General features: G+C 43.4%; 4 protein-coding genes across 12 annotated transcripts; 2 read left to right on the top strand and 2 right to left on the bottom strand.

Annotated features, from left to right (window-relative positions):
• Positions 1–1,354: 1,354 nt before the first annotated feature.
• On the top strand, positions 1,355–37,351 carry LOC134438931 (lymphocyte-specific protein 1-like). Of its 3 annotated transcripts, none has more exons than XM_063188659.1 (14): positions 1,355–1,828; positions 10,003–10,149; positions 14,262–14,751; positions 15,130–15,266; positions 17,147–17,396; positions 18,122–18,259; positions 19,669–19,710; positions 20,406–20,449; positions 22,470–22,551; positions 23,910–24,038; positions 24,595–24,693; positions 25,661–25,744; positions 26,455–26,554; positions 36,376–37,351. In XM_063188659.1, exons 1-14 carry the CDS (start codon positions 1,770–1,772, stop codon positions 36,393–36,395), a joined length of 1,821 nt encoding a protein of 606 aa, XP_063044729.1. In that variant the 5' UTR covers positions 1,355–1,769; the 3' UTR covers positions 36,396–37,351. The 3 variants fall into 3 exon arrangements, with proteins under 3 accessions (XP_063044729.1, XP_063044728.1, XP_063044730.1); XM_063188658.1 differs by having other exon boundaries at positions 1,356–1,828; positions 23,898–24,038; XM_063188660.1 differs by lacking the exon at positions 19,669–19,710 and having other exon boundaries at positions 1,357–1,828; positions 23,898–24,038.
• Positions 27,489–39,148, bottom strand: LOC134438930 (mucin-2-like). Of its 2 annotated transcripts, none has more exons than XM_063188656.1 (3): positions 38,901–39,148; positions 38,222–38,279; positions 27,489–36,225 (listed from the first exon to the last, which is right to left on the bottom strand). In XM_063188656.1, exon 3 carries the CDS (start codon positions 36,214–36,216, stop codon positions 28,570–28,572), a length of 7,647 nt encoding a protein of 2,548 aa, XP_063044726.1. In that variant the 5' UTR covers positions 36,217–36,225; positions 38,222–38,279; positions 38,901–39,148; the 3' UTR covers positions 27,489–28,569. The 2 variants fall into 2 exon arrangements, with proteins under 2 accessions (XP_063044726.1, XP_063044725.1); XM_063188655.1 differs by lacking the exon at positions 38,901–39,148 and adding an exon at positions 38,663–38,894.
• A 1,608-nt stretch (positions 39,149–40,756) lies between these two features.
• tnnt3b (troponin T type 3b (skeletal, fast)) lies at positions 40,757–56,214 on the top strand. Of its 6 annotated transcripts, none has more exons than XM_063188662.1 (15): positions 40,757–40,862; positions 42,518–42,555; positions 42,741–42,754; positions 45,216–45,407; positions 47,612–47,629; positions 48,018–48,038; positions 48,749–48,767; positions 49,005–49,050; positions 49,627–49,743; positions 49,922–49,999; positions 50,242–50,355; positions 51,012–51,121; positions 51,732–51,822; positions 54,015–54,055; positions 55,818–56,214. In XM_063188662.1, exons 2-15 carry the CDS (start codon positions 42,539–42,541, stop codon positions 55,852–55,854), a joined length of 915 nt encoding a protein of 304 aa, XP_063044732.1. In that variant the 5' UTR covers positions 40,757–40,862; positions 42,518–42,538; the 3' UTR covers positions 55,855–56,214. The 6 variants fall into 6 exon arrangements, with proteins under 6 accessions (XP_063044732.1, XP_063044734.1, XP_063044731.1 ...); XM_063188661.1 differs by lacking the exon at positions 54,015–54,055 and adding an exon at positions 53,059–53,099 and having other exon boundaries at positions 40,758–40,862; XM_063188664.1 differs by lacking the exon at positions 48,018–48,038.
• Positions 56,215–57,076: 862 nt separating this feature from the next.
• LOC134438934 (myoblast determination protein 1 homolog 1-like) lies at positions 57,077–59,017 on the bottom strand. Its single transcript, XM_063188667.1, has 3 exons — positions 58,358–59,017; positions 58,138–58,216; positions 57,077–57,978 (listed from the first exon to the last, which is right to left on the bottom strand). The coding sequence occupies exons 1-3, from the start codon at positions 58,868–58,870 to the stop codon at positions 57,746–57,748; spliced, it is 825 nt and encodes a 274-aa protein (XP_063044737.1). The 5' UTR covers positions 58,871–59,017; the 3' UTR covers positions 57,077–57,745.
• Between the last annotated feature and the right edge of the window lie 2,165 nt (positions 59,018–61,182).

Genomic DNA, 61,182 nt, shown 5'->3' with positions numbered 1-61,182 from the left:
CCATCTCTCTCCTATCGCGTTGTTGTGAGTAAGAATTCCACCTGTAAACAAACCCAGCCGAAAGTTTACCACAGTGTGCCATGCACATCAAACACAGAATCACATCAAGCAGTGGCATGACATCACACTTTGCCGATCACGTCCTGTCTCGCCTTCATTTCTCTTCACAATGATTCATATCACACTTGTCTCAGCACTAGCCTATTCAACAATCCATATGTAATGCATCCTATAAATCATGCCACATAGAGCACACACAAACAAATCAACTAATGATGACACATCACATTTTGCTCATCATATGTCTCTTCTCTGTCTGCCCTCAGGGGCGGAGCTAGGGGAGCGGGGGCAAGCAGGGCTTTTGCCCAGGGGCCCAGGGCCCTCCTGTGTTGGTGGTGGGGGCCCTATTGTAACCTAGGAGGTTGTGTATGGGGGCCCCTTCAGTGTCTTGCCCTGGGGCCTTGTGTGTAATTGTTCTGCCACTGTCTGCCCTTACTTTTTTTCGTCACAGTGATTCATATCAGCAGTGACTCAATCCTGTCCTATCTGGTTTACTACAGAGGTGAGGAATTTTAAAGACATCTGGTACTTTACCATGGAATGGATACTGACATTTGGTGTGCTGGTTGCCAGTTGCAACAACGTTGTTTACAACAACAACAATCAAGTGAATGTTAAGTGTGTGTGTGTGTGTGTGTGTGTGTGTGTGTGTGTGTGTGTGTGTGTGTGTGTGTGTGTGTGTGTGTGTGTGTGTGTGTGTGTGTGTGTGTGTGTGCGTTTGTGTGTGTGTGTGTGTGTCTGTGTCTGTGTCTGTGTGTGTCTGTGTGTGTGTGTGTGTGTGTGTGTGTGTGTGTGTGCATGTTTGTGTGTGTGTGTGTGTGCGCACTGCACGTGTAGGGGGATGGTGGTGTAGGAGTGTCTGTTTGTGTGCATGTGTTTGCAAACACAACCACAATACAACCTATTGGTGAAGTATTGTGTGGATGTAAACGAAATGGCAAAGTCTTGGGGTGGGTTTCATCTTACAGATCCCAGAGGATCAGTCACATGACTCTCACCAGTGTCCTGCCGATTGCAGAAAGGGGGGGAATGGGGGGATTGGGGTTGGGATGGGTGGGGTGGGGTGGGGTTGGTGGGTGGGGGGCACAGAGGGGAATAGGGGCCAGGCTTTCATAACTCTCAATAAGAACCACATGCAGGTCTTAAGAGAGAGAAGTGGAGGAAAGGGGGGATGAGGAGGGGTGAAAGGGAGGAGGAGGAGGGATGTGGAGTAGGAGGAGGAGGAGGAGGAGGAGGGAGGCTGAGAGGGAGGAGGAAACGCGTGGTGACTAAAGCCTCTCTGGCTGTAAAGAGAGAGCTCAGGGAGAGAAGCCCAGCCATTCCCCAACCAAGCCACAGCAACACAGCACACACACACAGGAGGAGAGGAAACCCTGTGTTTTGGAGTTCGAGAGAGAGAGAGAGAGAGAGAGAGAGAGAGAGAGAGAGAGAGAGAGAGAGAGAGAGAGAGAGAGAGAGAGAGAGAGAGAGGGGAATCACAAAGAGACATCCTTCCTGGAAACCCCACACCTCTCAGTGGCAGCGTTCTCGGGGCTGATAGGGACTTTCATTTCACAAGTGTGTGTGTGTGTACTCAAGGCTGCATTCACTGGGCTGGACCTCTTTTTTTTCGTATCAGCCTTGTTTTTCATCCAACTTGATCAGCAGCAGCAGCAGCAGCAGCAGCAGCAGCCGGCAAAACAGACAAACAGACAGACTGAACTGAAGCCATGTCCACTTCACTCCTGAGGAGAAACTCCAGCAAACAAGGACTACAGAATCTGCTGAGGTAAGGCTAAACACAAACACACACACACACACACACACACACACACACACACACACACACACACACACACACACACACACACACACACACACACACACACACACACACACACACACACACACACGCACACACACGCACGCACACACACATTAGGATTAAGGTCATAGGCTCTTTTGTGTCTGTGTTTTTTAATATGTTAATAACTGTGGTATTTACAGCCAAATGTTGTTCTCTTTGTACTCAGCCCGAGAGAGGCACAGGTAACTAGCTCCTGGCAGTGAGAGAGGAGGGAGAGGGAGGCATGACTGACACCATAGAAGACAAATGATCCCATGTCATGTGTGTGTGTTGTAGCAGGGCGATGTGAATATCCTCCAACACGTAGTCACATACCCTGGCCAAAAAAAAGAAGCAATCTCTGACATGTGAGAGATGTCAGAATGCCAGTGGATGTCCATTGCTATAGTGTCTGTCTCCCTCACCGATGTCATCTCTGACATGTGATAGGTGTCAGTATGCCAGTGGATGTACATTACTATAGTGTCTGTCTCCTCAGCATCTGTCTCCCCTCCCTTTAAAGCATGTTGTTATTGGATGGAGAGCCAGGGAGTGTCTTGGAGACTGCTATGGAGACTATGGAGCTATGTGGGTCAGCAGGGGAGGCGGAGGAGGGCAGCAGCCCCCTTGTGTTGGGGGGCCCCATTGTTCTAACCCTAATCTGGAGGTGTTTGATTTAGATCCAGCGGGGAGATTACTCTTGTTTTTCCTAAGGAAGATTATCACCCCAGCCTTTCATCATGTAGGACAGTTGCTGTTGTGGTGGAAGGTTTGCCAAGCAGCACAGGAGAAGAACAATGGTTTTGTTTAGGAGGAACTATCTGCTCTCTGGCCTCTTCCTCTTTCTCCTCCCTACAGCACCAATACTGTTTTTGTGGTTACCTTTGAGGTGTACTGTATGTGTCTGTTCCATGTGGGATAGAGAGTAACACCCAACACAGCCAGTGTTATGTTCAAGGGTCAAATTGGGTCTGCAGAATTGACTGTGTCTCTCTGTACAAGGCTTTGTCTCTGTATCTGCCTGATTGATCGTCTTAAGATTGTGTGTCAGCCTGATTGTCTGGGCTGGTGTTGCCTCAGGGTTCTTCTCTCTCGGTGGGGGTGGTGGGCTGATCAGGCTGTGGTGGCCCCCCTGAGCTGTCTCCATCTTGCGCTACACGCAAGGCCAAAGGTCATGGAGATGCAATGTAAACCATGACCCTTGAAGCAGCCAGGGTTCAGAGGCCCCCATCACTATGTTTCTGTCTTTTGAAATTACAGTTTGCATAGAGGGACAAAATTCATCATCATTTGTCATTGTTGCCGTTTTGGTAGGCAGGTTTTTTTTTTATTACAAACAAATCATAAAATGGCAAATCATGACATGAAAAACTGCTATGGAAAACAAATAGCTGAAGACAATAGATCAGAAGCAGAGCCAGTGCTTCTGAAGTTTTAACTGTCTCATTATTTAAACCGCAATACATTTGTGCGTCACTTTTGGGAAGGAAGACTGTTTATTTATTTTCTGAACAAATAATTTAAAATGTCAAACCTCAAAAACTTTATCTTGCTGGTCTTGCTTTGCTTCAGTGAGGGAAACATAAATGACATCATTTGTAAACACCTCCCTCCAAAGCTAGCATTCTTGCCATGTGAGCCTGTCTACACTCTGTGCTTGACTAGTGTGTGTTTGTGTGTGAGCATGTGTTTTTTGGTGTGTGTGTTTGTTTGTGTTCGTGTGTCTACGTGTGCCTGTGTGTGGTCTTGCTCGTGCTGCGGCCCTCGTATATTTCAGTAGAAAGAGCACCCCTTGCTGAGACGCTGCATTTTCCTTGTTCACCTCCTCAGAGTCTCTGAGTTCAGGCCTGAGCAGCTGCTATCGCTAAGAGTCGTGCATTACCACCTGGCACCTCAGACTTTGGGTAAAGGTGTCAATCACACCCTCGTAAAGTGCTGTAAAACACCTTGGCACATGTTTCGGCCATATTTGACCATCTCCACCACATGTTTCTAATGGGCTCGCTCACCGGTAATCCGACAGGTAGATTGACGGATTAGCTAAATCACTCGTGTTATTGGCACAGGTAAAGTGGGAATACATGACACGAGGTTTTATTCCCAGGATCCTGTGATTGATATCGTTGGACCGTCTGATGCACAGCTTCCCTCAGAACCACAGGGGCGGCAGCAGCCCTGGCTCCTTAATTTGGAAAATGTGCTCCAATCCAGGCCCTGAGCCCTTTCCGTATAGGAAATATGTTCTACTGTAGCCCCTAGGGCTGTAACGATATTGTATCGAATCGAGAAATCGTGATACACAGACTCACAATACTGTATCGTGATGCAAGAAAGCAGTATCGTGATACACCCTTTCAAAGTTCTGTTACCCTTCAGTCCAGAGAACAACCACTTGATACAAGTTGATGGTGATTCAAATTAATAGTTTAAAAAAATCGTGGGGTGTATCGAACCGTCAGTCAAAAATCGTGATACAAACCGAATCTTGAGTTGAGTGTATCGTTACAGCCCTAGTAGCCCCTGCCGCGGGATGGTGCCAGGTCTCTCTCACAGGCCGATCTCTGCCCGTCTGCAGAAAGGTGCCAGCTCCGAAGGTGTTGGCCCCTGAGAGGGCTTTGCGCTTTATGATCTATTAGTCACTTTTCTGTGCTAATCGCTACAAGAAGGCCCTGGTTCAAATCAACACTTCGTAAAGGCTTCGCACCACACTCCCTCCTGTCGAGCTTTTAAAAATGAAATGGCCCAGTGATGTCAAATACGTGGAATGCGAGTGTGGTGCACGAGCGTGCAGACAGGGGTGCTTTTGGTTCATGGCATGGAAGGTGTTGTTCCGTATTAACCTTCTCAGCCCTGTTATTCTACCCTGGTCAAGCGAAGTTCGCTAAAACCAGAGATCTTTGATTCCCTCTCGACACTCTCCGCTACACTACACCTCTCTGCTAAAGGGGTTGGCCCACAGGCCCGCTCTCCAGAGATAAATGACTTCTGATTCTCACATCAGGATTAGACCTGAAGAAGCCTCTTGGTGAAGAGGCAAAACATTCTCAAGCTCAAAAAAGAAATCTAGTTCACTTCAACGAAACTCTTTTCACAGAGACGACATAGATGAATAACAATACACTACAGTACATGCACTAAAACACAACATGCGTCTCTGCTGAACCTACACCAGGCAATCCATCTGTGGTCAATGCTGTGTAGTTGTCCCATCTTAACTCCCACATACATACTTAGTGCGATTAGATGGAGGAAGGCTGCAGTACAGAAGTTTATGTGCTTCTGTACTGCAGCGACAACAACTTCAAAAGTAATAGAAATGATTCGCTTTTTTCTCCATACTTTTCATATGTTTTTCAGGAATTGCATAAGTTGAAAACATATGGTGATCTCTGACGGTAGCAGAAGTCAAAGTAAAAGACAGAAAAAAAACCCTGCTGATAAACTCCAACTCAAAGGCAAGGCTTTTTTATCAGTGCTTTATCAGAGCCTGAGGGGCTGAGGTCAAAGAGCACGAGCGAAAGAAACAAAAGGGCTTGTTAGAGCTTCTATGTGACGTCTCCTTAATGACACTCTAATGTGCTGAATGCCTCCTCTTATTCACTGCTCCGCAGGGAGAGCGTGATTACCTGCATCGCGGTGGCATAAACGCGCTCATAAAAATATCCAGGCTGCTTGGTCAGAGTTATTATGAAAGGTCGCGGAGGGAGCTGTGGCTCTGTGTGTGTGTGTGTGTGTGTGTGTGTGTGTGTGTGTGTGTGTGTGTGTGTGTGTGTGTGTGTGTGTGTGTGTGTGTGTGTGTGTGTGTGTGTGTGTGTGTGTGTGTGTGTGTGTGTGTGTGTGTGTGTGTGTGTGTTTAAGTAAAGCTTTTGAGCAGAATCGGCCCCATTATTCCTGGGAGTGGATGGATTTGCCCCACAGACTTAAGCCACATGAATTGTGGTTCCTTTGCAAGCCTCTTGGTGTGTCGCTTTATGACATCATGAAAATGATATTTAGTGTGTTTCAATGGTTTCTTTTATTGCTCAAACCTCCCTAATGGCAATGACCTCATCTGGTTTAGGCCCCCTCCTCCTCCTTCTCCTTCCTCTTCTCCTCCTCCTCCTCCTCCTCCTCTTCTTCTCTCCTCCTTCTCCCCATGCCTGCCCTCCTTCCCTTCCCTTCCCTTCCCTTCCCTTCCCTTCCCTTCCCTTCCCTTCCCTTCCCTTCCCTTCCCTTCCCTTCCCGTCCATTCCCTTCCCTCCGCTCCTAGTCCTCACCCGACTCCCACCCCCTCCTCTGTATCTGTGTCACAGACGTTCAGCTGCCTCCTCGCAGGCAGGAGTGGAAAATATGAGGGCGATCAGATCAAGCCAAGGCCTCACCACATAGAGACATACTGCACGTTCGTAACAGCGGCCCAGCCAGACCCGTGTGGAAAGGAGAGGGGAGGGTGGTGGTGGTGGTGGAAGGCAGTGGCTGACCGTGGTGGGGCTGGTGGGGTGGGTCTGGGTGTCATCACGCCCGTGCAAAGCCAGCGTCTGACAAAATAAGAGGCTTTGTTATTTCCTCCTTGAGGACAACCTCTTGGCTTGATCTTTGTCAGTGACACAGCGTAAAGTGTTATAAATGTGTAGAGGCACTCGGGAGTTCTCAAAACACATTTTCACAACAGCACCTCCTGGCAGCGACGTTCAAAAACTCCTGCTGTGACCCGAATGCCCACATGCTAAGGGAATGAATGCTAAGGCTAATTGGGAAAGATCAGGACAGATGGGTTCAATTTCCTGCCCGTAATATCTAAATTTAATTCACTCTGCCGAAGCACTCCTCTGGTGAGTCCCGTCGCTGCAGTGGTCCGATGGATCATTGTGGATACGAGAAACGAACCACAGTTTTGCCCATAGCTGTGGTAACCACTCAGAGATTTCATCAGAGCTTACGGAGGACATTGTGTCTGTCGATTTGGTTTATTGAGGACAATTACAGGCCTGGTTGTTTTCGCCCTAAGCCTCCCTTGGATTTAGCCCCAGCATTTAAACATCACCGAGGGGGAGCAACTGTAATCCAGGCCAGTCATTTAGCTATTGAAGGTTGTCAGCATGGCAAATGAATGCATAAAGAAAAAACAAAGATTATAATGGCCTCATAACCCATAACTCAGGGTTTGGTGACGTGCCGATCAGTTCACACTGGGCCCTGAAATGAGCGGGCGTCACAGGGCGAGTGGCGTATAGAGATTAAAGGGTTTTAATAAGCACCTGATGTTGGTTGGTGGGAGGCGCTGCGCTGGCGCTGGTGGCGGCCTCCGCTTATGGCCACTGCTCTGCTCCCGTTCAGCCGGAGGTTGGGAGCGCTGACCTATTTTCCTGTCCAGCAGTTCCTGGACATCAGTCAGCTTCCAGCCTTCCACCCCCTGGCTGTTCCACCCCTCACGTACGTCGCCACGCCATCACATTTTCCAGCCGGACCTCGGTCGAGCACTTAACTACGCCACCTCCTCCTCGGTCCCGGTCATGCTATTGTGTTTAGTCGCATTTTCCCCCAGAGCTGCCTGACCATTTTTGCTCACAGGTCCTCAGAGTGAGGTTAATATTCGACAATAAAGTCAGTAAGAACTATCAGACCAGCAAACATGTTCGAGCTATCTATTGTACAGATTCCAAAAGCAAGAAGTGATGGCGAGGTTTTTTTGTGGGGGCTGTTGCTTCATCTAGTCAAACTCCCAAAAGTCTCTGAAGCAAAAGTTTTGGACAATTGTTTTGACTTTCATGAGGCTCTGGAGGAAAGTTTTCTGCTTTTTTGCCAAGCAATTACATGGTGAGAGAGGGTGTTTGGCCACAATTTTCTCTAATTTACACAGATGTTTAAAAAGAAACGTCTGTTTAGCATTCTGGTGCATTAAAGTCAATCAATTGCACATCCACTGCCATCTTAATTATGTTGTGGATATATGTCAAGGCGAATAATGTCATCACTTTGTTATCAGAGAAGCCATTTGGCCAAAACACAACAGAAAAGTTATAGGTACTTTCCATGATATATGGGTCATCTGTGTCGCTTCACAGGAAGTCACAGAGTCGTTTCCTGTGAATGTGATATCTTTGTCAGAGAGCAGGAGAGGACACAAGCTCTTTCCTGGCCTAAGGGACGTCTCTCCCCCTCCCCACACACCCACCCACCCCTAAAGCTCAAAATCTGACAACCCTCCCTTGGCCTCCTAGCTACAAACCAGGGCTAGACTGGGGATAAATAGGGCCCGGGCACTTTTGGATTTAAGCCCCCCCCCCCCCCCCCCCCCCCCCCCCCCTCATTATTATTAGTGGTGGAGAACTGACTCACCGGTGGGCCCCGCACCCTCGTTGGCCCCTATTTTCAGTAATGTAAAAAATAAAAAAAATGGGGGCCCAGGAGGGTGCAGGGCCCACCTGGAAATGCCCGCTATGACAGATGGCCAGTCCAGTCCTGCTACAAACCACTGCTGCTTCGCTTGCCTCTGTGACTGAAGGCTCCTTGCTCATTTTTTTCCCTTTCCTTTTCTTTTCTTTTCTTTTCTTTCTTTTTTTTCAAACATGTGCTGGCGTAGCCAAGGCAATGAGCTAATGCAGTGGAAGGAGTGCAGGAAAAAGAGATGAACAGTGCGTAGAATGTGAAGCGCTGGTAACTTGGACAGAAGTTCAGCCGTGTGGAGCTGGAGCAAAAAAAAAAGGAAAAACAACAATAATAAACAAAGAAGAGAAAGAAGAATCAGAGAGGTGTTTATTATCGTCAGTGTCACCCTGGTAAAAAAAAAAAAATGGGGAAGAAACACTGAAAAGCCAAGCAAGCCTGCCTGCAGCTTGGAGGAGAAACTCGATCCACAAACATCACGAGCAGATGTGTGATAAATAGCAGCTGTAACATGACACACTGGGCCCACAGAGAGCTCTCACACTTTACACCGCCTTACACCCTGTTGCATGCTCTCACTACAGTATGTTTCTGTGTTTTAGCTGTTGGGCGGATTTCTTCATACAATATGACCCCAATTGGAGGATTTCACAATGCTTGAACAAATGATTCTAACAAAACCACTCTGTTCACTATTTTTTAAACTGCAGCGGTGCACAGTGTAACAACAAACAAATCAGCAGCAAAACACAGTGTGGAGGATATGAGGTGGCACCCATCACGCGTCACCTAATGTGACTTGAGCCCATTAAAGCACCGTTGATCTGGCTCGTCTTCTCCTGTTGAAAGGTAGACTGGTGATTTACTGGCCCCTGTGTCAGCAGAACATAAAGTTGTTTGACTGCTGCAACCCCCAAACACATAAATGATACTTTAGCGTTGCACCCCACCCCACCCCACCCCACCCCACCCCAAGTATGCCCGCCTAAATATAGAAGTCCTCAAGTGTTACAGGAGTCTCTCCGTGTCCTCGTCTTGAGACAGCCATGTAGATGCACTTTGACATCACCCGTATTTCTTGGCCCGCCATAGCTGCGTGACACACGGTGATCTTTTCACATGTGATAACACGGCAGGGGCCACTCGGCTGCAAGATTTGCTGTGCTGCTGACACCGGGGTTCAGCCATATACTACATCTAGTGCGTGTCCATGTTGTGTATGTTGCAAAGGCAGGGCTGGCATGGCTGTTTGGCAGGAGTAGTTTGGAAAAGGTGGAATAGACATACAGTGAATAGACAGGCACCTTGAGTTTAGAGAAAGGATTGGATTGGAGTTTTTACAAAATGTATTTTATATTTGTTTGTGTACTTCTAGTGTATGTCCAATCTACTGTAGGCTATATCTTAATTCTTACAATACAAAAAAAGAGAAAGTACTTGAGATACATTGTTTACTCCAAAGGTCATACAAGATGCATTCCGAGCATTAGAGCATTTGAAAGATCTGATTCGTTTTGCAGATGTACGTATGTGTGGTCACTACTCTTCAAGGGCCCGTCGAACATCTCCATCCAAACAAGTCTGGGGTGAATTTCTCGAAACCAAAGTCGCTTACTACATTAGCTACTTCGTTGCTTTCAATGCATTTTCCCATTGGCAACTACCGAAGTTGCTAACAGGCTAACAACTTCCCTTTTGAGAAACTCACCCCTGGAGAGCTAATGGTTCCATCTGTTCCTCTTCTCCACCAGGGTGACGGCCCAAAGGAGCATCGAGGATGCGGAGGAGATTGAGCGGGAGAGGAGGCGGCGGGCCAGGGAGAAGGTCAGGGCCCAGAACGGCTCAGCGGGGTCCGCAGACAGCCAGCACAGTGCTGGATACACGCTGGAAGATGACGTGTAAGTATCCGATAATGTTTATAGGAAAACATATTTTTTAACACTGTGAAGATTCTCATTCATCCAGGTCATGTTATCCAAAGAGTTCAGCTGTAAGCAACTGTTCATCTTATTTGAGTGCATAGAATATACGGTACACACATACATAAACATACACGCATAGTATGTAAACCCATCATGTTACTCAGTAGTAGTACTCCTCACAACAGCCAGAACTGAAGAAGCTTTCTTGGAAAGAATAGCGAAACATCTTCAAACTCAAAGAAGTCCAGTTGCTTACAACTTAACACATTTTGTTTAAAATATATCCAAAACAGACTGATGAACTGAAAAACGTGTTTGTTGTTGAATCACACAGCCTGATCTCCAAAAATTCTGTGCTCCTGGACACGGATGTTAAGGACACAAAATCCGTGTCCAGGAGCACGGATTTTGCCAAAATTCCATGCTCCTGGACACGGAATTGTTTTCCGTGCTCCTGGACACGGAATTGTTTTCCGTGATGGGCACACGGAAGAGCTTTCTATAGGCTATTACCACAGCACTGTGCTAACTCTATCATTAGAAAATACATACCAAATTCTAATCCTAAACAAAATAATGCTATAGCAATTTAAGTTGTGCCCTGACCAAAACATTCCCTAAACTTAACCTGTCATTAAAGACATATTTTTGAGAAATACCTTTTCCAGTTGTTTGCTAGGCTATCAAACTCATATAATGAATGAAAGAAAACTAGCTGTGCCCAGACCAAAACAATCCCTAACCCTAACCTGTCAGTAAGAAAAAAAAAAATTGAGACAAAATATTTGAAATTCGAAAAATCCTGAGAAAACACAAGACTGTGGAAATAGCCTATAGAAAGCACTTCAAACAATTCCGTGTCCAGGAGCACGGAAAACAATTCCGTGTCCAGGAGCACAGAATTTTGGCAAAATCCGTGCTCCTGGACACGGATTTTGTGTCCTTAACATCCGTGTCCAGGAGCACGGAATTTTTGGAGATCATGTTGAATCACAATATCCCAGGTCTTGGCAAGCCTTGTGGCCTACACCCTCTCTTCTCTTTGCCTTGATGAGAAAATTTGTAGGAAATTTAAGAGCCATTTTATCAGCACCTGATATCGTCCGTGTTTCTCAAGTCTTGTTTGGGTCACAGGGGTGATTATGCAAGTAATCCAAACTAGGATTAAATGAAGTATGTGAGTAAACGGAAAAGTGAACACTCATTGCCGTCACAGCGGGTCATTTTGTAACCTCTGCTTCAAAATGTCAAAAGTGAACACCTCTCAAGTCAACACAAAAGTCTTTCATAGGCTTCATTTAATAGCGGAAACAGGTGGATCCTTTTAAACATTAACTTAATGGACCCAAATTGTTTACTCCTAGTAATTACACCAGCCTTTGAGCACTTTCAACTTCTATTCACTTCCCCTCCTCCTTAACAGCACATGATGAGTGTTTGGTCTTCAGCTGGTGTCTCCGCTCACGGCAGGCGCTGAGGAAAACAAAGGCTTGAGGGAGATCCCTTTCACTTAGAAGCCGTTTACACCTACATGGATATATTTTTTGAGAACCCATTGGTTTTGGCCTCTCGTTTACACGTAAACAGAGTTTTAGGATGTGTATTAAAATCTCTGGTTTTAAAAATATCCCATTTAGGGGGATAAAATGCACCTGTCTCTGTGGAGTTTTTTTAATTTTTTATCCACATGTCGCATTTACACGTAAATGGATAAAAACAGTCCACATTTAAAAATATCTGGATACTGTATGTGTGAAGTGTGAAACTTAAATCCTACATTACTTCTCACATATCTGCTATGTATATCTGCTATGTTCCCCTTGTTAAAATGGCAGTGCTCATGGCTACGCAATGTCACGTCATTGTGACCACACTCTGACTCAGTGAATTGGAGGATCGAAGTGCTGTCTTTGTTACTTTTTAATTAATTACTAATATAATCTCAGAGCATTCCCACTGAAGATCACTTTCACCTTATCTACCATAATACTACAGCTGGCTCCTGTATTACTTTTATTCGGGATGCACCCTTCACTTTCAGAAGACTGAGGATAGTGAAGCCATGTAATGGCTTATTGTTTAGTCAGGCTTTGTCAGATGTCAGTTGTGCTGACCATATCCCACAGGATGAGGGATGGTGTGCTTATGCTGCAAGGCTAGCTCCTGCAGTGGAATAATCTTAATGAAGCATGCATATTGTTTTCCCTGGCACTCCTGTGACAATACACCACTCAGGCTATGCGGGATGTGTGTGTGTGTGTGTGTGTGTGTGTGTGTGTGTGTGTGTGTGCGTGCGTGCGTGTGTGTGTGTGTGTGTGTGTGTGTGTGTGTGTGTGTGTGTGTGTGTGTGTGTGTGTGTGTGTGTGTGTGTGTGTGTGTGTGTGTGTGTGTGTGTGCATGCGTGCGTGCGTGTGTGCATGCGCGTTTAATTAGAGCATCTGTAAGATAACAATTATAAAACGATCTGTTTTTGTGGTTTTGCACGTGTATCGTGAAGAATAATAAGACAAAGAGTTGGCCAATTTTCCCTGAATGACTCATTTGCTGACTGTTTGTTGTGAGCGCAGAATAAAACCGTCTGTTGTTGAGGTAATAACCGGCTAATGATCCGCGGATGGCTAGAAAGCAAAATATATTTGGCCTGAATCTGTGGCCACATTTGCAGCTGCAGCAGAGCAGCCTCGTCTTTGTTACGCATCCAAAAGTATTTGTTTTTTTTTTTAATATAGCGGAGGGGGTATTTTTTGTAATGCGCGAGGGAAGATACAGTAGACAATGGGAATGAGAAGCAGCACAAAGAGTTCTAGTGTGGCTATGGGTCTCCACGGACAACACCACTCTGCAAACTATTTTTTTTTTACAGGGATAAAACTGGCATAAAACAGGAAACACATTTCCCCCCCCCCTCTTGGTGTTGTGTGTATTTCCATGTTCACCCAGCCTGTTGCCATGGTGTCCCCAGTCCCTCTGGGTCTGGCACACACCTGTTGTTGGCCTGTGGCATGGCTGACGTCTGTGTGGCATGGCAGGCACAGCCCCCCTTTTCGGTTAAAGTAAACAGTGCCCCAGCGGGCGGCGCTCCATGCTGAGTCGCACAGGTGTCGCTTTGTTGGGCACAGTGGGACAGGCGTCTGATCACAGCACGTCTGCCGGCTGACCTTCACGCCCGCAGGGGCCTGTCTTTGTCTCTGCGCTCTCCCATTTTAAAACACCACGTCGTCTGTCTCTGTAGTGCACACATTAGGGCTCTGTTTCTCTCTGTGCTCTGGTCCATTATTTAAACTCCATGTTGTCTGTCTGTACCTCACACTAGTGCTGGTTTTGCTTAAAGTTATTGTGGTGATCCAGTCAGCAGTAGTTTTTCTTGTTGCCATTTTGCACAAAGAGAGAGTGACTTTTCAAAAAGCAAAGAAAGTAGTAGGGAATGGATCGCACTCAAATTTTCTTCTTTCTTGTGTTTTTTATTTTATTTTAACTTAGCAGGGACTGACATGATCATGATGGTCATGTCAGTCCCTGCTAAGTTAAAATAAAATAAAAACCACAAGAAAGAAGAAAATTTGAGTGCGACCCATTCCCTACTACTAGATTACTTCAGAGACGCACCAACAAGACGGAAGAGCGCGGTGTGTGGAAGATAAAAAAGCAAAGAAAGGGAAGAAGCTAATGCCAGTACTGTAGTTTCCCAACAAGCGCGTTGTTATTGAACAAATTAAAATGTTCACATATGCACACTTGGTTGTGTGTTGTCACATTGGCAACCCTGACACATGCAGAGTAACAATGCCGTCAGAGGCGATTCTAGGATCAGATGGGGCCCCAAGCAAAAATGCAAAAGAATGAACATTTGAACCAAAATCGCCACTACAGTGGTAAGGTGTGGGCTGTTATTCACTATCTAAGGGCTTGGGGCCCCAAGCGGCTGCCTGCCTTGCCTGGTGACAAGATGCGCCTCTGAATTCCGTGTTGGCTTTAAAACTGATTGAGCAACGGTTTGACCATACGATCTCTCTCAATAAACGCTATGGCCACACTCTCAAGTGTTGTGTTTTAACCCAGCAAACCTGTCTCATGTTCTTATGTTCCAGCTGTGACAGCGAGTTCAAGCCGGTGAGTCACTCGGCTGTGGAGGAGGACGAGGGCTTCAGCGATTGGACCCAGAGGCTGGAGAAGCGTCGGCAGAAGCGCATGGAGGAGCAGGCCCCCAATGCGGAGGAGACCAGCACCAACCCCAGTCCTTGCCCAAGCCCCAGCCCCAGCTCCAGCTCCAGCACCAGCACCAGCTCTAGACTCAACGGCGTGACCAGGCAGTCCAGCAGCACCAGCGTCTCCATCCTGACGTCTGGCTACAGATCGTATCAGAATGGAGATAATCAGCAGCAGCAGGAGGAGGAAGAGGGGGGATGGGGCTGGAGAAAGCAAACAGACCAAGAGGAGGCCAAGGAGAGAGCGCCGACGACGAAACACAAGGACTGGGATAGAGAGAAGTGGGGGAGAGGAGGAGCAGAGGCAGAGGCCAAAAAGCAGACACATCATCAGGTGGACGTCAGGAAAATGGGAGCAGAGTGCAAAGTGCAGGTCAGTGTTTTAAATGATTGCCCAAAAAGATATGCAGAGTTACTGAGACTCCTCTTCTCACTTATAGTAAGGGGTAGCAGTTATCCAAGGGGTAGCATAATACTGCTACCAAGGGGTAGCAGTATTACTGATGGTGACAGGGTCAAGAGGGAGGGTGGTGTGCACTATACAATGACTGTCTGCTGTTGGGCTATGCTTGTTGGCAAACTAGACCATGTGTATCCATTTATGTCTACGTGTTTCTTTCTTTGTGTTCCCTCTGTAGTACCCAAGTCTTGTCTAATTTTTTGTTTGTCCATTGTAAATCACACCTTCTCATGTCCACACATCTTACCTTATCTTATCTTAATCTTAAAACAATGAAATTCCTTCTCGTAGGGAGAGGAACGCAAAAAGCCACTGAAAATTTCGTACACATCCAAGCTTGTCCTGCAGCAGGAAGTGAAGCATGTCAATGGACTGACAGATGGAGGGGACGTGACATCATACACAACCATATCTAAAGTTACACCACGGTAAGTGGCCATTAGATGCTGAAATGGACACAGATCTCATACATTGAAGCCATCAATTATGCATTAACATCTGGCGTCATAACAATTTCAACAGACTCATTTTTGCTCAAACATGGTAAACAGTGTTCGGAAGTCAGTGTTCATAGTCCATTACGTAATCAGAAGCACCATAGATACCATAGATGGTCCAATATTTGTGTTATCGAGTGCGCCAAAGATTTAGATGCACAAGCAAACATATAGTAAACACCAGAGATATGAACAGAATGCACTACTAAGTGACCATTCAGAGTTTACATATATTGAGACATACACAGAGCAAAAAGGTTAATTTCACAACTTCCCCTTCCTGAGTTCAGTTTAGCTCACTTTTAACCGAACAGGAACCTAGAATTTCAAACTCAGTCATGGCAGAGAGAAGGCGATCATCTTCATCTAGCTACTTCAGAGTCAGGTAATTCACAGTTACAGCTGGTTTGAACTGGAAAAACATTGTTGTTGTTGGAAAACATCTCTGCATACTCGGCCCAGTAAAAGCAGATTGAGTAATGAACAGCTGGGTATTAGATTATTTCTGCCACATTGACATCAGGTAGCCTGTGAAGTCACCTGCCAATGTTATGGTTTTATGGCTCACCGAAAAGGAACTATGGCTTTGTAGTACAGAACAAAAGAAACTCATTAAATTTGCACCAATGTCCGTCTTTCAGTGTTATAGCACCCTGATTGGGGCTGGACTGCATTTTGTATGAGTAGCCTCATGAAGATCATTCTTCATTCTAAAGTATACATAGGCGCACCTAGCTTGGGGTTACACTGAACTTAAATAAGCACTGATTGCAAGGACTAATTTAATAATTGCTCATTTTATTCAGATGTAAAAGTGAATTCATAGGCCTATGGGAATCAACTCAAACACTGTATTAGTTGCATAACTTTATTATCGTTCCTTGAAAGTTATGATATACATAACTCTAAAGTCATGATATAGCCTACATTTGCCAAGTCTAATACAATGTAATGTAGCCTAATGTATTGCATTGTAAAATGTCTGCCTACAAAAAATCTATTTGTTTTGTCTCTATATTTACATGCCACAAAGCCATATCTGCCATATGTGATGCCATATGTGATGCAATGCAGTGTAGTGCAATGTAATAGATGTTCCTCATAAATTCAAGGCAATATGTAGTGACTTGAGTCCATGTGCAGGGCACAGGGTGTAGAGCATGGTGGAGGAGGAGTTGCTTTGGATGAAACATCTGCCAGTGTAATGCAATGTGCATTAATATATTGTAGCCATATAATGTACATGTATGTACCAACTTATGTCGGCTACCTACTTGTGTGCTCGGTTTACAGTGTGTCCATTGTTAGAAGTTGCTTTGGATAGCCAAGTCTAATGCGTTGTAATATTTGTTTTTAAAATAAGCAATATGAATGGACTTATTCCTATGTATTTATACTTGACTGGCACAGGGCTGAGAGCCTGGCAGATGAGAATATGCTTTGGATTAAAAAAAAATGTGCAATGTAATGGAATGTTACCTAATGTAATGTAGTGTAAAATATGCTTCTAAGAAGTTGTAAAAAGCTATATGAAGAGCTCTTATCCAAAATGAGATATATCCATTTAATAGAATGTTGGGAAATGTACATTTTTGTATTGGGCATTCCATTGAATTGCATTACAAAATGCATTTTATAGAGGTTTAAAAAGCATGTTCTCAAAACATTTGAATGGCAAGAATTCACACATAGATGATAGGACTACTTATCAGTCAATTCCAATATTAAAATGCAAAAAGTCAAAAATGGTGGATATAGCGCTTTGGAAAGAGCACTTCATATGTACCATCTTGTGTCCCTGGCTGGTGCAGGGCCGAGAGCCTGGCGGAGGAAGAGGAGGTGCAGGAGGCCATGCAGGAGCGCGACGCCAAGCTGCAGAGCATCCGGCTGAGCCACCAGCAGAAGGAGCAGCAGGAGATTGAGGAGCTGCGGCAGCGAGGAGCCGACGCCCAGGAGGAGCTGGAGGAGCTGAACAGGAGACGGGAGGAGCGCCGCCGCACCCGCGATCAGGAGGACAGGAGGCGCGAGGAGGACGAGCAGGACAGGCAGGCCAGAGAGGAGGTACAGTAGTGGGACCGTTATAAGGAAACATCTGTAGTAGTAATAGTAGTAAGCTACGAAAGCTACATTTTTACTGTATGTCAGCTACAGAATCACTGCTGCATTAGTGTGGTAAATGCAGTGTTATGGAAATGAAAAGAACGACATACTGCAAAAAAATGCATTTAGCCGTATTCAGGGCTGAAAACTTTGCAATCCTGCAACAAAAAAAAAATAGAGAGAAATGTTTACACCACGCTCTCTTCAGGCGACATAGGCTACAAACAGTGCAATATGATGTTTACAGGAGAAGATGCCTCATGAAGGTCTATGATGTTTATTCATGCGATTTTGTTTGGGTTTCTGGTTTACACATTCTAAAATCCAGAAACTCAGTTTGATTGCACGCAGGTAGTGTTTATTTGTGTGTTTACTTGGATTACTGCTTTGTACATCCTAACATTCAGACGTCTAGCATGATTTTGTATAGAGAAATGGTATTACCGGTATGCCAGGCACCCTAAAAAAGCGAGGATGACATAAAGTTGATGTACAGTATGTGTCACTATTAAAATAACACACATCAAAAGCTCAACTTTTACACTTGTGGTAGGCTACTATTGGCATTCAACCCATACGCTTATTAGTTACCTACTACTGCGCTCACATGGTATTGCTATCCAGATTTCAGGATATAATAAATCTGCTATATGCTTGGGGCTGTTTTATGGGGGTTTGTTTCTTAGGAGGAGAGGCAGAGAATGAGGGATGATATTGAGAGGAGGAGAATGGAGGCCACAGAGAAAAGGATGAAGCGTCTGAGCACCTCCAGTGCTGAGGAGGAGCCCTTCAGCCCCCTCAGCCCCAAGAGCCCCTCCTTCAAGGTACATAATCACACCTCTCTCCTGTGGCCTACCTTTAAAGGTGCACTGTGTGAGATTTTTAGTTGTTTATTTCCAGAATTCATGCTGCCCATTCACTAATGTTACCTTTTTCATGAATGCTTACCAGCACCATCAAATTCTAAGTATTCATTATGACTGGAAAAATGGCACTTTTCATACATGAAAAGGGGGATCTTCTCCATGGTCTGCCATTTTGAATTTCCAAAAATAGCCATTTTTAGCTGCAAAAATGACTCTACTTAGACAATACTAGAAAATATTTGTTTATTACTTAGTAAACTTTCATGTAAATATCAAATTTGGTGATAGCCATCCCAGTTTCAACGAGCAGCATAGTTGCAGTACCTTTTTTGACCATTTCCTGCACAGTGTCCCTTTAAAGGTGCACTATGTAGGATGGTGGCCACTGGCCAGAGTAGTAGGTATTGCAACATGAATATTTATTAACTGATAAACTAGTATTTACTAGAATGACCGAAGTATAGTGATTTTTACAGCTAATGTTTATTTCTGGAAATTCTAAATGGCGGACCATGGAGAAGATCCCCCTTTTCCTGCATGACAAGTGCAATTTTTCCAGTCATAATGAATGCTTAGAATTTGATGCTGGTGTTAAGTATTCATGGAAATTATAACATTTCTGAATGGGCTGCATGAATTCTGGAAATAAACAACTAAAAATATATACACAGTGCGGATAGACATACATGCTGTACGTATGTGTTGATTTCACACAACAGTTTGTATGCTGGCATGCCATGACACTAAAATTTGCTTATGCCCTATCGTCACTGCTGCCATTTATGCTTTGTCTTTTTTCCACGTGTCATGCATTCAGAAGCTACTTATTCTGTTCTATCCAGTAAGTTGGATAATGCCGTAATATCGGTGTGGTGTTGAGGTGGTTATTCTGTGTTTGGCCTTGTATGCATGCTCCTTGTGTGTTGTACTGTACCTGTTGTGAGAAGCAGCTGTCCTCTTTCTTGTCACAGCCCGCTTATCTGCTACTTCCTCTATTGGCTTGCATGTTGACATATCCTCTGTTTTCCTCACATCATCAGGACATTACCAAACAGAACTGTATCAGGTTTCCACTGCATGTGCTTTCTGTGCCCTCGTCGCCATTCAAATGGGCGTATAAAGTAAGAGTTGTTCACCAATCTTTTGCAGTCCATCTGAAATCGATCCATCGATCCAAATCTTATGTCCACCACCATAACTAATCATAGCTACATTTTGCAATTTTGCCATTTTCTTTTCTGATTCAGCAATATGTTGCTTCTGCTTCTGTTGCATTCGTGTCTGCAGCAAGCTTCTGCCTTTTTGTGCTTTTGGTGAGCTGTACTGTACCTGCTGTCAATGTGCTTCTGGCTTCTGTGTAATTTCAGAATGAGTGTGAGGAGAGGGTGACCACAGAGAGTGCGTGCTCGGTGAGTTGGTCACTATAATGTGCCTTTGGGTCTCTTTGTCTTGTGGAAAAATGGGAAAGATTCAAACCTGCCTCAATGTGTCTGCGACGAGTTCCTGTCAGCTCTGTTTGTGCCGCTTTGAATGTGCCTCTGGGTCCCTTCAGTCCATAAATTGTAGAGTAGAAAATTGATCTGTAGACGTGGATGATCACGGGTATTGTTTAGCACTGACAAATATGTTTACTCTCCGAGGGACGCTAAGTGACTGAGATAAACACTTGTGTTTATGTTGGCCCGTTACTGACATCTATCTACTCTGAGACAAACAGAACCATGTGATCAGTTGTAAAGCATTGAGCCTGTTTCCACCAGGTATTGTGTGCCAGGGCTGGACTGGCTATCTGGCATAGCAGGCAATTATTAATATATACATTATATATTTTTTTTACATTTCTGAAAATAGCAGCCCACGAGGGTGCGGGGCCCACTGGTAAGTCAGTTCTGTGTTGCTAATTACGAGGGGGCCCTTTAAGGCAAAAGTGCCCAGTCCCTATTTCTCCCCCAGTCCAGCCCTGTTGTGTACACAAGCCAAACGGTGGTCAGACACAATGAATCCAATGTGTGTTCTCTCTCTCTCTCTCTCTCTCTCTCTCTCTCTCTCTCTCTCTCTCTCTCTCTCTCTCTCTCTCTCTCTCTCTCTCTCTCTCTCTCCTTAGATTACAGAGAGAACCGAGTCTTTGAACCGCTCCCTTAAGAAAAGGTGAGTTCCCCTTGGATGACCCCGTTGGCTTTTAAAACGGAACACACACCTACTGTAGACCACTATCACTTCTAATGAGTGCAGAGGAGATGTGATCTTAAGCAGCTTTCTTTTCCTTCCTCGTTGAGATTAAAAAAAAAAACACTAGTACATGCCTTTGGCTGTAACCACCACATTTGGCTAAATGGATGGTGTCAGTGAGACAATAAAGTTGACGGGGGCTCTGCGAAATGGGTGAGACTTTTTCCTTTTTTTTATTGCGTTCCTTTTGTTCGGTAAGATTTACGGCACCGCTGATCCCCTCCAGATGTTTGCCGCCCCGGTGGTGCTTTAATTCGGTGATGGGTGAGATATGCTCTCCAAACCCACGGCTGCTCTGTCTCCAGTATCCTCTCCGGTCTCAGTCTGTTTGCTATCAGTGCTAAGCAGATTGTTGCCACACTGGAGACGTGCCGTACGTATGTGTGCACTGCAGACGGATGCTGGGAGAAGATTCAAAAGAGTATCATCTGTCACAGAGTTAAGATCTGCTGTTCAGGGGTTTTTTTTTCGCTCAGGGAAATAGGGGTCTTTTGAGTCACACACACCAACACACACCCGTGCGTGCACGGCACGTGGACACGCACACATGCACACACACACACACACACACACACACACACACACACACACACACACACACACACACACACACACACACACACACACACACACACACACTCTCTCTCTCTCTCTCTCTCTCTCTCTCTTTCTTTCTCTCTCTCTCTCTCTCACACACACAAACACAGATGCATGCACGTTCGCACGCACGCACACATTATGACATGTCCAAGTAAGCTCCACCACCACTGCCACACCACATGAGTGTGTGTGTGTGTGTGTGTGTGTGTGTGTGTGTGTGTGTGTGTGTGTGTGTGTGTGTGTGTGTGTGTGTGTGTGTGTGTGTGTGTGTGTGTGTGTGTGTGTGTGTGTGGTGTGTGTGTGTGGCACATCCTTTCTTTGTTTGCCTGGTGCTGGTGGCTGAGGGTGAGAAGAAGAGGAAGCGTCTGCGTCGGCCTCATGCAGAGAGTCCACTTTGCTGATGTAAACATGATGGAACACATCCTGCCCCTGGCCCAGCCGCCACCTAAGCCAGCCCTCTCCCCTCTTTTCTTCTCTTCTCTTCTCTTCTCTTCTCTTCTCTTCTCTTCTCTTCTCTTCTCTTCTCTTCTCTTCTCTTCTCTTCTCTTCTCTCCTCCCCTCTCCTCTCCTCTTCTCTTCTCTTCTCTTCTCTTCTCTTCTCTTCTCTTCTCTTCTCTTCTCTTCTCTTCTCTTCTCTTCTCTTCTCTTCTCTTCTCTTCTCTTCTCTTCTCTTCTCCTCCCCTCTTCTCTCCTCTTCTCTTCTCTTCTCTTCTCTTCTCTTCTCTTCTCTTCTCTTCCCAGGTGAAGAGCACATGACATCATCTGCTCTTAACCAAACACCTTCCCTCACCGTCTGTTTATCTCCGTCTCTGTCTCCCTCCCACAGAACACAGCAGACTTTGCTTGAAATTTCCCAAAATCTTTTTTTAATCACCGCACTGCAGTGTGGTGTGATCTCATGCAAGGGTCTGGACAGGATTCAAAGAGCACATACAAAATAATACCGGAATAGAAGCATGATACACAAACCCCCTCATTTCCTATGTTTTCATGCACTGTAATTATACTGTTTTTCTGGCATAGATATCAGCTACATAAAAAAATGAAAGGCTTTGACTATCGGCATACGTAATGCATAGATACGTACACACCTAATAAATTGAAAGGCAACCCGATTAGATGTTCTGTCATCACTTTATGATTAGTAACCAACACTAAGTGATATGGAATTGTTTCATATCAGAAAGAGCCGTTATGAAAAAGAGATTAAAGCCAATCATTGGCAAGCAGTTTCTAAATATATATTTCATTTCCTGACGGTAAACGTATATGATAAACAACATAAATAATATCCTGAAATGGTAAAAAGTAACGTTTTTCTTCTTCTTCTTCAAAACAGTAACAGCCTGAAATCAGCTCAGCCCCCCATCCCCATCTCCAAGATTGACAACAGGCTGGAGCAATATAATCAAGCTATTGAGGTAAGGCTACATGTCATTATTTGGAGTTTGAAAATGAAGTTCTCATGCTGAATACCAACATGAGTCAGTCAGCTAAGAAAGTTTTTCAACTGTCGTTTTCACCTCACACTGGGTCCTGGTTGCCAGACACAGATGCAAAGCTTTCCTGCGAGCTCAGACATGTCAAGCTGATTTTCTTTCAACCACGGATACACACACACACACACACACACACACACACACACACACACACACACACACACACACACACACACACACACACACACACACACACACACACTGACGTAATTGTCTTCCAGTCACACATCTCATCAATTGCATCCTTTTGTCAGTTAGAATGAGAGGTAGGAGGGGCCGGCCCGCTTGCTGTGCCTTCAGGGTCCCTTCGTCTCCACAGTGCGGGACGGGATGGGACCACGTCATCATACCTAGCCAGGCAGGTATTGTAACTGCAGGGTACTGGAGGTACAGTACATGCGCTCATCGCCTTCCTTCCCAGTCATTAGCGATGGGAAAGCAGATGTGAAGAGACGATTGAGTCACCACACAAACAAGCAAGGGTGCTGACAGCTTTGGCTGGGCCCAGAACAAAGTCGCCTGAAAGGCCCCCCCAGCCCAATACATGCAATGTAATGAGTACCCAATTATGGGCCCCCTCTCTTTCTGGGCCCTTGGACAACTTTCCCCTTTGTCCGCCCCTGTCGGCACCCCTGCAAACAAGCCTGTAGACTGCAGAGCTGTGCAGAGAGGGCCGTCACACCACTGACTCAGGGCCAGGCGTCATTGACTTGTCTTCTCAACAAGTCCCAACATCACTCTCTGGATCCCAACGTCATGCATACTACTACACAGAATGCAATACAATGTATTGACCTGATCATGGTTGTTTGTCGTGTCAATGAGTCATCTGGAACACAGCCATATACGGTACACCTGAATGAATAACAGATGCCTCTGGCAAGTGTTATGACCATAGATCTGTATAGAAGTCTTTTATACAGATCTGTGGTTATGACAATATTGTTAGTCATATGTATTTATTGAAATAATGTCTCTTCTGTAAATACAGCTGTTCGGACATGCATCTAGATATCTCTGACAGGATCGATCCATTACCAATTGTGGGAATTTGTTAAAGTAATCCTTTTGGCACTGACATGCTCAATTTCAGCCGTCCTCGAAATGCCTTTTTGGCAAACGCAAAGAAATATGTGTGCCTGCTGTTTCCAAACAACCCGCAGGAGTCAGCAGAAAGGCAAAGGCATGAATGCGAAACATGTTTCCTCCTCGCACACAAATCCTGTCAGGCCCTTGAAATTTATATCGCCGCCTCGTTCTGCTTACAGATTTCCTCAAAGGAAGCCAAAGCGTCCAAGCAGGCTCTGATGGAGATCGCCAGTCCCCCAGAGCCAGTGGCTTCCAAGAAGAACCTCTTCGAGGCTGGAGATGCCTGGAACCAGAATGCCACCAAGACGACTCCATCCAAAGTATGTACAACACAGTTGAAAGTGCTCACAGTAAGCACTGAACTGTATTTTCTGAACTTTCATTGTTGGTTGAGTTTTCCTGCCACACACCAGCATCTGTGTTGCTGAGGGTGGAGCACAAGGACTCCTTTGAACTCAGATACGTACAACACTGTTTGTTACAGATCCCAGAGGTTCCATAACATGTTTTCCCACTTCACTATATTTACCATAACTATTCCATATTTTCTTCACCATTCTATCTATAATCTTTTTGTTTACGCTGGAGGAACATACATGTCTACATGCAAGTCTTTAAATGGAAATACATTTAATCTACAACTGGCATGAAATCATACAGCGTGGCAACATTTGGAAATCTTCATACTGTAGTGTAGACCACATTGTGGACATCCACGTTTCAACCCACAAGCACATTAAAAACAGACTATGTCACATACAAGACAGAACAACCAATGTAACAGTCACACCAGACCATCTCTAACTGTGAAAGTCCAGACACATTACATATGCCATGCCGTGATAATCAATCGTGATATTATACTATGTTCCTCAGGATGCAGAGGAACTGAAGGTGGGCGTGGCTGACATAATCAACAAATGGGGAAAGGGCGAAGGTGATGGGAGTGCCAAGGGTTCACCCAACAAGCCAGCGGTGAGTTAATCCATCAGAAAAATCTTGAACACATGAAGTGCAATGTCAGTGCCTAACAGAGTCAAAGACCTACCTTCTGTGACCTACCGACCTGTGTCCACAACTTGCTTAGGTTATGTGAGAACAGTAACATTCATCTCACTAATAAAGCAGCACAGGCGGAAATATTTTTTTATTCACCTTTGCATGTCCTTTACGCACGGCATGGATCTTAAAACAATTTAAAAACAATCTTAAAATAACCCTTGTAATTATTCGTTTATACAAAGGTTATAATAGCATAGTTTTATTTCGTTAATCCTTCAAAACTGTCTGGCATTAATCCATATTTCTATACTAACAGCATGGAAATTCAATTAGTTCATTTCTGTCAACAATAACAAACAAACCAATCTTTGCCATTATAGTTATACTGTTTGCACAGTACTGTTAATAGGCTGCTATGGAGCCAGCTCTGTGTTCTTGATACCTTTTATCCCTTCTTCTTCTGCATCTATCTCTTCCTTTCTCTCTTCTTCTGCTCCCCCAGTCCTCTTATTTCTACTCCCCATGTCTGGTGTTCTACTTACCCTTTCCTTCTCCAAGGTAACTGAATCTTCCGCTTTCCACTACATTTATTTCTGCATCTTTAAATGGAAACTCTCTCCCCATCTGCTTTTCTCTTGTTCCAACTTCTATTGATCTCAAAAAGTGTCCAAGTCAGACAGTGTTATTAAACCAAAAGAGTGTTTCAGGTTTGCCCGAGTGCTCATTGCGAAAGTGTCGTACAGTATGTTAACGGTGAAACTATGCCTCCTTCTGGTCAAAACTATAATGAACATCTCTTGGATGTGGCCATGTTGCCCTGTCAGCAATGAATCACTATTTTATTGCTGTATCCAAGTGTCGTCTAATGATGTTGTGTTCGCATGTTGAGGTCAGGTCTTGGGTTACTGCACTGCACTCATGTCACTTCCCTTGTCAACAGGAAGTGAAAGCAGGTGATGTATTGAACAAGAAGAACCTCTGGGAGAACCTAGGAGACCCATCCGGAAACGGATCAGGACCAAAAGTATGGGATTCCCTTTTAATCAGAACACTGTTGTTGTTGTGCATTATTACGTTCAATAATCAATAAAAGTGTGGCAATTATTGTAAGGGTGGCTTAAAGACAGAGGGTGAAACCACTTTGTAAGAATACTTCACCAGCTTAAGATCCATCTTTGGCTTACGGCCCATAGCAAATTATCTAGAACATTTGGTAACACTTTATTTTAGGGATACATCTATTAGCACTAATACATACAATGTGCCTGTATAAGACCTTGTAGGCCTTAGCGTTTGCTTAGTACAGTACATGCCTTACAAGTTACTTATGCAGGCATTAACATTGTATGTATTAGTGCTAATAGATGTATCCCTAAAATAAAGTGTTACCGAACATTTTTGAAAGGAACAAGTACCAGAGACTGATCCTGTGTCACACTTGTACAGTTATTCATTTCTGTGAGACTGGCAGTGTCCTCGGGTTGCTATCAGTTTGACCTTGAATGTGACAAACTGCACCGTGTGAAAAACGCTACTGATACTAAAGCATTCTTTGACCATGACAGTAACCCATGTATCAAACACTACAGAATGTCACATTTTAATTTTGTACTTAGTATCATTTTGATATTTCTAGATATTGTTTGATCTTTGATAATTCTAGATATTGTAGGCCTATAATCATTTTTTGTCATCTCCAGCTGAACCATATTTGCTTACTGTCTTTCATTACAGAACTCTCCTTGTGGCAAGAAGTATAAATTTGTTAAGACTCGACATGGAAAATATGAAAAGATTGCCATTGATGATGATGAATACACACTTGGGAAATCAGGTAAATTCATTACTTGTGACCAGAAGCTTTCTCACAGAATGTTAAAGGCCTTAGGACTATATCATCTAGGACATATATTCATCTACATTATTTTTTAGCTTCACCTTCAAACCTAGACTTGGAAAAATTGTGTTTTGCATTCTTACTACAGTATGACGCAAATTTGAATAAAACTGACACAAGAGGTTGACTTTGATCTCCATACCATGGCCTGGTATCATGAACAGCTGAACACTACCACTGCTTCACATGCTTCCTTCACATGGCAGTTAGGTATTTGTTTTGGGGATAGGAAGGGCTCGCTAACACCCTGTGTCTTTGTGACGAGATGGCAGCCAGGTGTAGAGAGTATTTACACACACCAGACAAGACCTCCCTGTCATCTCCATGAGTAAACTAATGACATGAATGACATGTCAATGTGTGCCTCCCAGACAAGTGGCTCTCAGTGTTGTGTTTGGGACTCTCTGTGGGCCAGGACAGGGTTCTACCTAGGACAGCTCATGTCTGTCCATCAAAGCACCACTGAAATGATTGCTGACTCAATGTGCTGTCATACATGTTCAATAGAGGTTTTTGGAACCATGTCAAGTCAGTGCAGAATAAACTATCAGTAAATCCATTGTAATGAACACAAAACGTGTATGGTCTTACAGAATGCATTTTCTTTACAAATATGCAGTACAAACGTATGAAATCGTTAAAAAATATATATATATATTTTTCTCTCAACACTACAATACAGGCTACTCAAATACATAGCCAGTTGTCATGTACAGTAGCAAATCTTAATAAGTCTTAATAACTTAATAAATCTTTTATCTGGCCACACTGACATATCTTTGCCTCTGTGATTACATGGGACCCATGACACTAGAAGATGTTAAGTATGAAACTGAAAAACGAGACTGAAAAAACTAAGACAGATTCTGAGTTGTTGAAACAAAATGTCCAAAATGACTTTAATCAATCCATCAAAAAGCGAATACAATCCTCAACATTTTTTAAATAAAAAAACTCTTCCACTTAATCTCACTATCCTTTTATCTGAAACATGCAAGTCAGCACAAGTCAAAATAAAACTCAAAAAACAAAGTTGCTGAAAAATACCTCAATGCATCGCTCTTGCCGACAAAGACAGCATTTTTAGGCAGTGCCCTCAAAGCCATAGAATTCCATCAGTTGAAAACACCTGTAGTAAGTCATATTATGAAACACCAAACCATTCTGTACCATCAGAGCATTCCAGGATCTCTCCCCAGGATCTCAAAACAAAATGCCACCTACAGTATGCACTAAGCACCTCAACCATCAATGGTCTCTAATCCACCTTACTTCCTCAAGTCAAACTACATTGGCTAGTTATCCAATAAACCCTCTGTCACATTCTATGACCCCCCTCTCCACTGCAAATGAGAACCATCCCTAACAGATCCCCAGTTTAAACACATTAACTTGGCTGACATGATTTTCTTCTGTACACTTTTAAAGCTTGTACAACTGTAATCGTATTTATTAATGGTTTATTGATGATGTACCTTCTATATCTCTTGCAAAAAAAAAATCAACCCAATAGGGTTTACGGTTTTTCTTAATATACATACCTTGAATATATATATAGCACACCAGCAGCCCAGGTCTCCACCCACCCTCCCACTGCGCCTATGAAGTCACTGCCTCACGCAGCTGCACTTGTCCATCTCGCACTGCCCTTCCACACTGTCAATCCAGGAATGTACAAGCTCTATTTTCACACAGAAACACCCGCAGCACCAGGCACTCTGCCCCACCCAAGCTCAGCTTAAAAGCAGTTTTGAAAAACTGGACAGACTCAAGCATGTACCACCATGTGTACAGTAAGGCTGCTAATTTAAAAAAAAAAAAAAAAAACTGCAAAATCTATCTAACAATTCTTTCTCAAACAATAGCATTTCATTTTATTTTCAATCAACTGCGCTGACTCACATACATTTAGAAAGTGGAAAAAATAAACATCTCAAACCAATATTTCACCATCATTCCTCCTCCTCCTCATCATCATCTGTTTTTGACTTTGATGAACCGAATCCCCTTGCTGTTTTGTTAAAGTCCTTAGGCTCCTCCCCCTGATGTTTACGCTGTAATAGACCCCTCTCAAACATGGTTGCAATTTTGTTCAGTGGCTTCTCAGCAGCCTCTTTTAGTTTCCTAGCGTCAAAGCGTGGACTGTAAAGCAAAACAGGCAGGTGGTACACAAAGGAAGGGATGTCAACCTCTGTGTCTTTCTCTTTCTCTTTGTCTTTCGCCTTGCCTTTTTTTGTTTCCTCCCCTTCATTCTTGTGGGCATTGATTTGTTTCATAATGTTATCCTTGGTGGAGAACATTTGAAACAGGACAGCGTCCCACATCTTCAGAGCCCTGGGAGCCTCTTCTTCCTTCATCAACTCCTTTCCTGTGGGTTTTTCTTTTTTATCTTTGGCCCCTGCAGCTTTCTCAGGTTTACCTTCACATCCCTTTTCCTTTTTCTGATGGCCTTCAGAATCCTTGGTCCCTGGTTCAGGCTCAGGAAACTTGGGTTCCTCTGGTTCAACCACCATATGCTTCTTCAGCCTGTTCCATCCACTCAGCTTGGCTTTTAATCCCTTGGGTTTCAAAGATGGCTTGGCCTTAATTTCAGAGCTTGGTGCCGCACTGGGCGCTGAGTTTTTGTCTGCTATTGGTGGTGTAGGTGATGGCTCAGACTTCTTTTGTTCTACAGTTGCTGAGTATGTGGAGTCATCCTCGATGACATCACTGTCACTTGGCTGTGCTGCTTCTTCTGCTCTCTCTGGAGTCAGAAATTGACCTGGTATCTCTGGAGGTTGTTGTTTTTCAAAAGATGGCTCTATGTCCGTCTTGGATGAATTGGATTTTGATCCGGTATTGGTAGTTTTTATCACGGCAGCTTGTGGTTCTTCTGTAAAGATTGGAGATGCTGGTGTGATAGTTATCGTGACTGCTGGTTTTGGTAGCAATACCACCTTTTTTAAATCTTCTGCTTGTGTTGTTGTGGTGGTGGGAGGAGGTAATTGTGGTATTGTAGCTAACTGGTTTTGTGCTGGAGTAGACGGAGGCGGTGATGTTGATTGTATAGAGTCGGATGCTCCTTTACTGGATAAGTTTGAGTCTATGGTGGGGACTGATGAGTCATTTTTGAGATTTTGAGGGGGCGTTGGGTCGGTACATGTTTGTTCGGATGGCTTGCTGTCGTTTGTAGGCTTCAAAGAAGACTTGGTTTTTGATGGATCGAAGTTTTTTTCAATTACGTCTGTCACTGTAGCATCTGACTTGGTTGCAGAGGCACCGTCTCCATCTATGTCCTGCTTCTCTGTACCCTTATTCTCCAATGAGGGGACTGAGGACTTTATAGACTCTTTGCTTAAAGGGCTTACGTCACTTTTTTCTGAATTACTTGTGGAAGACTCAGCTGTCAATATGGGTTTGTGCTCAGCCTTTGGTGAAAGCCATGGCCTGTTAGTCATTTTTTGTTCAGTTCTTGCTGCCATCACAGAGGACCTAATGTCCATGGTGGATTTTGCAGATTGTTTACTGTCTCCTGAAAGCATCCCAGAGGACTTTCGTTCAGTAGACATTTGAACGGACTCCCTGATATCCATGGTGGATTTTGCATAAAGCTTATTTTCTGTTGGCAGGGTTGTGTGGGATCTCCTGTCAATAGTTGGAGTTGTTGGAGTTGTTATCTTTTCCATTGTTGGAGTAGACATTTGAACGGACTCCCTGATATCCATGGTGGATTTTGCATAAAGCATGTTTTCTGTTGGCAGCGTTGTGTGGGATCTCTTGTCAATAGTTGGAGTTGTTATCTTTTCTGCTGTTGGAGTAGACATTTGAACAGACTCCCTGATATCCATGGTGGACTTCGCATAAAGCTTATTTTCTGTTGACAGGGTTGTGTGGGACCTCCTGTCAATAGTTGGAGTTGTTATCTTTTCCATTGTTGGAGTAGACATTTGAACGGACTCCCTGATATCCATGGTGGATTTTGCATAAAGCTTATTTTCTGTTGGCAGGGTTGTGTGGGATCTCTTGTCAATAGTTGGAGTTGTTGGAGTTGTTATCTTTTCCGTTGTTGGAGTAGACATTTGAACGGACTCCCTGATATCCATGGTGGATTTTGCATAAAGCTTATTTTCTGTTGGCAGGGTTGTGTGGGATCTCCTGTCAATAGTTGGAGTTGTTGGAGTTGTCATCTTCTCCATTGTTGGAGTAGACACAGTTCTTCTGTCCATGATTGGAGTAGTGGATGTTTTTCTGTCAAACACTGGAGTTAAAGGGGTCCGTCTGTCCATTGTTGGCGTTATGGTTCTTTTGTCCATTACTGGAGTTGTCACAGTCCTTCGATCAAATGTAGGTGTAGGTATAGTTCTTCTGTCAAAGGTTGGTGTAGGAATAGTTCGTCTGTCAAAGGTTGGTGTTGGTATGGTTCTTCTTTCCAGTGTTGGGGTTAAAGAGGTTCTCAGGTTCATGACAGGAGAATAAGCAGCACTTCTGTCCATGGTTGGAGTCAGTGGAGCTCTCCTAATAATTGTAGGAGTTATTCTAGTGTTTGGTGAGGAATATGCAGATTTTCTAACCGCTGATGTAATATCACTATATGTATTTGCTAGACCTCTAGAATAATTCACTGATTTAGATAATGTGTCAGTTTTAGAGACAGAAGTTGAAGGTGGTTGCCAGATTGCTGGGCTGATGGAAGGTTTACCACCTTGTAAGAAATATGAAGTATTATTCACAATCATTTTTGCTGTTTCATTATTGTTGTTGGAGATAACTGAAGGATTCAAATCTGCTAATGATTTCGTAACTGATGGTACCTTTTCAGGTAGTGTTTTTATTGGGTCCAAACTTGCAGATTTCAAAATTGCTTCTGGATTTGTAGAGTCAAATTCAGTGTCAATAACAGACTTCCCTATTGTGGATTCTCCCACTGACGTGGAGACAGTCATTTTTGCTGAGCCATTATTGCTGTTGGAGATACCTGAAGAATTCAAATCTGTTAACGGTTTTGTAACTGCTGGTACCTTTTCTGGGAGTGTTTTTATTGACTCTGAATTTACAGATTTCAAAATTGCTTCTGAATTAGTTTTTTCTGTTGTAGATACTTGAGTGTCTGTAAGAGATAGACAAACTGTTGAGTCCACCGTTGATTTTGAGATAGACTCGGTAGTAGCAGCATTTGAGGTAGTAAGCGTGCTAACTGATTTGGCATCGATTTTGTCCGCGACATAATTGGTTGTCACAGACTGAGTTTTTGGAAAAGCTTGTGTCTTTGGGTGAGGCTGTGAATTTAAAACTAATGAAGAATCGCTGGCTTCAATATACTGAGTAGTTGTAGATATTTTTTCTTCAATGTTTAAAGCAGATTGTGCCATTGGATTCACTACCTTTTGTGGAGAATGTTGACCTACAGAATCAGCATTTGTTATGGGCAAAGGATAAGCAGGCATACTTTGTCCATGGCTAAGGGCCGAAGTCATCTGGGTTTTTGGCTCTTTCAGTGAAGATGACACTGGATCATTTTTTACAGGACCAACAGAATCAACATTTGTTTTGGGCAAAGAATAAGCAGGCATACTTTGTCCATGGGTTAGGGCTGAAGTTGACTGTATTGCTGAGTCTTTCAACAAAGAAGGAATTGGTTCCTCTCTCACTGGGGGTGCACCCCCATTACCAGCAACTGCCTCAGCAGATTTCTCTATGGAATTCTTTGAACTAGCCAAAATTGCCTCTGTATCTGGAGTTTGGACTTTGCCTGTTTGTTGAGGTAATACTACCACATTATGCTCTGATAAATCCACTGGTACAGCTTCACTGACATCCTTCTCCGCTCCATCAGATGCTAGTGTTTTAGATGTAGTCGAAGTCTTATCAGATGCTGTGGTTTCCTCTGGAGAGCTTTGAGGCATGGGTAAATGGACTGTAGAGGAACTTTGCTTGCCTTCACTTTGTATTTCACTTAACACACTTGCTGCTAGTTGTTGGGATATTTCCTCAGACTTTTTCTCATCTAAAGATTTAGTATCCAGTGACACTGTTTTTGGTGATGGAAGATCATCAAGACAACTTTTGACTGCCTCGCCCACCTGATTCTTGTTCCCAGAGGGGCCATAATAAGTCTTTATCCCACCATAAGCAGCATACTCAACAGGAGTCAGTCCGTAATATGTTGACTTTGGCCTTGGTCTAATGAGTTCACTTGTTGAAGCATTATGTCTTTGATTCCCGATTCGTGAAGGAGGTCTTGGCGACCAGTGCACTGGTGTGAGAGGTGTTCGCTGGATCTGAGGAGCAGGGGCAGGTTGAGGGGGAGGTGCAGGTTGAGGGGGAGGTGCAGACTGAGCCACTGGAGGGGCTGGTGTGGTAAACTCATTTGGGGGTGTCACTTTTGCCACTGTCTCACATGTCAGGGCTTGTGGGATTTGATACCCCTGTGGGGCTTCAGCAGGCAGAGTATCCACACTGGCTGGAGCAGTTAGCTGTGGGGCCTCCACAGGTCTGGTTTTCATGAAAGGAACATCAGATGTTTTCTTGGGTATTGACAGTGCATCTGCAATAACTTTAGCGGCTTCTTTGTGAGAATCCTGTGCCTCAATGCCATTTTGTTGCACCACTTCAATTTTCTCTGGCACTGGGTTTTTCTGAGGGGGTAGAGTGGGTGTATCATTTCTGAGGATCACAGATGATATGGGTACCTGTGGTTCTCTCCTAACTGCATTGACATTTTGTTGAACCACTTCAATTTTCTCTGGTACAGGGTTTTTCTGAGGGGGTAGAGTGGGTGTATCATTTCTGAGGATCACAGATGATACGGGTACCTGTGGTTCTCTCCTAACTGCATTGACATTTTGTTGAACCACTTCAATTTTCTCTGGCATAGGGTTTTTCTGAGGGGGTAGAGTGGGTGTATCATTTCTGAGGATCACAGATGATATGGGTACCTGTGGTTCTCTCCTAACTGCATTGACATTTTGTTGAACCACTTCAATTTTCTCTGGCATAGGGTTTTTCTGAGGGGGTAGAGTGGGTGTATCATTTCTGAGGATCACAGATGATATGGGTACCTGTGGTTCTCTCCTAACTGCATTGACATTTTGTTGAACCACTTCAATTTTCTCTGGTACAGGGTTTTTCTGAGGGGGTAGAGTGGGTGTATCATTTCTGAGGATCACAGATGATATGGGTACCTGTGGTTCTCTCCTAACTGCATTGCCATTTTGTTGAACCACTTCAATTTTCTCTGGCACTGGGTTTTTCTGAGGGGGTAGAGTGGGTGTGTCATTTCTGAGGATCACGGATGATATGGGTGCATGTGGTTCTCTCCTAACTGCATTGCCATTTTGTTGAACTACTTCAATTTTCTCTGGCACTGGGTTTTTCTGAGGGGGTAGAGTGGGTGTGTCATTTCTGAGGATCACGGATGATATGGGTACCTGTGGTTCTCTCCTAATTGCATTGCCATTTTGTTGAACTACTTCAATTTTCTCTGGCACTGGGTTTTTCTGAGGGGGTAGAGTGGGTGTGTCATTTCTGAGGATCACGGATGATATGGGTACCTGTGGTTCTCTCCTAATTGCACTGCGGACATCCATTGCTGAAGAGAATGTAGGAGGTGCAGGTGTAGCAAAGAGCTGTGGGTTAGGTTTTGATATTTCAAAATTTGGTGTTTTATTCCTGGAGATCTGAAAGGCAGGTGTTTTTGGGCGCCCTACTGGGGCTCTAATCCCAGGTATCTCATAAGAACCTGTTGCACTTTTCTTGATGTCAGATGTTGGGGTTTTCTCTCTGTGAATGGTTGAAAGAGATGCCCCATTGTAGGCATTGTAGTTTGTATTAAATCCAGTAATGTCTTGAAGAGATTGAGGTTTAGATATCTCGTAAAATGTTGCTTTTGATGTGTATACTGCTAAGGGTTTTTCAATGCTGGGCATCTCTGGAGAAACGATTGTTTTACCTTGCACCTGTTTGAGTCTTGCATTTGCATTAGCAATGTCATTTTTTGAGGCATTGGTTAGCAGTCCTTGAGGAACACTTTGTGCTGCAAAAGTGGGAGCCATATTAGGTACAGCACTCTGTGTGGGCAATGGGTGTTCCGACATGTGGTTTGTGGTTGGTACAGATGCCAAGACTGGCACATGAGGCTGACCTATGGTCTGTGCAAAAGTAGGTGGCTGTGGTGGAGCAAGAGGGGTTAGAGAGTTCTGGGGTGCAAAAGGAGGTATCTGCTCTTGTGGTGGCCAAGATGGAGGCATGGCCACAGGTGATCCATATGAACCTGCCAATGGTTGATTTGAGATACTAGGAGGTTGAAGATGAGGTTGAAATGTTGGAAGAGGAGCTGAGGGGACAGTGGGAGCTAGCTGTTGCATGGGTGGTGCAGTCGGTTGGTTTTGTAAATTTGTAGGTGGTAGGGAACTTCCAAACATTTGCATTGGAGCAGGTGGTGCTGTGGGAGTTTTCTGTAGTGCTCTTGGTGCAATCGATGGCGTGGAGATGCTAAGGGGCATTACATTTCTATGTGGGAAAAACGGAGCTGGGGGAGCTGTTGGAGGTTGTTGTTGGGCTGGTGGTACTATGGGTTGATTTAAGATACTAGGAGACAGGGCATTTCCAAGTGTTTTAATCGGAGCAGAGGATACTGTTGCATGTTGCTGTTGCCCTGGGGGTGAAGTAGGTAGTGTTACTGCCACACTAGGCCCATATGATTCTGGTACAGGTACTGACTTTAATGGGGGTGGGACCGGTGCAAGAGTCAGGGTTGAAGTTGACAAGTGCCTTTGTAGCTGACCAGAGCTTTGCTGCGCAGGTGCTGCTTTGGGGTAAGGGGCAACACCAACAGTGTTAAATGGAGTTTGTGGGAAGGCCTGGGGGGAACGACCTTGAAGAAGTGGTGGAGGCTGAAGTTGAGGGGGAGGAGGAGGTTGAAGTTGAAGTGGAGGTTGAGGTGGTGCTTGAGGTATGCCTGTGTACACTTGGCCTAGAGCTGGAGCAGCCACAAAGCTTGGTGGAGGAGCTCCAACCTGCAGTTTGAAGGTCGGTGGTGCTGGACAGATACCAGACTGTCTCTGTGTAGGTGGGCCTGGTGTGATTGGTATGCTGCTGGTGACTGGCTCGTAGGCTTTGACTGGAGGCACAGGACGTGGGTGGTCAGTGATGGGGGTGGCATCATCAAACAGAGATGAGGAACAGTGGTACAAAGGGGCAATGGGCCGGTCAGGCCCACGAGGGACAGTTGAGTTGAATTGCTGGGCTGCTGCAGCGCCACTTCCGAAGTAGGGCGAGTTGCGTTGGCATGAGTAGGGTGTGGATGGCTGCTGGTACACAGGCCTGGCTGCGTAACAATTCAGGTTGAGGGTGCTACCATAGGGCGTGACATCTGGCGTCCTTGGAGGCGTACAGGTGTCACTGAGCTCAAGATCACTGATCTCATTTACCGGCGAGAGACTTGAGCGGAAAGGGATGGGTGTCTGGGAGGTGGATGAGGACTTCTTCTTTGCAGACCTCTTGATAAGTTTCTGTAGACGTGCATTGTCCCTGCCAGGTTTAGGCATCAGTGGGGGAGGGTACTGTGAGGCCTCCAGGTCAGGTTGGGGGGGTCCATTGCTGAAACTGACCGCCATCACCATTTCAACCCCCTGAAAGATAAAAGAGACATAATTAAAGTATTGCTGTATTCTTACATTTGATAATTACTTGAAATACAGTATTATTCTATTTTATGATTTGGCAAGTTCAATATAATGTAGGTAAATGAATAATTAACACTCTTCTGTCTTTTTTTCCAGGTGAGGACCTGGACCTATGAAGAAATAGACCGACAGCAGATCCAGTTATTCAAAGACAACATGACAACTCTAATCCCAATCGGCCAATTAAAATGAGACATTCCCCTGTCCGTCATGCTTTGTTTCTTAAGTCATTCTATCATTTTAATTATTTGCTATGTATCGTTTGATAATGCCAATCTATTTTCATTTAAGCATTACTAGATTTGTTGTCAATAGGTTTGTTTTGTATTTATGATTTCAGTGTTGTAATTTGTATTGCCCCATTGAATTTCAAAGTACCACTGAAAAGTATTTAAGACACATCTAATGTCTTACAGTAAATGTTACAAGACCTTCAGGAATAGATATTGAGGGCAGTAAACTTGGAATAAGCATGGTTTGTCCTCCATTATGTTTGTGTCTGTCTGAAAGCCTGCAATGTTTTGTTAATGTGAATGGACAGCTAGCTACTTCTTTTGTTTGTTTTTGTTTTGCACTGCATGTGGATTTCAGGAATATGGGCCAAGTGGTTCTCAGCCACAGACAAAGACATTATTTAGACTGCCTGACTTACATAACACTTACATTACACTTACATTATACATTTTAATATAGTCATACCAGTACAAATCATTCTTAACGTATGCAGCAAATGGTAGTTTAGCAGTACCATAGGTACCATACAAAGACAGTAGCCAAGAGCTGAGAAAGAAGTCATCGCGAACGCTAAAATTAGTCTTGTATACTGTATTTAATACACGGATATTAATAAAGTTGGTATATATCTACAGCTATAATTATAGTTTCCAAAAGCTGGCACTGCTTGGTCTCACACTTGCTCAGTATGTCATAGCCCCTTCAGACAATCGTTTCTTCCTCTACATTCTCTTTACGTATACACATGTATGTGAAGGCAGTAGAGATGCTTGTTTTTTGTATTGCGATCAAGGAAATTGCGCATAAAAAACTTTTAATACAAAATGTTTGAGTTCAATTTGTGTTCATTTTGTATTCCAGTCTGTTTCGTCTGTTGTTTTGGCAGTCTTCTACTTTTACAGTATATATTTCTGTATAACTTTGGATATACGGTCTGAAATTAATGCAATCTTTGCAAGATATTTGCAAGATACTTGTTCCTTAGAAGGTTGCTTTAAGACACAAGTTACCCTTATATTATACCGAAACCATCCCATAGCAAAGAAGCTATGTGGCTAATACGCTATGCTAGTGCACTTCACACAGACTAAGGGTGGGGGTGGGGGTAGTTTGATTAGCTTGCTGGACCAGACAACGATTAGGGCAACACAAGTAAAATGTCAAGATGGCTGGTTGATTTAAATTCATAGGCCTTCACCCATTCAATAACACCATCAAGTGCCGTCTTGATACATTCAATATTTAATTATATTTATATATATGATAGCAGAAGTGTTTATGGCGTTATAAACAATAGTACACACAGTACAGAACAGTTAGCTTGATAATATGAAGTATGATCTGCTCAGGCTCTGCTTTAAGGCAGAGGCCTACACGGAAGGATTACATTTTAAAACAAGTTTAACCCACAGACACAGGACCCAGACTGACATATGAGAAGAGGTCACCCATTTAAGGCACTGGATATGTGGGGCAACACTTCCATACATGCTTTAAAGAGGGCAGAATTAGAATAGCCATGCTGCACTGAATCATACTTCCTTCAAAATGAAATGAAGAAAGTTAAGGGCAAAATTCAGCTAGGATTGTGTATGTGTCCACAAAATTACACTGCCTCTGTGGTACATACATGCATTGCTTAGCTACTTAGCAACACAGCTAGCTAATATGGAATGGAAAATGAGGAACATGATCTCCTGTTGCTTACCAGGGCTTGATGTTGGTCGACAACCACCCTTCAGTTTGACGTTGACAGACAATGCAAACTAATGAAAATGTGTAAAAAGGGAAAATATTAACACTCCCTTAAAACATGTGTCTGATATCATTTACAACCATGCATAACAGCTGCTTAAATATGGCAATGTATTTGCATGTAGCATTACAAATTCATAACATTCTTGAAGATAATGCAAGATACTAAGTATAGCATTGTTTAACCATTGTAAGCAGTTGCACGCCATGCATCTGTAAATACACAAAAGCTCCCTAGAGGACAAAGCCCTTGAATCTGAAGGGCCCTCTCCAATCCCTCTGGGAAAATGCCTCGAGCAATCATGGGCTCAACACGTCGCAATGCCAATCAACTTTCACTGTAACATGACCTCAAATATACACATGATTCCCGGTTTTGTTCCATTCAATTTACCTGCGTTAGTGCGTCTTTAGGGGGTGACTGCCTGCTCCCTGCAAATCCTAGCCCAGAGTGTCAGAGGGGACAACGACAGGAGCTCACCCCGTCTACCCGGGGGAGAGAGCAACTACTCCAAAAATAAAACACTTGCCCTAAATTCATGTTCTACTTTGACAACATGCGGGCAGGCAGTAACCAGGCAGCCAAGGCAAGGCAGGCAGGGCGAGCAGAGCAAGGGGGCTTTCCACTTCACCTGAGATATATGGCACTGTCGCTGGCCTCTGCCACACACACAACCCCCCTTTCTCTCTCCCACACTCCGCCCTGGGGACCGCATGGAGCAGCCCCTACAGGCAACTCAGAGCATGCTGGGGCCTCTCTGCGAGTGTGTGTGTGTGTGTGTGTGTCTATGCCTGCTCTGGCTATCGGTCCTCACTCCACCATACTGGCTGCTGCGTCCCAGGCCATGACTGCACCCTTTCTCTGACTGAATTAGAATGGAAGCTTCGCATAGATGTTGGGGGCTTCTTCACTGGGGGGTGTGTCTCTCTCAACCGACGCTTGTGAATTATTGCCCGCCCGGTGATCTGGATCTCGTCTCCCTGAGGCAATAAATGGCGAAACATCAAGCCAGATTATTTAATGAGGATGATATAATCGGAGCAATATCATGGCGATTATGGTATCGGTTTGATAAAAACTGATTAAAATGTTCAGAATCGTTAATATGACTGTAATACCATGGTCATAAATACTTTAATAACATGTTGTGTATTACAGCACCTTTTCAAGTATACATAAAATACATTTTCAATCAAAATCTAGTTTTTATCGGCTAATATCAAGTTCAAATCAAGAACTTGTATCATGAAAATGTCTTTGTATTGAGTAATGTTAGCTTGAATTACCTCATGTCTAGACTGTTGAATAATTAGTCTGCCGTGACTTCTTTGGGAAAGTGTGTTCTATTACAATGTATAAATAGAAATTGATGAGTAAAAGTTTGATGAGTAAAAATGAAGTAAAATCGTGAGAGAAATTCATCCTATTTTATTTATTTTTTATTTCAGAGGCTATAAATCATTGCCTTAACGTGCTTGACCTTGGCCTTCAAACATTTGTCCTCTGATTAAGGGGTCACTTTTATTCTGCCTGGCATAGCAACAGATGCAGTTATTTTCAACTGATGAATATCACTGATCTCAGCACACATAACTCAGAAATGAGATGACATAGCTGATCTTTTCCTTTCCTTTTCCTCAAGGGTATCACATACTGTGTTAGTTCAGGGCTGACACCTTAATGCTATACGGTTTCAGCTGCCATGATTTAGGACCCCTAAAATCCAAATGAGGACTTTAATGTCGGTCGCACTCGCATGCGCTTGGAACGGTGACGAGACTGTCATAAGTATAATTAAGTAAACATGCATAACCATGTCAATGACGTATATTTTCACTATACTCTACATTTTGTCTATTGCCCTCTGGCATTAATTCTGAAATCTTTGATTGAGTGATGGTTCATGGGTACGCTCATGTAGCCTATGTCTTTACAGACAATCTACATTGGATTGATAATGTATTTTCACTCTTTTTATAACTGAACATTCTTCCAGTGGTAAAAAGTAATTCCTTTGGTATTTTACATATACCTGAATTTATTTAAATATATGTATTTATTTGTTTGTGAGACGTTAGGATAAGCAACACCTTTTGTTTATCCAGTAGTACATTCCTGTTGAACACCACCAAAATTTATGTCTAGCTGTTGGCACTGATCAAGTCCAAGTCCTTCCTGCCCCACATCTAAAATAAACAGAGGCATTACCCAAATGCCAAGCTCATGTGTAGCAGTATATTGCAGCCTGCCTGTCTGTCTTTGAAACTCCCCTTTTGCTTGAGTACCCCCATGGAGTCATTTTTGCTTGCCTTGTATTGGGACAAATATAGCTGTGGGGGCCATCTCGCCTTTCCAAACTTGATCCGTCTTTCACCCAGCACATTCTAGCCATCTCCTTATTCAGTGCCAGGGAAGAAGACGTCTCCTGCCCCCCTTGTGCATCCAGCCTTGCGGACCCCCCTTCAGCCAATAAGGCTCCTCAGCATATCAAGTATCACTATAACACTAGGACTTATCCGCTCTGGGAAGTTTGCAGAACCTTACAGCCAGTCTGCGCCATCAGGACGCTCACTTCTTTTCGGCTTTTTCTGAGGTAAGACACGGGGATAAGAGACAAAGACCTGGAATGACCCTCCCAAGAGGTCCCTGGATAGTGCAATTAATATACAGGAAAAAAAATTTTTTTACTGTATCATTTTTTTGTTCCTTTCAGAGGAGATGGAGGGTAGATATCAGTTTGGCTCACCTGTTGCCAGGTCTATTTTGCTGGCACAACTTGACACTCAAAGAGAGTACAAGAACGCATAAATCTTTTTGTGAGGCGGAATTTATTAGTGCTTGGACAACTATTGGCTTGTAAGTAACCTGAACCCATTGCGTTGGACGGATTTGAAGAGGATTGAATTCACAATTGGAAATATGTCAGACATGAGTTATTGTTACTGCTTTGGATGACTCGCCTCAGTTGCACTGGCAGTGTCATCAGTAGTATTTTGTATGAAATATTAAAGATGCACAAAGGTCTTTTTGCGGAAGGGAGTTTGGAGAATATGCTTGATAGTGTGTGCTTGATGATAGATTTACACAATGCACTGGGACTATGATGTGGTTTTGGATCGCTGGTGGCATCCAGCTCAGTCTATTGTTCCTGACAGGCTGCCACCGTGTATTTCAAACCGTGGACTTACAAACAGCCACCTTGAAATCATCATGGCATTGTTGGGCATGACAATGGAGGCTTAGCAAAGCATAGCTGATAATAAGAGTATAAGTGCAACATATCCTCTGTCTGCGGGGGACTGAAACAATTGGCAGGTGCCACAGCCACTGCTTGCCATAAATCTCTGTCACTCTCAGTCCAGGTGGCATCAGAGAAATGATATTCCACATAGGGGAAATAAAAATATTTTATTGGAATTCTTTTAAAAAGAAAGCAATAGAAGTTTTCGTTTATTAATTAAGTTGTGAGTGACTTTTGGATGTTGATTGTAAAGATAAAGAGAGAAAGAGGAGAGAAGTTGATCAAAGGCTAGGCCTACTTTAAAACGCACCATTTGCGCACTGTGGGCCTTTTACCATGTGTCTGACTTCATACAATATTATTTACTAAGTAGTAGTGACCACATAAGGAAGTGCAATGTTGATTATGACAGCTATTCAGACAAAAAGGGCGTCCGCTGATGCTGAGAAATATGATGCCATACTAATCCTCTACAGCTGTGCCTCGAGCGCTTATGGCGGGAGTCATCAGACCAGCTTTTCCAACACTACCACCAGTCAAAGCTCAATGACATACAGAATTAGGCTAATTATCTTCTGAAGTATAGTTCGATTTAACTGTTAAAATGTATCGAACAAAGTGTCTAAGAAATATTTATGAGATAAATTTATGTTGCATTTACCTCCAAACGTAGGCGATAGGCCACATCACCTTCAGTGTTTACAGAAACTGACTCGTTGAAAGCAGTTGAAGGTTAAAGGAGAACAGGTGCCGTTAGCCAAGCACAGACGATAACTTTAACGAGCTCTTGACAGCACGTCGTCTTATCCTTGCCCTTCATAAGTATATTTACCATCACACAAGATGCAGGCGTTGACTTTGAGGTGGGGTTGGGCGGGGGGAGAGTGTGGGCTATTGACTTGAGATCTCAAAATAGTTGGCCTACTCTGTGATGATGCAGTTGCTTACTTAAAAGTTTTGTTTCGCGTCTATGGCTTGACATCACAACTGTTCTCTTCCACTAACAGGTGTAAACTCTTCCGTCAACAATGTCTGACACAGAAGTGTAAGTATAGCGTTTTAATTTTTCCATATTTGTTTAGTTGTCATTTTCTCGTGCTTTTAATGTGGCATTAAAATGCTATTTTTTATAGCATGTAGAGTAGGCCTAGTGCACATAATAAGGCTCCTCCATATCCACGTAGCTTATTTGGTTATAACCAGTTTCATTTCCTTTTTTTCTCCATGCAGTGATCAGGTGGAGGGTAAGTTGTTACCAAAACCTCAGTTCTGACATTATTTATTACATTGTTACATTGTATTACGTTTAACATTGTATCTAAAATTGTTTTGATTCTCAACCACTTGCTTTTCCACATTCATAAGATACGGTACATTGTATCACGTCTCCCTCTATCGACGAATACATTACACTGCAAGCAATTACAGGATTTTTTTTCTGCCTTTGCCTGTCTGCAATTCCATAAATCAGATCATCTGGATGCAATAATTACCTCTATTGAGTGCTTATGAAGAACTTTCTTGGCACCACATTTTCATGGGTTTGGCTTGATTTTTGTTTATGTGAAGATGTGTGCCTCTTTCCTACCTTCAGTAGTGCAGCACACTCCATAGATGACACGAGGAATGTTTAAAGGTTTTCCTGATACATAGTCACAGGAAACTAAAATATAAGATATATATTTCGATATTAGTAAACGTTTTCCAACTGTACTTTAATGAACATGATCATTTGCTGTCTGTTGTCCTGCAATTATGTCCAATAATGTGACCCACTGTTCCCTCTTTAAACCGAATACTGCTGAATTTAATTTACCTGTAAATAGTTCAATATCAGTTATAGAGGACAGCATATACTCAGCATGACAGCTGGTCTCTCAAATGACTATATTATTTTCAGTGTTTCCAAAGCAGCAAAAAGCACATTTTAATCTTCTGCATTTATTGCTTTCTTTTCGGAAATGAAGAGTACGATGAAGGTAAAAAAAATCCACAGATGTTAAGACTACGTTAAATGTCTATTACTAATTATATGATCACCATCCCACCCTTAATTCTAGATGTGTTTGACAACTGTCTCGACCAGTCATTGTGTCTTTCACAGAGCTAATGCTTTCTCACTGCAATCACTGTCCCGTCTGCTCCCATACTACAACACAGCATACAAAACGTCACACAAATAAAAGTCGCATCAAGTGAAACAAAGCAGTGCACTGCAAAACTAATACAGTCAGCTACAATTATAGCCCATTTGTTTAAAAAAAAACCCTGATTTTTGTTATGTAAGATCAAGGCCTTTGATGTAAAAATAAGCCCATCATCACAGTGACATATTGTACTGGTCTCTGGGATGATGGATATTTCTCATCAAAGGTCTGCTTTCGCTTCATTAACAGGGTAATTCTAGTGCACACATTCACTCACTCACTCACACACACACACATGCACCACGCACGCACGCATGTATACACACACACACACACACACACACACACACACACACACACACATATACACACACACTTATCTCATAATAACACTATAGCTGCGCATGAGCCATGCTCACAAGGTTCATAATCAAAATCCCTCCAAGTCTCTCCCCCCCATTTCTCAAATGTCGTAACTGTTACAGTCTTGTTATAGTGTATATCAGTGTTTGTCATCTTTGTCACAAAAAAACTAAAAGCAATCTGCATGTTTAAAAAAACTCCAACAGCATTGCACTGCCTGTCAAACACATACTAATTAAGGGTGACTCTTATACATCACAGTATGGTTTGAATGACTGGATGACGCAAAACTCAAACACTTGACTCCAGGTAAAAACTATAATCAGGTAATAGTGGTGAAGTTAACTTGTGTTTAATCCACCCCACGGTTTGGCATGCTGGGCTACCTTCTTTTCTCAACCCCAGGTATCTCCGGTACACAGAGTGTCAATGTTCATCTAATCAACATGCGGTTCTGAATACCATGTTTGTTTGTGTTGTGTGTTTTCATTGACTCATCTTTCTCTCTCCCTCCATGTTGTTGTTTACTGCCAGCTGTATACTGTTCAGCAGAGCTGTGTGTTGCCTTCTCATCTATGCCTTTCTCTCCCTAATCTCTCATCCTTGGCCCCTGCTCAGCTCTCACATACAGTATCCCCCACCTCTCTCTCTCTCTCTCTCTCTCTCTCTCTCTCTCTCTCTCTCTCTCTCTCTCTCTCTCTCTCTCTCTCTCTCTCTCGCACTTCTACCCCCCCCCTCCCCAGCCATTCCTGTTTTTTTCCTTCCTCAAAGTTCTGTTTTCTGCCTCTAAGTACCCTGTCTCCCTGTCTGTCTGTCTGTCTGTCTGTCTGTCTGTCTGTCTGTCTGTCTGTCTGTCTGTTGTCTGCCTTCCCCAATCTCTGTTTATCTTTATCTCTTTATCTTTCTGTGTTTCCCCAATCTCTGTTTCTCCGTTCCAGTCCTTCTGTATTTCTTCATCCTTTGCTTCCTCTCTGTTGGTTCTTCTTCTTCTTCTTCTTCTTCTTCTTCTTCTTCTTCTTCTTCTTCTTCTTCTTCTTCTTCTTCTTCTTCTCTCCCCAGCACTTTGACGAAGTAATCTCCCTGTCTGATAACTCTAATTTGCCCTTTTGCCTTATTCCTACCAACCCAACGCTAATCCAAGCCTTCCTCTCCTTCCTGGTTGCCCGCTTTGCATGACCCTGCGTGTGGCTTTTAGCCGGCGATGAAGTAGTGGAGGTAGAAGTAGCGCCCGAGGCGGCTCCAGAGGCCGAGGCCGAGCCTGAGCCTGAGCCAGAGCCTGAGGCCGAGCCTGAGCCTGAGCCAGAGCCAGAGCCAGAGCCAGAGCCTGAGGTAGAACCAGAGCCTGAGCCTGAACCCGAACCTGAGCCTGAGCCTGAGGTAGAGGAAGGTATGTGGCATGGATATTCATTCATCCTTCCCCAGAAAACAAAAGAGTTTTACCTGGTACAAAAACAAACAAACAAAATAACAAATAGAAATTTAATGAGTGACTGAGTCTATTAAAACAAATAAATGACTAAGTAAAAAAAATAATCTAAACCAATGATGATACTGTTGATGAAAGGTCTTACTTGTTGTGTCCGTACCGTCCCCTCTTAGTCACTTTGTAATCATCATCGTTCTCCCACTGAGTCGCTAACCGTTACTGGAGGTACCTCCTCTTCATAACAGCCCAAGTATGAAGGAGACATGTCCATAATCTTGTACGAAGAGATATCTGTGTATGACAATGACATTGCGTTTGACTACCTACTATGCTCCCACAGAGCGCTTTCTAGCAGCTTGTCACCAAAAATGCTTCTGTTCAGTCATGCGATGGTGCGCAGAGTGTCTTTTGGATCCTCTGTGGAGAACACCACTAATGCTGTATCCTCTCTTCTTCCCATTTCTAATATTACCATTTTTTGTGCTTTAATGGTACAGTTCTCATGCTCTTTAATGTGCTTGTAACCAAGCTAAACCCTCCGTACTTAACCCCTCACACTCACAAAAAAACGGAGAGCAGTCCTCTCGCCTGCTGTCAAGCGAAGCACTGTTCTCTTCAGTTGCATTTGAGGAAAGCCAACTGCTCGTACCCACCTGTAGTCTGCATGTGTTGGTCTTGAATAGCTAAGAATGGAGGGTTTTGTAGAGCCTCTTTGGGATGCGTTGGGTCGTAAATGTCAGTGACATAAACACGTTCGTCAGTTTATGGTTGGTTTTCATCTCCTCTGAGGGACAAATTGAAGGATCTGTGTGCGTTATTATTTTTTTGATGTTTGATTTCCATATTAACATGTGAAATCCATGACAAACACAGATCTCCTCCAGACCTTTACACACCAGGGTGTCTTGTTTTACTCCACGACCACTCCATAGGCCCATTTACTGTTTGTACATAGATGTCGCGTAATCAGGCTGCGCACGCATTGGTGGAGCTGAATCGACCATTTACTGAACATTTGTAAAGAAACTAGTCAGGTGTTTTTTTCCGAGATAAGAAAATGGATGGTCCCAATAACTTCAGATATTTAGTGGGCACTGGGCACCACAAACACAGGCATTCCTGATTATGTCCTGAGTCCAGTCAGTACGTTTAATTGCTTGTAACCACAAGCATCTCCTATGCGTCTGGAATGGCCTATTCCCTCTCGGAGAGTAAAACTTGTACTTTTTAGGATCTCTATTGGTACAACCATACACACAGCAGGACGGCATGTCTTGTCTTTTCAGGGTCCGCACTGTGTGTCTGTGAGTGTTTGTTCCGCGGCTTTGTTTTGAGTCAACAATGTGCGCGCAGTCAGTGATGACGTAGACTTCGAAAATGGTCTATGCACCCTATCAGAGATCTCATTGTCCTGTCTTATTAACTGCGAATTGTAAAAAAAACCGCAGGTTTAGGAGTTTGATTTTGAGACCTCTGTGTTGAATGTGGAATGGAGAAATAGGCTACCTGGTCTTTGTAAGGGCTTTTCTTTGTCCCTCTGGAAAGTGTTCCAGCATTACATTCCAGTAATTTTTTCTCTCACTATAAGGGCAAACAATTTGTGGAAGTTGGTGATTGACAAATACCGTATGAAAGTTTATGATGTGTGAAATGGATTGCCATTGTTTGAGCTTTTCCTCATTGAGGTGTCCTGAAGTTACATGTCACTGTTCATGTCTATTGTTAATTACTAAAAAAAACCAAGGAAGTAGCTGAACCACTCTTTTCTGAATGGTACGTATATATCCATTTTCAAAAACATTCACAGATATTTTTTATTGTACTCTCAGTAAAATAGCATTAAAATCACCCTGTAGTTGTTTGAATTTAGTTAGGAACATTAATCAGGTAACATTAACCAAGTGCCAATTGCCCTGATGCTGCCCTAAAATCAAATAATTAAAAAAAAAAAAGAGAGATAAAAATGGCTTTTATAGAATTTCAGGAAAGAGCTCTTCAGTTTTTGTTCGAGACACCTCAATCTGGATGCAAGCTGAGCTGAAAGCACTTCCAAAACAAGTGCCTGTCTTAGCAAAGATTGTTTGTGAGCCATTGGCTGCATTCCACCTGACTGTATTGCTAATGTTCTCTATTCTGCTCTTGCTTTGGACGCTTGCTGCATGCAGAGGCCTATGAAGAGGAAGGTATGTTGACACATTTCTTGTGTGTGTATATCTGATTAGAGGGGCTGTTAGTTTGCCACTTTGTAGTGTTTGTGGGGGGGTCGAAGCCCCCCCTCCGCCCGCCACCCCGGTAGATTGCCTGCGTGACGTCTTCCACCGAGCAAGGTGCACTGCAGATGAACATAGAACAAAAAGCAAACAAGCAAAAAAGTTAATTTGGCTGAATGTCGACATCAAAAACCCAACGTGACACGTCAAAATTGAAGTCTTAGTTTGTCAGATCAGATGATGTGCCAACATGGAGAAAGGGTGAAAGAATATAAAATGCTCACATTGTGCTTTGACCGCCGCAGTGACTCCACTGCTCATGTATGCTTTGCTTCTCTCTTTGCATGACGTGCCAAACCAGTCGAGGAGGGAGAACAAGATGGTAGTTTGTATTTTCCTGCAAAAGAACTTTCCTTAATCACTTGGTGTTGCCTTGCTTGTGTCTATTAGTTTCTGTGTCGTTTTTCGTGTTCACTTGGTGTTTTTTTTGTTTTTTTATTTTTTTGGTGGGTGAGGGACGGTTCGAGCTGAAAAATTGATAACAGTCACATTTTTTTACTCTCCAATCATATCCACATTGATATTTATTATTTCATACATCCATATTTTAAACATTAACATGCAAATACACAAGGACTGCAGACAAAAAACCGCAGCAGCACGTGAATCTTGTGAATCTTGTGAATCCCTGTCTTCTGTGTAAAAACTCAATGGATTTGATGTGATATTTAAACACTGATATCTTACTTATAAGCACTCTGTCTTGTGTAAGTTGCCACGTCTTTGTAAGTTATGTCACTCTGTAGTTGCTATTTTTCTATCCACTGACCCCTGTATATTAACCACACCCAGTTAAAGATAAGATTTGAGAGTGAGTTACTCTCTGTATCACTGCAGTACTCCCTTGTAGATGCTATTGTAGGGGAACTGCTCCAGTTAGTCTACCTCACGATAACCCTAAAATAACAATCCTGTCCATTATTAACATTTGTTGGTTGCCTGAGCACTGCATAAACCCCATGGGATGCAAGACTCTAACACTGTAACATGTCCCCTTTTCCCTCCCCTTTTTTATTTTTCATTATTGAACAGATGACAAGCCAAAGTTCAAGTGAGTATTAAGTATTTACGTTAGTATACCCATAGCTAGCAATGAATCGCTAAACGAGGAGTTTTTAAATGTGGCAACGCTACTAGGTCTTAAATGCCACATACAGTAGACCAGCTGTCTTAATGACACCTACTGAAAGCTTAAACCCCATTGCTGAGCGAAGAGTCATTCATACAACGAGTAGTTTAGTATCACAACAGGTGCCTAATTTCCGCGGTATCATTTAAATGTTTCCAGACCCAGTGCCCCCAAAATCCCAGACGGTGACAAAGTGGACTTTGATGTAAGTTGGCAGGTGTTCTCCCCATGTATACACACTGAGTAAACAGCTCAGAAGTACTTTATAATAATACATTAGGCATTGGGCATGCCAAATCCCATTAGGCAGTTATTTAAGATTGTGTTCTTAATTGCTAACGATTGTTGTGACATCTGTTTCTTGGCATAAATCATGTGCATGTACATATATATAGCATATAATGTATTTCTACTTAGGCCTACATTACTTTACTTTATAGTTTTATTCTAATTATTTGGTATTTTGTTACTTGGTATTGGTATTCTTTGGTATATACTGTATGTATATAGTATGAGCACCGATCAATATATAGTAAGGTCAACAGACTTACACAGTATAAAATGAGTATTAATCAACACTTAGAGAGTACCGTAGGACCAAATGCAACCTGGAAGATGTTAAATCAAGCCACCAAGTGTTGAATTAACACTGCAAAATGTAGTGTGTTGAGACAGGGGGGAGAATTGTAATGCAGGCCAAACACCAAACAGCTCACTGTGTGCCACGAAACACAGGTGACAAGTGTTTTCCCTTGTGTCTGGGGCTTTGTCATCCTCACAGGACATCCAGAAGAAGCGTCAGAACAAGGACCTCATTGAGCTGCAGGCCCTGATCGACAACCACTTTGAAGCCAGGAAGAAGGAGGAGGAGGAGCTCATCGCCCTCAAAGAAAGAATCGTGAGGAACACCTTCTTTCTAAAAGGACAGACAGACAGACGGGCTGATGAGATTCATGAGCATCATGAGAATCGCTGGTGACATTTACCTGTGTTTTTTGCTCACTTATTCTGTGTGTGTGTGTGTCTGTGCGTGTGCGTGTATGTGTGCGTGTGTGTGCGTGTGTCCAAATCTCCAGGAGAAACGTAGGGCCGAGAGGTCAGAGCAGCAGAGGGTTCGTGCTGAGAAGGACAAGGAACGTCAGGCCAGACGTGAGGTGTGTAGAGTAACACACACACATACTATATACATACATACATACATACATACATACATACATATATATATACATTATATATATACTCTCTTTCTCTCTCTCTCTCTCTCTTACACACACACACACACACACACACACACACACACACACACACACACACACACACACACACACACACACACACACACTTCTCATGGCTGTGGTTGTGTAGTTAACCAGTGTCTCTCTGGCGCCACCTGCAGGAGGAGAGGCTGAGGAGGCAGGAGTTAGACGACAAGAAGAAGGCAGATGAGGATGCCAAGAAGAAGTCCGCCCTGTCCAGCATGGGCTCCAACTACAGCAGCCATCTGCAGAAGGTCAGTGCTCTTGAGGAGCCACACAGTACATGTTACAGTGTTTATTCATTACATTACATTACATTTGGCAGACGCTACACAAAGTGCATAGGAAATACACAGAACAACAAGTGCAGATGCAAAGACGGGTTAGGTTTTTTTTTTGTACACACACACATGCATACACATCATGTCAAGAGTCTGGCCTGGGGAAAGGTCAGCTCAAACATAGTCTAGTAGACAGTCATGAAAGAGGAGAGCCTTTGCTCATCGAAGGTTGCAAGAGTGCTTAGTCTTGCTGCCTCTGGGAGACCGTTCCACCACTGTACAACAATATACAGAACAGTCTTGACCGACTATTCAGCGACTAGATTCTACACGTTGAGTTAACACAGTGCACCGTGCACTTTATCAAGCCCTGCGTAGCCAACTGTAGAGGGCCCGGTCTTCTGGATAAACTAGCGCCCTCCAATTTTACAAGGTGTCCCAAAAGTTTTTGTAATACACTCACAATATGAACAAAAATAGAACTGATTCCTTTTGCTGTCAGTTCACTTTTTGGTCCACTTGAAGAGGACTGAGTTCGTTTACAGGGACTTTCCCTTTAATGCTTGCATAGCCTAAGGTGTCTCTGAGATGAGGGACATGTCTGACACACAATGTATTCCATATTACAGGCTGATCAGAAGAGAGGCAAGAAGCAGACCGAGAGAGAGAAGAAGAAGAAGATCCTGGCTGACAGGCGCAAGCCACTCAACATCGACCATCTGGCCGAGGACAAACTCAAGTGAGTGCAACACCAACTTGCTCTGAAAATGTGTCTGTGTGGAGCATCGGAGAGTGTATTGGAATCAAATTACAGACCTTGAGTCAGAGTGTACAGTACATCACTGTCTGTCTACACCAGTGTTTCCCAAACTTTTTCAGACGGAGGACCACTTTGTCCCCCCAAAAAATGTTCAGGGACCACCTATCAACTGAATTGACAGTTTACGAGTGCTAAATTGACACTGCAAATTTTGGTGCAGATCACTTATTTGTTATTCACATTTAGAAGCCTCTCTTATTGTGTTGAAAATGAGACCTTAGCTATGTTTAGCTTTGTAATAATGTTACAAATATAGCCTACTGCTAGCTTGTCTTGGGAAAGTAGAAATACCCCCGCAGACCACCTGAGCTCTGTCACGGACCACTAGTGGTCCCCGGACCACACTTTGAGAATCACTGGTCTACACTATATCATTGCCTGTCAAGCAAGTTTACAGAATATCATTGTCACAGGAGTGCACAGTAAATCACTGTCTGTAAACGAAACCATAGTTTCAGGTATTGCATAGGAATCACTTAATAGTATTTCTCCCCCCTTGCTGATGTTTGGTCGATATTTGACTCCACAGAGAGAAGGCCAAGGAGCTGTGGGACTGGATGTACCAACTGGAGTCTGAGAAGTTCGACCACATGGAGAAACTGAAGAAGCAGAAGTATGAGGTGGGTACAGGACTCTCCAATGGGGCACCTAAGTCACGCCCTCTATTTCCTGGTTCATGGGGCAGACAGTTGCAAAAAAACAAATGGAAGTGAACGATGCGAGTCGTGGTGGACTTGTGGTGCATAGGTGGAGGTCCAAGGTTTGGATTGTTGTCGACAAACCACTCATTTCAAGCCCAGTAATTATTTTTTGACTCCCTCTGCCCCATGAACCAGGAAGTAGAGGGCGTGACTTAGGAGCCCCGTTGAGGAGGAAGATTGGACACATCCCAGGTAGAGGTGCAGGACAGAGGCTGGTTGAAATCTTAAAGTGAGGACTCTGCACACTTAAAATCCTTTTTTTGAGTTTTACCCCCATGGCAGAACGTATTCTTTAACAGTTGAGGACCTCAATGGTCTAAACATAGTTCTGCCATGGAATAAAACTCGAGAAAGGTTTTTTTTCCTGTTAAGACACAGCGTTATACATTTGCTGTTACCAGAATGGCAATGACCAAGTCGTAGTGCATTACTAAAGGCACTGTGTTATGTCATAGTATTGTAGTACTATTGCAGTTAACTTTTCATTGACTTTTACAGCGTGCCACTGTAGGCACGGCGTGCATTAAAGGGCTAAGTGTGCAGACTCCTCACTGTACAGCACTCACCTGCTCAAGAAACTTAAAATGTACCGGTTAATGTCCAGTAACATTGATAATCGAGACAATTTTCATTTGATGACGTTAATCTCTGCAGATAAATGAAACTCATTTGCTTTCTATATCTTCTCTACATTTGTTACCTTCATATTGTCAACAACAATCAAAATTACCTCTTTGGCAGTTCACACATAATATAAACCCATTTACGTCCAATATCTTTTGTTAGATTTGTGAACTCCAATGTAGTGATAAAAAATAAGTGTCACGATGTATGCAACTACAAAAGAATTGTTAAAATTAGTTTTCTGTATTCCTTTTTGTAATAACATTCCTTTCATAGGTCTGGGAAAGCCAATATAGTATGTAAAGACAAAACAACACATCAACACATTTTACATGTTAATATCCATGCACAAGGATGTCAATACAATATAGTAATACAAACACAGTGGGTATAGTCATCAAACTCTCGCCATGGCATCACATGTGAAGCCTTCAAGGTCTCTCGAGCTCTTGAGGCAAAGGGCTCCGCCTCCTCCCAAATGGAGCTCCCCATGCGGCTATTGAAACGCAGCTGTGCTTTGATCTCCTTTAGGTTACAACACTACGTAAGAGAGTGGAGGAGCTGAGTAAATTGTAAGTAACTGAGCTCCCACAGCTAAGCAAGTGCAGGCACGACGGCACTCTGGGTCCAGGCTGCATGGTCCGCCTGCCTGCCTGCCCGCCTACTTGCATGGCACACTCTAAGAGAGCCATGGAACCAGGGGCAACAGGCCAGGGTGTGAGAAAGAGGGTGGCAGGTCAAATTAGATAGAGGAGCTACTACTGAAGAAGTTGCAGAAAAAGATTGGCCGTCTCCTACTTGGATCGTGCCTTTAAATAAATGCTTATTAACAACGCTGGCTGGCAGTGTTACAAACAAAACACTTTTTGTCAGGATAATGTGTAAAAGTGGGAATTCCATAAGGGTATAGTCTATAGGTTTCTTCTTCAGAGTATACTGAAAACAGCCTCTGTGGGTTCTGTTAGGGTATAGTGAAAACAGCCTTTTGCCCCTCACAGGTAAGTGCGTGTGTGCATCAGCGGTTCTGAAACTGCTGCTTTCCCAGCCATTTACTCGTCACTGAGACGATGTACGATCACCTTGCGTATGCGTATCGACAGCAGCACACACAGACTCTACTTGGCCATTTGGGAGCTGGAGAAGCAAGCCAGATAAACTCGTTGTCAGCCTGACGTTATGGGATTGAAAAAGGAAAAAGGAAATGTGATGTTTCATGTGAATTCTTCACAAATGTGATGATTCATGCGAGTTCTTCACAACACCACAAATTCGTCTCAGCGATTATTTATTCGAGGGGAACTCAGGTATTGTTTGGATGGCTTTGAGCTTTCTCCAGTCTCTCAAATAGCAGCCAGTTCCCAGCTGAGAGGGGGGGAGTAGGGCTTTCCCCTCAAGGACAAAGGTGAGACGCTTCGCTGTGGGTTCCTCCAAACACAGGGCCGCTGGTATTTAAAGACTGTGCACTGTGCGTATTGTGTTGCTTTCAGGTCATCTCTCTGCGAAATCGCATTGATGAGCTGCAGAAACAGTAAGTAGCAGAGCGTTTATTATAACTCCCCCTCCCCAACGCGTTATCACATCCTCCTCCTCCCCCATACAGACTAGATCCAGAAGCATGGCAGTTAGTAGACTGATGCATTTCCATTCTTCTGAGAAAGGCCTCCGCCTCTCCTTGAGAAATGCATTCATCATCACGCTAATAACTTCTGACAAGAAGCCGCACTAGTCACTAGTCTCATTCCCACACATCCCTCTTCCTCCTTACAACCTCCCAAACCCTGTCTCTCTCTCCCTTATACACATACCCCACAGATATAATCTTATGCAACATGTCAGACAGTCACACTCGCTGTGGTGCAGAGTCTGTCATTTGCACTAAGGCCATACAAACAATGTCCTGAACACACAAAACCACTGTGGTGGAAGTTGAAGAGGTTGGTGGTCCAGAGTTATGTGCTCCGTCCTGAGAAGCAAGTACAAGTAAGTAATAACAAGGACATTTTTGTAAACGGCACAGAATCCCCTGTACTAGATGAGACTCTGCACTAGCCGTAGCTCTAGAGTTCTCATCTCGTTCTTCTGCCCCGCGGTACTCCTGGCCTTCAGAGCCAGGGGGAGGAGTGAATAATTGAGTTACTGCGTGGCAACAGAAAGGTACTTACAGTAACTGTCATCATTACTGTCACCTGACTAGCTGTACCTCTGGTAATGCCACCGCTGTCAGCTGTCAGCTGTCAGCGTGTGACATTACAGTACAAACCCCGTTGGTCCATTGCTGCTCCATTGCCTTTCATCTGGTAAGGTTTGTGGTTTTCACGGCAAAGAAAATTAGGCTCAGATTTTGATCAACTATTTAAATTTGTGAATACATTTTCACACTTGTGCCCATGATGGGTTACAGTATACTATACTGGGCAATTCATTCAAGGGGAAAAAAACCTAAAATTTGACCTTGAGCATTTAATTTTCTTTGCCAAATATCATATTACTTTAATATGTTTGTGTGTGTTTTTAAAAATGGAATTCATCTAGCTAATAAATTTAACTATATCATCTCCATCACTCTTTCATGGCTCATGTAATGAGCGATGAAAGTGATTTGTTCCCTCACATTTCACTTTAAAATTGTGGTAAGTTCTGCATGGAATGACTGCATGAAGTCTTGTGGTGTAAGTTGTGCTGTCGTAGCCACTTCGAATTTAATTGTGTTGAGATGTTGGTGTGCATGCTACAGAACTCATGTAATCAAAATGAATTAGCTACTGTAGTGACCAAATGACACATATGACAGATCAATATTTTGTGCATCGGGCAGAAAGAAAGAAAAAAAGTAAACAAACCTGTTATATTCATTATCATATTAATTATTATTATTATATAGGCTTATCATACTTTGCCATATTTTACATTCTATATATTTATATATAATCTGACGTTTTTATGTTGTAAAATACATTAAATACAGCAAATACATTTTACAGCAACATATTGTAAGTTTTTTGTCTGTGTCTGCACATCAGATAAGTTTGATCATCTAATTTTTCACGACAGTTTTTTTAGACATGATTTCATGCGGCAGTTGCCAAGTCCACCTAATGACACTAGGGGTCAGTGTTCAGAGCAGGAGCCTGCCCTGGACCTTATTGCCCTAGTTTTTCCCCCCCTTACCCCAACCGCTCCACATCACCCTTACCCCTTCACCCCCTCCCTCCCTCCTCCCCACCCGGGCCTCTCTGACGTGTGCGTGTGTGTCTTGTGTGTCTTGTGTGTCTTGTGTTGCCGTCCTGCAGCAGCAAGAAGGGAGCCGCCTCCCGCCGCAGAAAGTAAGCAGCCAGCTGAGGAGGACGCGGCGCTGGCACGTGACCGCCGCCCTGCCAGCCACAGCAGCCACTGCCCTGTCCGCCCGCCGCCCCCCATAGCTGCCCACCACGCACCCAGACCCATAGCACAGAAAGCACAGGCATCAGAGGGCTCGCCATCCTTTTCGTGTTGTGTGAGATCCTTCCTTAAGGCCCAGATCTGGCACATTACTAGATGTAGTTGCCTTTGGTTCGCCTTCTCCCCACAGGACTGCTGTTAGGTTCTCAAGATTATTATTCTTTTTGTTTTGTAAATAACGTTTGACTCTACAGCTATGTCTGTTGCCCCGTTACTGTTCGCAGTTCAATAAACTCCTTCTTCCTAAAACCATGGACTTGACAGTATTTATGTTGATCTGGAATGTGTGTATGATGTGAGCTCAACTGATACAGTAAGCTCGACATTGTTGAAATATAGTAATATAATGTGAGTAATAGTATTTATGAGAATCTGAGTATGAGGAAGAAATCATGTCCATATTGCCACTCCATTAATATATTATATTCATTTCATCAAATGCTGTTTTTTTATGTTTCCAGCTTTTAACTAGTTCACTCTGGCATATAGTAATCTAATCTCACACTTATTGAAAATATATTATTAATACATTAGCTAATTAATTATACATTATATAGATTATATTTAGTAATGCAAAATATGCATCACCATTAGACAACATGGAAAAAATAGAATAGACTAAGGGCAAAGGTATTTCACGTAGCAACATGCAGGTTCAAATAGTTCATTTGTGGGAGGGTCTGCCTTTATCTTTTGGACAAAAGAAGGCTACGGTCTACTTCCTTAAAATGTTTCTTTTTTATGACAGTTAATGTACTCACCCTCAACAAAATATTTGTAAAAGGCGGTCAGATTTGGGTTGGCTAGTATTGTTTTCCCCCATGATATGGTATACAGTGTTTTTTATCAACTGTGTAGACTATGCCCCCCAACTGTCCAAAAACAAGGTTTTATACTAAATCATGTTTTCATCATGTTTCAATCATGTTCTTCATTTGTTCAAACTGCTCGACCAAACAGTCTAGCATTTTACGCAGTGGCCTATGTTTTTTTAATCATGTTTTTTCTCATCATGTGTGTAAAAGGAAGGCCGTTGTGTTATTTTTCTGTGGCAATGAACACGTGCTGCAAAGACACCTTACAGGAATCCAACTGACACTGACGCACTGAGGAAAATTAATTTGTATAAATATTTATTTGGTAAAATATCGACTCACACTCGCTCCTTATAAATATAAAGTTTAACATTTGACACATCAATACAAGCTTCTTACAACAAGCAACATTAAATACGAAAAGATTTTGGATTTCAGCAGTGCTCTTATTTACAAATATACAAAATGGTCCTCGTGTTCCATTCATTTCCGTGTGAAATCTTTGGTAAGCAGAGGAATCGAATGATGACATCAGTGTTGAACAAAACATAGCTATTGGTCATCACTGCTGCTAGCCAGTAGTAAATTCCCCATGTATAATTACATCTGTCTACATGCAGGGTAACAAATACATACTTCATCTCTACTTCTTTTAGTGCCACCAACTTTTCGATCTTCAAAAGAAAATTGTAACACCTAGGCCCTAGACATAGGCTATGCACAGTGCATTCATACACACGCACACCAACAAAGACGCATCATTGCTGAAGATTAAAACAGGAATAGTGTTCGTTTAAGATATTGGACACCGCAGACTTGCTCTTAGGCCAACGTGAGTGGAAGCAGCCCTTCAGAACACAGGCAAGTCTTCAGAGAATTTTGTGTGTACAGGAATAAGTTCGGTTTAAAGTAAGGAAAGTCAGGCTGCACGTTGGTTTACTCTTCGGTCTGACATAACGATATCCTCACAGCACTTGGTAAATTGTGTTAGGGTCGTGCGAAGCGGGGATACAGCTGGTCGGTGATGGGACCGGTGCAACCGGCTCGGTCAGCACAGACCCTTCCTGGGGAGAGCACGGACTACCCTCCGAGCCCTCCTGAACCGTGGGAGAGGGAGAAGTGTCTGTGGTGATTCTCTCCACAATGCTCGATAAACAGTCCAGACTGGAAATCACTGTGCTTTTCTCGCTCCTGGAATCTGAAAGGTAAAAGAAAACCACATCACGTTAAAATACATTATATTTGTTAGCATTTGTTGTCTACGCATATTTTTTCTGCGCAAAGACAAAAGATTTGCTGTCTAATGCGGCAATTAAACGTTTTGCTTGCCAAGTGTCAATGACTACTTCACACTTACCATTTGGTGTTTCGTTGAAGTAAGCGCTGTCATAACTGTTTCTTCTCCTTGAAGTGCAAGATGGCCCACTGAAGTCAGCCTAAAGGAAACACAGGAGGGGATATGGTTAGAGATGTGTTGCTACAACTGGATATGGAAACATCATGGCATGGAAATGGCCTGAGAGAATCAAGGCACACCTATGACAATGAATTTAATTTGAAGTACGACCATAACATACCATGCCATCAGAGCAATTGGATCTGGGACTGGATGCGTCCGAGTCACAGCTGTAGTGGTCGAGCACCGGGTAGTAGCTGTCTTCCTGTCCTCCCGCTCTCAGCACGGCCTGTAGGGACTCGATGTAGCTGATGGCGTTTCTCAGGATCTCGACCTTTGGCAGCCTCTGGTTGGGGTTCGTGGACGTGCACCTCTTCAGGGTTTCAAAAGCATCGTTGACTTTGGACAGTCGTCTCCTCTCACGCATGGTGGCAGCTTTCCTGCGGTCTGCGTTGGTGGTTTTCCTTTTGCAGGCTTTGCATGCCCACAGGAGGCATCTGCCTGCTTGGTGGTGCCCACTTGGCGCACGGATGTGCTCGTCTTCGTTCTGCTGGTGCTCGTCTCCCTTGAGCAGGCTAACGTGCACCAGTCGGGGGTCCAGATCCTCAAAGAACTGCATGTCACTGGTGTTGAAGCAGGGGTCATCATAAAAGTCATCAGCCGAGGTGATAGGGAAAGAAATATCCAGCTCCATGGTCCTTGACTGTTAATTTCCAAAGTGTTTCACAGAAATAGCTGGGGGAAATATTTTGTCCGCACGAGTTCAGAATGGGCGGATTTAAAAAGTTGTAAGTGTGACTATTTGACAGCTGAGACGCCCTCAACTTTCGTTATGCTGTCAGAAGCATGGGTCTACTTTATACTGGTCCATGGTTCCCGGGGCGTGTCCAGCGGTGGAAAAAGACGCACTGTCACCCAATGAGTGTGTGCTATCTCAGAGGGGCGTCATTCACCCAATGACAAGTTCTGAATGTCGCGCTCACTTTGACAGTCCATGCTGCATTGTATTATAATGCAGTGACTGAATTGACAGCAAAAGTTTGGAAAAAGTATGGACGAAAAAGCATTCTTCTTTGTCGTTGCTTAAATACATGAAACGAAATATAGGCCCACTATTTTTCAGAATAAGCGAGTTTATTGCGGTTTAATGCACAATGTAGCCTTCACATACAGAGCCATGCTGTATTCTGTCAGACTACAAAATAATGAAATTCGTTTTTTTTAAGTTTGTTGTTTGGATCTTTAACATTTTTAACTTAAACATAGTTTACTAATGCATTAATATAGGCCTAGCGCTGACCTTGCGTTCTTTCTGCATATTGCCGATTTTACGCATATTATTATCAGGCAAACTATTGCTTAATCGGCGAATTTGTTTATAATATATGGCCTCTATTATTGTCCTAAACAAAATATGGCAGAGCGTGCCGAGTCCTGTAAGAGACCTGCAGTTGGTCGTCCATGAGATAATGCATTTGCTATATCCTTTAATTACAACAGATGACGCTCTAGAGCCGACACCCTGAGCGCACTTCGAGTCATCAGTGGACCAATTTGTACAGAATAGGCCTGCATAATTTGGCGTTTGCATTAACAAAGAGTCAAACAACCAAAGAACTGTAGGCTACTGTAATATAATATTGAAATGGCCCTTACGCTGTACAATGAGGAAAATGATAGGCTATATTCAATTTGTTGTAAACATTTTGGCAGATCAGGCATTTTCAGTATTTTCAATTATTTTAGATGTGTTGCACACTTGCAACAACCGTCACTGAAACAGGAATGCAGCATCAGTTTATCCTACGGGCTGAATTGGATTGTCAGTATCGTCATGGGACTACTTTGCGTTTTTGATTTTTGCAAATAAAAAATACCAATTAACCAACTACAGTCGTTATCAAAATATTCACTCGCTATGTGTCTCACAGAGGGTCACACGAGGTACGCAAATGACGCGCTGACGTTTTTGTTGGAATTTGGGAGCTCTAATGTAGAGACGTCCGCGCCGTCTGATCGCAGCGGTTGTCTGACTACAAGATGTAATGTACACCGTACCCAAACCCCCATTCCCACTAAGCCTGGACTTTACACGCATCTTTTCTGCCTTCTCAGTTCGCAATAAGGACGTGAGCTGGAGTGGATATTTATCATAAAGTCTTCTGCAGACTTCACAATTCACATAATGCATTTTTATTAATAGGGAGATAAGTCATAGAATCAAGAAGGGCAACAGATCTAGACAGCCTAGGCCTATAAGACATCTCCATGTGAATAGACCTACGCACTTCCTAATTTTACAGATAGGTCATGCTAAATTAAAAAGAAAGATGATCGATTTAAGACCACAAAATAGACAGAACAATGACTATTCAATTCCAGTCCATTCAAGTCCAGTTTAGTGAAATGCAATTTATTTAATCACTCAGTATAGCAGATTAAATTTGATATACCATAGACCATATATATTTTGTATTCTGCAGAAGAAGAATATATTTTCCCATGATATGAATAGTGTATGTGTATTGTAGCATATTATGTGCAGTCTTGTTAATTAATTAGGCCTGGTTGTCATTTAAATGGAATTATTACATGAAACATTAAGTGACTACACATTTGATGTCTCATTTATTGACAATCTTGGACAAGTGCATGTATTCATGTAAAAATCATATTGCAAATCTACGCTTTCCCCTCTTAAATGCATAAATGGTGGGGGGGTGGGGGGCAGAAAAAAGAAAGGAGAAGAAAGGGGACTATGTATGTATGGTGGGGGAGAGGAGGAGGGTTTGGGCAATCAGTGATCAGCAACAGCCCCCGAGTCTCTTTTCACACCTGCTGCACTGCGTAACCAGTGCAGGCCGCCCGCCTGTCCCCCTGACTCTCCACACTGAACACAAGCATTGTAATGGGCCCGCAGATTACATTACACACAGCTGGGCTTTCTCCACACTCTCTGGATACTGGTGGTGGTGGTGATGGTGGTGGGGTGGGGTGTGGGTTAGT

Source organism: Engraulis encrasicolus, chromosome 22 (assembly GCF_034702125.1).
Source record: "Engraulis encrasicolus isolate BLACKSEA-1 chromosome 22, IST_EnEncr_1.0, whole genome shotgun sequence".
Taxonomy (NCBI): domain Eukaryota; kingdom Metazoa; phylum Chordata; class Actinopteri; order Clupeiformes; family Engraulidae; genus Engraulis; species Engraulis encrasicolus.
Note: the sequence above shows the minus strand (reverse complement) of the source record. Positions and strands in the feature narration are given on the sequence as shown.

What these genes read in the sequence shown, in the direction of transcription:
- LOC134438930 (XM_063188656.1), bottom strand. Translation starts at nt 36,216, where the DNA reads ATGGTGATGGCGGTCAGTTTCAGCAATGGACCCCCCCAACCTGACCTG.
- LOC134438931 (XM_063188658.1), top strand. Translation starts at nt 1,770, where the DNA reads ATGTCCACTTCACTCCTGAGGAGAAACTCCAGCAAACAAGGACTACAG. An exon ending in AACCGCTCCCTTAAGAAAAG is followed by an intron (nt 20,450 to 22,469) that starts GTGAGTTCCCCT and finishes TCTTCAAAACAG; the next exon opens with TAACAGCCTGAAATCAGCTC. An exon ending in ATACACACTTGGGAAATCAG is followed by an intron (nt 26,555 to 36,375) that starts GTAAATTCATTA and finishes CTTTTTTTCCAG; the next exon opens with GTGAGGACCTGGACCTATGA.
- tnnt3b (XM_063188662.1), top strand. An exon ending in AACGTCAGGCCAGACGTGAG is followed by an intron (nt 50,000 to 50,241) that starts GTGTGTAGAGTA and finishes CGCCACCTGCAG; the next exon opens with GAGGAGAGGCTGAGGAGGCA. An exon ending in ATTGATGAGCTGCAGAAACA is followed by an intron (nt 54,056 to 55,817) that starts GTAAGTAGCAGA and finishes GCCGTCCTGCAG; the next exon opens with CAGCAAGAAGGGAGCCGCCT.
- LOC134438934 (XM_063188667.1), bottom strand. Translation starts at nt 58,870, where the DNA reads ATGGAGCTGGATATTTCTTTCCCTATCACCTCGGCTGATGACTTTTAT. An exon ending in CCAATTGCTCTGATGGCATG is followed by an intron (nt 58,217 to 58,357) that starts GTATGTTATGGT and finishes TGTTTCCTTTAG; the next exon opens with GCTGACTTCAGTGGGCCATC. An exon ending in CTTCAACGAAACACCAAATG is followed by an intron (nt 57,979 to 58,137) that starts GTAAGTGTGAAG and finishes TTTACCTTTCAG; the next exon opens with ATTCCAGGAGCGAGAAAAGC.